The sequence below is a fragment of the Hermetia illucens genome, chromosome 5, assembly GCF_905115235.1.
Source record: "Hermetia illucens chromosome 5, iHerIll2.2.curated.20191125, whole genome shotgun sequence".
Taxonomy (NCBI): Eukaryota; Metazoa; Arthropoda; class Insecta; order Diptera; family Stratiomyidae; genus Hermetia; species Hermetia illucens.
In genome coordinates, this window is record NC_051853.1 from 11,171,043 (window position 1) to 11,242,877 (window position 71,835).

The 71,835-nt window shown below is 46.6% G+C and overlaps 2 protein-coding genes across 4 annotated transcripts; both read left to right on the plus strand.

Moving 5' to 3' along the window:
- The first annotated feature begins 6,199 nt into the window (after positions 1–6,199).
- LOC119657734 lies at positions 6,200–19,226 on the plus strand. Of its 2 annotated transcripts, none has more exons than XM_038064777.1 (4): positions 6,200–6,583; positions 6,952–7,264; positions 17,709–18,662; positions 18,731–19,226. In XM_038064777.1, exons 1-4 carry the CDS (start codon positions 6,437–6,439, stop codon positions 19,051–19,053), a joined length of 1,737 nt encoding a protein of 578 aa, XP_037920705.1. In that variant the 5' UTR covers positions 6,200–6,436; the 3' UTR covers positions 19,054–19,226. The 2 variants fall into 2 exon arrangements, with proteins under 2 accessions (XP_037920705.1, XP_037920706.1); XM_038064778.1 differs by having other exon boundaries at positions 6,419–6,555.
- A 9,156-nt stretch (positions 19,227–28,382) lies between these two features.
- LOC119657577 (sentrin-specific protease-like) lies at positions 28,383–52,273 on the plus strand. 2 transcript variants are annotated; one of them, XM_038064543.1, is made up of 8 exons: positions 28,383–28,905; positions 28,985–29,073; positions 29,133–29,201; positions 41,678–42,576; positions 42,638–42,696; positions 42,757–42,900; positions 50,986–51,178; positions 51,252–52,273. In XM_038064543.1, exons 1-8 carry the CDS (start codon positions 28,811–28,813, stop codon positions 51,867–51,869), a joined length of 2,166 nt encoding a protein of 721 aa, XP_037920471.1. In that variant the 5' UTR covers positions 28,383–28,810; the 3' UTR covers positions 51,870–52,273. The 2 variants fall into 2 exon arrangements, with proteins under 2 accessions (XP_037920471.1, XP_037920473.1); XM_038064545.1 differs by lacking the exons at positions 28,383–28,905; positions 28,985–29,073; positions 29,133–29,201 and adding an exon at positions 29,461–29,605.
- The last annotated feature ends 19,562 nt before the right edge of the window (positions 52,274–71,835 follow it).

A 71,835-nucleotide genomic window follows, 5' to 3' on the forward strand; every position in this document is an offset into this window, starting at 1 on the left:
CATACCCTACAATTTGCATTGCCGATGCTGCGGAGAAGGAGGGGAAACCCTCAGGCACTTCCTCTATGATTGCTCATCACTAGCTAGAGTTAGGCTAAGGAAACTGGGTGAACCATTTTTTGGGGACCTCAAATAGATTTCTAGCTGCTGGATGGGAGAGCTGCTTTCGTTCGTGTATGCTTCGGGCTGGCTTTGAAGATCTGAGCCAACTGAACTCTGCCTCCCTGCTCTCATAACAACAGTCACAGGCTTAGGAGTTTATGGCATCAATACGGCGCACCACAGCACTAATTGGGCTCCTCGGAACGCCCACTGATACCTACCGCTTCTACCACTGTTTCCACTTCCAGTTCGCTCCTCATATCAACTCCCACCTGTAGATGAGTCCCATTTTGTTCTCCTGGGATTTGTTTACAATTCTTTCTACTTCGGAGTTACCCTCAATGCCGAATCTGATGATTTTGTAATCCGACATAGGAGGCTCATCAGACATGCTCAAATTCTATAAAACCCATTAATCGGATTGTTACCTAGATTTACTCGTATGTTGGCCATTATATATTTCTAGCCTACTGTTAAGGATAAATTCAGGTAATTACTTACCTCTTTGATTGGCGTCGCTGTTTCCCTAGACCTCATGATGAACGTTGACATCACGACCTAGAAGAAGTGGTAGTGCCTTTTTCTCGCAGAATTTCGCCAGTCTAACGACTAACTCCGGTTGTCGTCTCCTCAGAAGCAGCCCGATGCCACGACTGCCTCTTCAGTTCTCCCCTCGACTTCCAGGGAGATTTGGACAGCCGCGAGGTTACAATCAACAAACTTGAAAGGTAAATATATTTCAACTTAAGTAAGCTTCGTTTACGAATGAGGAGAGCTCTGCATGCTTTCCCCTTGCAAACCATGAATCTGCTCTGGGTACACCCAGGGTTTTTCAAACCGCGCTATTCCAATATTATCCTTGGAAATTGCTCTCGCAATTATTGCTGTTGTGGGTTTTGAATGGTGGAGTTTAACCTAGACCATCCTGGTTCTCGCCATTGGTTCCATTAGTGCTTGGGGTTCTTCTCCAATGTCAGAGCATCTTCCTCTTTCTTTGACGTAGCACTTCCTTGGGTTTCGCTGTCTGACTTGAGCCCTAGAAAGTCTAGGTCTAGATCGTCCAACTTCTCCTTCTTTGAGGACAGCAGGTCCACTTTTCTGCTCGGTCTCACCGTTGCAACCTCTATGGTCTCCGAGATTCCCTCGTGGGGACTCATTAGACTTTCCACCCGGTGTCCTACAAAGTATCCTTACTTGGCTTCTCCGTATGCACATGCACAAGTATGCTGCCAAATCTATAATTGTCTCGAGGGATCGGCCATCTTCCACAATCGTGAGAAGTTTGCTACCCCAAGATACCCACGGACCAACTGGGAGATGTCAAAACATGGAATAGATCTTCCCTGATCTGATGCACTACCTAGTATTCGCCTTATAACTTTGGCCTTATCCTTTTCAGTCGTCTCATTAACCGTACCGGCTTCCCTATTCTTTACTCAGAATATGCGCGCTTTTTGGTACTTACTTCTTGCGGACTTCTGTTTCCTTCCACATTTCCTAGCCATGGCAGCTGACTTCCTTTTGAGTGTTAGATTCACTTGGAGTCATCGACAGTGGTCTCCGGGCTGGCAACTGGGAGTCGATTTTCCATCTCAAGATCAAAAGTTCCCACAGGTTTTAGCAGAGGAATGCAGTAGCCGGTAACAGATATGGTGAGATCGATGACCTTTTCTGCTTACTAAAGGCATCAGCTCGTTTTCCGATGTTGCATTTGGTACCACTTGTCCTCCATCTAAACTCTTTATCTTGTGAAAAAATATAGTACATGTTTAGTCCTGCTATTACTTTAGAAAAAATCCGGAAGTCCTTAGTGAAATCCGCTACAGGATGAAACCCGAGGAGAACGGAGCAGAGGTGTCTTCGATACGGAAAACGAGGAGTGGTGGAGTTCTCGTCGAACTGGGCCCAAAGACGACCAGCAAGAGCACGTTCTGCGAAGCGGTCAAGGGGCTATTGGGGGAGAAGGCTCTTGTTTCCAACCTAGAACCCATGTGCTCTCTAGAAATACAGGATCTTGACTGCCTCACAGAAAAGGTCGAAGTAGAGGAGGCGCTAAAGCGTGAATGTCCAGAGGTAACCAATGCCCGGATAGGTATTACCTCTGTAAATGCTCGAAGCCAAAAACTTGCCGTGGTGGATGTCCCCGAGCAATATGCGAGGAAACTCCTTAACAGCGGGAGAATCAAAATCGGATGGGTAGTATGCAGGGTACGAATGCGGATAGTCCCCACCAAGTGCTACAGGTGTCTGGACTATGGACACACGTCAGCAACTTGCAAGGGTCCGGACAGGAGGACAGCATGCCGGAGATGCGGCCAAGCGGGTCATCAAGCGAAGACTTGCAAGGAAAGCGAGAGTTGTGTTCTCTGCAGGGATCGTGGCGCGTCTGGCGAAAGCGTCGCACACACTGCGGGTTCGGGACGGTGTCCGATCTTCAGGGCAGAATTGGAGAGGGCTGGGGTGTGAACGTCATGATCCGCATTCTGCAAATTAACATGCATCGGAGTGCAACCGCTCACCAGTTGCTAGCACAGTTCGCTGCGGAAGCAAATGCTGATCTAGTGCTGATTAGCGAGCAATACTGAAACAAGGACCCGTCCTCATGGTATCTCGACTTATCGGGCACCGCTGCCATCTGGGTTCGGGACGACGTTCGACTTCGTATTCTTGCTGAAGGCCGGGGGGACGGATTTGTCTGGATCCGGTGTTTAGGGATAACGTTTTTTAACGTTTACCTGACGCCGAATGAGTCGATTCCGGACTTTCAGCGCCGGCTTGATGCTCTGGTGGACGCCGTTTCGAGCACGGAGGGACGAATCCTGGTTGGCGGTGATTTTAATGCCAGGGCTCTTGAATGGGGCATGCCTCAATCAGACTCCAGAGGGAAACGGATTCTGGAAATGGCGGCGAGAACCGGGCTCGTAATTTTAAACACCGAATCCACGCCAACGTTTCGGCGCCCAGGTTGTGAAGGAAACATTCCCGACATCACTTTTGCGTCGGAATCTCTGGCATCATCGGTGGACGGGTGGCGAATCCTAGAAGACTTCCCGGCAAGTGATCATCAGTACATTGCGTTCGAAGTGTTTGACGCTAACTGCCGGCGAGCACCAACACGACGTTCCCCTGCGTGTGGAATGTCACGACGGTGGACATCGGAAGGTTCGTCGAAGCTCTTGGAGCAGGTTGGGCCGCGCTGGGGGGCACTCCGGGGGGTGGTGGTATCGCAGCTGACACCATCGTAAATTCAGTGATGAATCTGATAACGATGGCGTATGAGGCTTCCATGCCCCGGAGAGGCCCCAGACGCGACAAGCCTTCTATGTACTGGTGGACGGCGGAAATTGCCGACCTACGGAAGGAGTGTCATAAGCTCCGCCGTTTGGCACAACGTTTGTACGCCAACGAGGAGGCATGTGCCATAAAGGCACAATATAGATCAGCAAAAAGGAGACTCCGCAGCGCTATAAATAAAAGCAAAGCTCGCGGCTATCAAAATCTTATTAATGAGGTGAATCATGACCCGTGGGGACTTGGCTATAAGCTCGGGGCTCTGCGGAAGCCCTGCATACTGAGCACCGACCAGATGGACCGTATTGTGCGGGCATTGTTCCCCAGACACCCTGTACGGGTTGATGTAAACAGCGCGGAAAGCGTCGTGGATTGCCCCCTTTTCACAATGGGAGAACTCGAAGAAGCGGTTCTCACTATGAAAAACAGGAAGACGACAGGTCCTGATGGCATCCCCGCGGAAGTTTACAAACTGGTGTTCCGCCAACGGCCAGAATTGCTGCTCGAAGCGTTCAACGCGTCCTTGAAGGAGGGCATTTTTCCTTGTCGCTGGAAAGTGGCCAAACTCGCGTTGATCAGTAAGGATAAAGGAGACCCGGAGCTCCCGTCTGCATACCGACCGCTGTGTATGCTTGACACGGCCGGAAAAGTGCTCGAGAAGCTCATCAGGGGTAGACTCGCTGAAGCGATCCGTGCTGCCGGGGACTTATCCGCAAGGCAGTTCGAGTTTAGAACAGGGAAATCTACAGTGGATGCTGTTATGGAGGTCGTAGATGCGTTTAATCGAGCCGGGGCACACAGCCGCCGATCTCGACGGATAGTGCTTCTCATAACGCTTGATGTCAGAAATTCCTCCAATTCCGTAAGATGGACAGATATGCTTGGCACACTAGAGAACTCCTTTCACGTGCCAAACTATCTCTTGCGGATATTGAGGGATTATCTGAAAGACCGCTCCCTGTTCTATGAGACGCTAGAGGGCCAGAGGAGGATGGAAATCACGTCGGGAGTAGCACAAGGATCCATCCTAGGGCCGGGCCTCTGGAACGCTTCCTACGATAGTCGGCTGAGACTCGATATGCCTGAAGAGTCGCGCCTGGTCGGTTATGCAAACGACGTTGCGGCACTTATTGCCGGACGCAATGTTGAACAAGCACAAAGCAGACTTGGCATATTGATGCCACGGGTAAGCGGATGGATGACTGCTCACGGTTTCAACCTTGCGCTGGAAAAAACCGAAGTAGTCATCCAGACCAGAAGGAGAATCCCGACCTTGCGTCCCATATCGATCGGCGAGTTGACTATAGAGTCAAAACCAGCGATTAAATACCTTGGTTTAATGCTCGACTCGAAGATGAGCTTCTTCGAGCAAATGAAAGCAGCCGCGGACAGGGCTGCAGCAGGAGTCGCGGCCTTGAGTCGGCTAATGGCGAATGTCGGCGGCCCTATATCAACTAGGAGACGTCTCTTCATGGGAGCAACGCAGTCCGTCCTTCTCTACGGTGCGGAGGTATGGGCTGATGCCCTTGACAAGGAGGTGCATCGTAAACGCCTCGCTCAAGTGCAGAGGCGGAGAGCTTTGCGAGTGGCATCTGCTTATCGGACCGCCTCCGAACCGGCTGTGATGGTGATTGCGGAAGTGACCCCCGTTACCCTCCTTGCCAAGGAGCGCAAAGTTATCTATCGCCGTAAGGACGAAAACTTATGAGAAGTGGTTGCCCGTGAAGAACGACAACGCACCCTTAGCGAGTGGCAACTTTCTTGGCAAAATGAGCCAAGGGGCAAGTGGACTGCGCGGCTCATCGACAAATTAGACCCATGGTTGAACAGAACGCACGGTGAGGTTAATTACTTCCTTACCCAACTTTTAAGTTGGCATGGAGGTTTTCAGTCTTACCTGCACAGGATTGGGAAGGCGCGATCTCCTGATTGTGTGTTCTGCAATGGAGTGGCGGACGACGCTGAACACACTTTTTTCTCTTACGAGAGGTGGGACGGCCTCCGCCAGCAGCTTTATGCAGACGCAGGGAGCTCTCTCCAGATAACATTGTCAGAGAGATGCTGAAGAGCGCTGGCAGCTAGAATCGTATTGCCCATTATGTTCGGGCTCTTCTTATTACGAAGAAGATTGAACTCGACCGGCGGAGGGATCGGACGGTAAGGGGTTCCCTGAACTAACAACTCCCTTCCTCCCCTTCCCTCCCGTTGGTGAAAGGAATTCCCTGACTTGAAGGCTCCCAAAGCCGGGAGAGCGGGAGGGCTAGCCCGAAGTAATGTGTCAAACGGTTCCAGGCTAGTTCTCTGATGACAGGGAGGTGTTTAGTTGGTAGTCCGCCAGCGTGCTGTTGCGGGAGTCCAACACTCTGTGTGTACACGCATTCACCTACCCTACTCCCAAAAAAAAAAAAAAAATTACCTTAGAAAAAATCCACCCTCGCTAGCCCGGCCATCACAGTAAAGGTCTCAAATGAAGCCAGAAAAGCCTAGGACCATTGAGGGCTGCCTCATTCTTCGAGGGCGGGGAGAGAAGGGCTAAGAAATAATGATTACATTACCTGGGTCTCGATCCGAGGAACTTATTTGGAGAAATAGAGAAAACAATTCCAAAGTTCGGCTTACGCTTAGTATGCTAACTTGCTATCCTAACACGCATTACGTAAGCAACTCTTCTTCCATCCACATTCATCCAGGGTATATCATAAGTGACTCAATTTCAATTATAAAACTTTCACATCAACAAACGACGACGTTACGACAATCTAAACGTTCACCAGAGTATCTACGCTGCTTGCGACTGATAACCGATGATAAGATAAAACTTTATTTTTTAAGATTGTCCGTCACTTCTTGTAAGACTGAACTGTTGCAGTTTTTGTTCGCTACAAGATTTTTTTCCACTATCAGTGAAATTAGTAACCAAATTTTTCTCACATCTCAAAATCGGATAAAATCCGGGAAAATCGTAATTCATCTCGATGAACGTACAAGGTCGGCTGAAATTCGTGCAATTGCAATCTTTTATACGTAAAAGTAAGGAAATGTGATGGATCGAGTGCCGGTTACGATACGTGAAGTGCCCGCAGCAGCCGCCATTGCGGCAAGATTGCCGCGTGGACCAGCAAGGATCGAGCAACGGATCGTTAAGGAGCATCTCGATCAGAAGTACCTTCTTTGTGGATTTGCAATTCATGTGATTTTCAAAGAGAAAGCAAATAAGTTCAGTTGGGTTGAAAAACGTCACGGATTCGCTGTATTGGTTTTAGTAAACAGAATGTGCTCTAGCTGAGATCATGGAGTCTCCTTCAGATAATCTGCGGATTAGTTCGTCTAGCTCTCTCAGAGATCATGGCTGGCAGACCCTCCGTAGGGTACCAGAGATTAACCACTGTTCGGAGAGTAACCGACTACTCTGCAAACTAAAAAATAAAGCGTTAAAGGACATGATGGGTTTGCTTCTCATTTGCACCCAATGACTCCGATGACTGATTTTCAACCCACCTATCCGGAAGATACCCAGTGAACCCTATTCCTAACTTCATCTTTTTCACGTGTTTTCAGGCATGCATTGTGGCACCTGTGTACCTGTACGGAATACTTGTCGACAGACAATCAGGTCATACCATCAGGATATGGCCAGCGATCCTTTACCAGGCATCCTACCAAGTCTGTCAATCATTCCTTCATCACACAAACGACCAGGGAGGTGGAAAAGTACAAGTGAGCGAAATGAATAATCGGAGAATAATTCTAGTCGCGGCGCTTATCACCTGCTTGGCAATCACCTTATCAGGTTTTCTATTCTCACCGTCTTGGGTCAAGACGACAACTACGACAGAGCTTTTAGCTGTTATCATTTATGGATTATTTGGAGGTGATTTGAAATCGTTTACAAATTTTATTCTGATTTCAGAATTTAGGGTAGATCGATCGGATATAAACGTGTGATAAGTCGAGGGGAAACGGGCCATTGTACACTTGTAGGGGCAAAAGTGTCTCAAGCAACTATCGGTCGAATATAAACGGTCTAAACAAATCTTTATCTTTTTTCCTTCATTGCGGTATACTGGCAACTATGTGAGTGTGTAACACCTAATAAGATCATGTCTAGATAGCAGCCCTCCCTGCAATGTGCGTGTTTGATTCACAATGTGTAATGGTAGGGCTGCGCTACTTAAAAGTCGGATGACATTCCATGAGTGCGGATAGTATGCGTATGAAAGATGCTACAGAAGCAGCAGGAAAGGGTTGTGCCGTGGCTTGTTGAGATTTACCGAAGCTGCATCACTTTAGGATACGTACCGCAGTCCTGGAGACGCGCACGGGTGGTTTTCATACCGAAAGCGGGCATGCGCGGTCATGAGTCCGCGAAGGGCTTTCGGCCAATCAGCCTGACCTCTTTCGTGCTGAAGACCCTAGAACGCGTCCTGGACATTCACTTAAGGACGATTATGGAGAGAACGCCTTTCTCCAAGTCCCAGCATGCCTACCTCAAAGGAAAATCCACAGAAAGCGCCCTCCACGAGGTAATTGGCACGGTTGAGCGGTCGCTGCAGTACAAGCAGTATACCCTTGCTGCCTTCTTGGATATAGAAGGAGCTTTCAACAACGTCAGTACCAACGCCATCAAGGAAGCCTTGACCGGTATTGGATTGGAGGGGTATCTCACGCATTGGATTATATCCATGCTGAGTACCAGAGTAATCCAGTCCGATCTGGGAAGCAACCACTAGACCAGAGCTGTGAACAGAGGCACGCCCCAGGGTGGTGCCATCTCACCGGTGCTCTGGTTAATAGTAATGGACAAAATTTTACGTACATTGGACAGCAGCGGGGTGAAGGTGGTGGCGTATGCCGACGACTTGGTGATACTAGTATCAGGGGTGTTTCTGTCCATTATGAGCGACATCATGGAAGGAGCGTTGCGAAAGGTGTGCCTGTGGGCCGCAAGATGCGGACTCAGCATAAACCCAACCAAAACACAATTGATGCTATTCACCACCAAGACAAGGATACCTGAATTCCATCTACCACGGCTGAATGAACAAAGATTAGTTCTTTCCTCTAATGTAAAGTATCTGGGCGTAATCCTGGATCCTAAGCTAAATTATAGGTTGAACATAGAACTGAGGGTTAAGAAGGCCTGTATAGGCTTCTATGCCTGTAAGAGAACCTTTGCAACGAAATGGGGTCTCCGGCCGAGGATGGTTCTCTGGATGTACACCGCTGTAGTGCGTCCGATCCTGACGTACGGCTCTATTGTATGGTGGCAGGCTTTGAAGAAGAAATACAATTGGATGAAGCTTAATAGGATTCAAAGAACCACGTGTGCAGGTGCCGGCAGTCCTGCCCGGCAGATGCTCTCAATGTACTCCTGCATCTCCTCCCCCTAGACCTCCACATCAAATATGTTGCAGCGTGCAGTGCCGTCAGACTACGTGAGTCCGGATGCTGGGCAGCGAAGTCCTACGGCCACAGCAACATCCTAGATGAAATACCTCGAGAAATCTGGGCATCCCCCACGGACTATGTCACACGCAAGCTGAACTTCACGAGAAACTTTGCTGTGGACCCTTCCAACCAGGGCAAAGTGGAAGACCGGCGTGTTGCAAGACTATGACACGGTATTTTTTACGGACGGATCAAAGATGGCCTATGGAGTCGGCGCGGGGATTTTCTCGAATACACACGGTGTATCCAAGTCGTATGGTCTCCCAGGTTTCACCAGTGTATTCCAGGCGGAAGTACTGGCGATATTGGAAGTCTATCGATGGCTGGAGCGTGATTCGAGCCCCAAGCGTAACATAGCCATTTTAACAGACAGCCAAGCGGTTATCAAGGCCTTGTACTCAACGACGACATCTTCCCGGTTGGTGGGGCAGTGCAGAGACACGCTCAACCATCTGGGCGGCACGCTCAAGATCACTCTCCTCTGGGTTCCCGGGCATAGGAACATAGAGGGGAATGAGCGGGCTGACGGATTGGCCAGGTAAGGCTCTGCTCTTGGCAGTCCCTCGGGGAATACAGTCGGTGTTCCGCTGGCGACTGTCGAGGGCCGAGTCTATTCGCACTACCTAGCAGCCGCGGACCTGAGATGGCGAAGGCTTACAAGCTGTGCCAAATCAAGGAGAATTTGGCCCGCTTACAACATAGCCCGATCACGAGAGCTCCTGTGCCAGACGCGTGCAAATGCATTCAAGATTACGGCGGTCTGCACGGGGCACTGGCCCATAGGGGACCATGCCGCTAGGCTCGGCTTACCCTACAACTCGCATTGCCGAAGCTGCGGAGAAGGAAGGGAAACCCTCATGCACTTTCTCTGCGATTGCCCGGCCCTGGCTCGGGTTAGGCTGCGGAAGATCCGAGCCAGCTGGACGCTGCTTCCCTGTTCATATAACAACAGTCACGGTCTTAGAAGTTTGTGGCAATAAAACGGCGCACCAAAGCGCTAATTGGGCTCCTCGGAGCGGCCACTGGTACCTACCTACCTACCCTATGGCGGACTAACATCATGGATACACATATAGAATCGAGGACGCGCATCATCATCATTATCATCAACAGCGCAACAACCGGTAACCGGTCTAAGCCTGCCTTAATAAGGAACTCCAGGCACCCTGTTTAGCGCCAAGGTCCACCAATTCGATATCCCTAGAAGCTGTCTGACGTCCTGACCCACACTATCGCTCCATCCCAAGCGCTCATAGATTTCGTCGCTATGTAGGCTACGGAATTGTCTATCCTCATGTAGGGATGGTTGGTTTCTTTTCGGTGCTGACGTTGCCACCATATACAATATTATGTCTTGCCGTCATTGATGTGCAGGCCAAGATCTCGTGCCGCCTGCTTGATTGGGATGAAGACAGTTTGTACGTCTCGGGTGGTCCTTCCCATGATGTCGATATCGTCAGCGTAGGCCAGCAGTAAGGTGGACTTCAAGAGGATGGTGCCTCTCGCATTTACATCTGCATCGCGAATCACTTTCTCCAGGGCCAGGTTAAAGAGGGCGCATGATAAGGTGTCCCCTTGCCTTAGACCGTTGTGGATGTCGAATGGTCTCGAGAGTTATCCTGCTGCTTTTATCTGGTCAGGGTCAGCCTAATCAGTTTTATCAATTTCGTTGGGGTACCGAATTCCCGCTTTGTCTCGACAGGATGAGCATCGAGGTGTTTAAGGCTTCATCCTGCTGACTTGTTGGTAAAACTTCCGCGCCTGGTGCAGTTGCTCCCTGTACTTTTCTAGTTCACAGATTTGTTGGTTGTCCCAGGCTTCCTTTTTCCGTCTGTGAAGTCGCTTCTCCGCTCGATGGAATTCATGATAAGTCTCTGCGCGTGTCCGCGTCCTTTGAGAATGCAACATTACTCGGTATGCGACATTCTTTCGTTCCGCTGCTAGCTTAAATTTATCGTCGACCCAGCCGTTTTGACTTTTCTTCCAACTAGGGCCAAGTATGTTTGTCGCCGAATCAATGATAACGTTCTTCAAGTGGTTGTGAAGATCATTTGTTGATGCTTCCTCTCCAGGACATCTGTTAGCTGCGGTTATTGAGGCATTCATTTCCCCTTTATAGGTGCTACGGAGAGCTGTGTTGTGAATGGCTTCAGTGTTCACTCTCACCCTGATTGGCAGAGGGGATTGTAAGTAGTGTTGTTATTCGAGCCTTGCCATGATCCGAGTCTATATTGGCCCTCCTATATGTTCTTACATTCATCAAAACTGAGAGAAAACAGCGTTCGATCAGCACGTGGTCAATTTGGTTGTAAGTGGTCCCGTCTGGAAAGGTTCACGTATGTTTTGGACCGCTTTCCGCGCAAACCAGGTACTGGAGGACCAGTTGGTACAATTTGTCTCATTTTTAGGCGCAGGAGGCTCGCCTTCATCCAGCGATCTCCATGTGAAAGTGAAGATAGAGTTTGGTAATAGAGCTGTTGGTGTTGGTTCCGCAGGCATTTCCCAGGTTTTATGCTCCATCGTGGGTACCAATCCACGCCCTAGGACCTATACTACCCTTTGACCGCCAGGACGCGCATGATGAATTTTTACCTACGAAAACCTCCCATATTTTTCCATATTCTACCGCTGGACCACCGTTGTGGTATTGTTTCGCAGGGCTGTTCAGGGAATCATCCCCAAATTACACATAAAATGTTTGTAGGCGGAGCATGTGCGGAGAGCATTTAGCCGATATGCAGCTTGAAACTGTCTGCGATTTTCTACAATTTTTATCGCAGATGCCCACAATGATGCTGCGTATAAAGGCACATAGCAATAAAAGTAATCGTCGGCTGTGTTTCAGGTCGCCTATATTTGGAAGCATCTTTGCCAAGTGGGGCTCAAAACTAATCTTTGAGTCGAAAGTTACTCCCAGGTATTTTAGCGATGACTGAGAGCGAACGATATGTGAGCCAATGCGGATCTGAAGGGTTTTTCCTTCTCATCGCTTCTTAAAAAGTACCAGCTCTGTTTTCTGTTCGGCAAGCCTCAGTCCGAGGTCTTCAAGCCAAGACTTGATCGTACAGATAGCCTCACTCGCATGATTTTCTACTACGTCAGGGTGATGTTATGGCTACCCCAACATTATCTGCGAATCCCGCGACTACAGCCTGATTAAATATTGGGAGCCGTAGAACGCTACATACATTATATTCCGGCGGATTAAATGCGTTTCTGATGTCGAGCGTCACCAGTGCGTAGTATTTTCCTTCGTCTAAGGCTTTCCTGGCTAGTTCAAAAACCTTTTGCTCTCTATGGTTCTGAGTGTTGACCGACTATAAAAGACAATGAACGGCGTGTTGCGGTAATGGAGACGAAGATGTTGCGTTGCACTAATGGCGTGACACGTTTTGATCACATCCGAAAAGAGGATATCGTGTATCACCGTAGATGGCCAATGTCCATACAAAACCGCCATAAGACCAAGCTCATGCCTCAAAAGTTCCGACGTATCTTTTTTTTTTTTTTGGTTGGTACTCGCAGCTGAAAATATTAGGAAGACACGTCCGTCCCAGTTCCACCGTATAAACGCCGAAACTACAGCGGCCTCTCCAGCCCTAGCCCCGCAGGACCACCATTTAGATATTACTTCACGGGGTCAGTTTACCCTTAGGCACTCGTCCTACTCCTCCTTTCGGCTTTCTTCCTTCTTTGCTCCTTCAGCAATTCCTCCCGTATTTGCACGATTGCGGAGCAAACTATAAGCCAGTTCTCCTTGGACCTCAGCATCTCCTCAACTGAGTTCACCGGGCTCACGCTCCTGCACAACACTAGGTTCAGGATCCTCCTCTCCATTGCGAATCTTGGGCAGTGAAACATCACATGCTCTGGATCCTCTGGTATGCCACCGCATCTTGGACAATTCGGAGAATCATCCAATTCAAAGCGGTGCAGTTACTGCCTGTAGCAACCACCGTGTCCCCTGAAGAACTGCGGTAATATGGTAGTTGGTCTCCCCATGTTTCCGCTCAAGCCACACCCTAATATTGGGAATGAACTTGTGCGCGGACCCTTCATAGACTCGTCCCATCTTCGTTGCCAGAGATCATGCAACTCTGACCTTGCTGCATTTCTACGCTCTGTGTGCCTCACCATACATCTTGCATGGTACAGCACTCTTATATCTTTCGCCAGAATATCGGTAGGATTTATGGCTGCCACCGATGTGGTTCTAAAAGCACTGCAAAACCCTCAAAGCCATCAGCCGGTAACCCATCTCTGAGAGTTTGCATGCGCTCCTGCCAAAACAGGTAACGAGTAGGATAAAACGCCCCACTCCGACGAAAAGCAATCTCTGACAATGTTTCGGCCCACCAATATTCGGCAACATTTTGCAAGTGCACAGCTGCCTTTTGGCATGCATATTCTAGGTGTTCCCTAAAGCTCAATTCGGTGTAAATTATCGCCCCCAGGTATATCCACCGACTTCCACGTTCACGGTGTTATTTTTCCTGTGCTTGGTTATTAAGACCGCTTCCGTTTTCGCGTCCGCCAAAGTCAGCCTGGCTCTTTCTAGTCAGGACTTTCTTACTGTTTCCATCGCGTAGACCTCCACATCTTCTGGGTGTTTTGCTGCAACAGCCACAGCTAGCTCATCAACAAAGCCGATAATCGTAGTCCCCTCTGGGACGGGAAGAGCAAGCACCCTATTATACATGATATTCCACAACAGGGGACCAAGTACCGATCCTTGTAGTACCCCGACTGTGACAATGTACTCTTTGGGGCCCTCATCAGTCCCATATAAAGGAGTCCCTCCTTAGAGGTTGTTTTCCATCAAATTCACTAAATAACCGGAGAACCTATGCCAGCCAACGCTACTTTAAATCTGTTCCAGTTGGCCTAGTTTAATGCGTTTTGACATCCAGCGCCAGCACGGCACAGCAGCCGCCAGAAATCAGCGCGCCTTTTGCGAAATTGACTACCAGGCTAACTGCGTCCACCATAGAGTGGGCACGCAGGAAACCAAACTGGCGCACCAACAAACCATTGCTGGCTTCGACGATGGGTGAAAATCATTTGTAAATGACCCTCTCCATCATCTTTCGCATTGCATCCAGCTGGCAGATAGGACGATACAATGCTGAGTTTCCAGGTGGCTTGCCAGGTTTCAGAAGCAACACTAACTTTTGCTTTTTTCACTGGACAGGGAATAATCCTTGTTTTAGGCACGCCTCGAAGGTGTGGCGAAAAGGTCGGGCCAAGTCCTCACTGCTAGTTTGAAAGCTCGTTTGGGGGTGCCATCCAAACCTGAAGCCTTGTTGTCACCCATCCTACCACATATTTCCCGCAGATCCTCCACAGTTACTGCAGGTATCATGCCCTCATTTTGTTGGACACTCGTTTACCTTCCCCTATTTTCGTGGTGAGAGAACAGAATGGTAACAATCTGTTTCAGAAGGCGTGGACAGGTCATCTGGGGCGATCTCCGCAGCCTTTTCATTACCACCCTGAAGACCTCACCCCAAGGGTTTATCTCGGCGTAGTCACACAGCTTTTTGAAGCAGTTATTTTTCCTCCTGCGAATGGCTTCTTTTAGGTGGCCACTCTGTTGCTTCTGTGTCTCTCCTCGACGGTCGCCGCCGAGCTTTCCCCTGAGCCTCTAACAAAGCCTCCTTGCCCAGAAACATGCGACTCGCAAACTTGCGACTTCATTGTTGCACTAGTAGTTGGGTTGCCTACTGGAGAGCAATCGCCTTCTGGGCATAGTAGCGTGGCATGCTTCCCATCGAGTGATTTAGGTGGCTTTTTCTCTACCAGTACAATTCAGAGATATGTCATACCAACCGGCATTCTGCGAGAACGTGTTTTCGAGCTCGATCCGTCCTTAATTTCCATGCAGATTACCTGGTGGTCGCTATGAATATAGTCCTCACTGACACGCCAAGCGACTCTAGTGACTAACGTGGCACTCACGAATGTCAGGTTGACTATAGACCACAGCCTCTTCCCAGGAAAGTGTAGGTAGCCCCAACATTCACCAGTACCACGTCAAGTTCCGCAAATACTTGGAGGAGAAAACGTCCCCTCATATTTATTGTCCGGCTCCCCATTCAAGAGCCTAAGCATTAAAATCGCTTGCTATTATGGTCAGCCAATGTCTTCTTGCATCCAAAACCAAGCAAATGTAGTGCTGGGTGGAGCATAGCTGCTCTAGATGTGGATGCCTTTCACCTTCGCTTTGATGAAGACCTCCTGGCGGTGCTCCATAGTGCTGCTAACTAATTATGGCCACATCGATGTTTTCTTGCGGATGGTTTGTCAGAGTATTCTGCGCCTCCTCGCGATGGTTGAGGTTGATTTGTTTTTACCTCATCTGCGGCTTGTGTTAAGGGCACTCCTGTATTCCGGGCATCCGCTACTGCCTGCAATGTGCCGATGGTCCACCCTTTCGTTCCCTTTGCACAGTAGGCAATTTGGGTCTGCTCCACAGTCCTTCTAATGTGGCCCTCCGCTCCGCATCTCCGGCATAGCTTCGACCTGTCACCGGCACTGAAACATGCTTTCGCGATGTGGCCGAAGCCAAGCTATCTAAAGCAACGCATCAGCGATACCTGCTCTCTAAAGCGACACATAACTCAACGTCCACTGGTCGACTGATGATGGCGGTTTGTGTCCCACCGTAGGCTTTTCGTAGCGTCTTTGCCGCTGACTCTTGAAGTTCAAGGAGGTGATACTCTTTTTCCAAAGCTTCACGAACCTCCTTCTTAGTGGCGACCTCATCTATATCCTTGCCGACTATAGATATCTTCAGTCTGTTAGCCCTGATTTCGGCTTCCTGCCCCAAGAACTTTTCATTTTGACTCAAGAATTTATCCACCATTATACCCTTGGACTTCTTGAGCTCCGGCATAAGATGTACTTTCTGCGACCGTCTAATGCGACTAACATTATCTCCCAAATTGATAAGTTCGGGGTCTCTTGAAAATTTCAGCGCATGACCTTTGCCAAGCTTGGAGGTGATGATAACCTCCGGTCGTATCCTCCTCCCATCTCTCTTTTTCCGAGCGAAGAGTCACTTTTCTCCAGGCTCCCACATCCTCTTTAGGGGGTTCACACCCTCTCCTCGGAATCATGGCTAGATGAGATTCACCAGCAGCTTGAGCAGTCCTCCTTACTTGCTCCACTTTTTTGGAAGTTGAGCCCTTTCGAATGCTGTTAACCCCGCTGCGCCACAAAAGGATGCTCCTGATGGGAGATTTGGCAAATCCACACTCTTCAGTGTTGATAATTTTCACTTTGGCTTCAACTGTCATTCTCCCGATTCGTGACTTTATTCAACCAAGATGTCTACTAACAACAAACCAGCTATGGGTAGAGCCGCGTCATCGAAGATCGTTCGGAAGTTACTAATCGCCCTCAGGGCCATATTCCTTATCACCGTAACTGGCCTTTTCTAATTCTTTTGGGCGTCAGTGCTGCAGCCCATACAAAACCGGCATAGAGCAAGGCCAAGCTAATGACTCGAAAAGTCCGAAGTACCTAGGTTCACTGATAATGAAAAGCATTCTCCTATGGTGCCTGTTACTCTGCGTGTTACACATGCACCTTCAATTTTAATCTATTATAGAGCAATACTCCCAGGTATTTGACTGTCTCCCTGATTTTTGTGGTCTGGTTTCTAGTCCAGCAGTTTCACCTCAATTTTGGATATTCTGGGTCACTTCATTTACTGCTGCCTGCAATATCGTCGACGAAACAAATCACTCCCTCCGGTAAGGGCAGGCGTTGGACTCCATCATCCCAGGCCCCTAGCCGTAGATCGCTGGCAGTGCGGTTCGGTGTCACTAGAGTCACCTGTGTCGCGGTTGAGGCAGCACGTTTCAGCTCTTCTTGGCAACCCCCCCCCCCCCTACGTTTTGTTATAGAGACCCCAAATAACTCACTACATATTCTATATGGCTTGTCCAGGATAAACTCGGACAGCTCACATTTTCCCCCAAGCTGTATGAAGGATAGTTCCTCCGGATTAGGACTTTGTTCTTTATGAGTTCTGGTTGGATCGCTCCTTTTAAAAAAGCCTCCACCTTTGGCATTTATTGACATTTCCTCTCTACCCCTTGCTACTTTTGCAATTGGCTGAGATCGTAAAGTTGACGAGGTTCTCCAGAATGAGTTCTTCTCATGCTCCTAAAGTTCCTTCTGCTACCGCCCTATTTTGCAAATGCTTTGGTAGATGATATCGTTCTACGTTGAGAGGGGAGGTAGAAGACCATATATGCTAAGAGGGGTATATGGCAAAATTGTTTGCACCGAATATAGCCATGGCGGTATCAGATGAAAGATCTCAGCTAACATTTTCCGATTCAAGTTTTAGTTTTAGTCCCAAAATGAGAGAGTGGGAGAGTTAGAAAATGGTCACTTAAACTAGGGGAGCATTCTGAGAAACTATCGTTTCCATCACGTGGTGGAAATCTTATTATTTATTGGCAGAACTATATACTTGTATAGTTGCAATCGACTCCTTGGTAGGGTATAGTGTGTCAACCGTACCCATCGCTTCCCAGTTTACGCTTCAGTTCCCCAGGACTTCCCTCAAGACAAACGCACTCCCCCTCTACTGTTTTGTGCCAAGTGCTTTTGGGGCAACCCACTCATCGGCCATCTTGGGAGAGCGAGTACCACTGCATAATATAGCCAGCAATGGAATTGTCGCCCCTCCTTAATGTGTGACCTATCCACTGACAATTCCGCCTTCCTTGCGCACGAGTGACAAGTCTGTCTGTTTTGTGTAAATTATATCCACATATGCATATCTAGTTTCATATTTCAAAATTTCAGTGAAGTAAATAAATTTATTAACCCCTCAACTTCCTAACTTCCAGGCATCGGATCCAGCATCATTTTTGATCGAACTCACTTAATACTCGAAGCAGTCCGACCCAAGGAGGATAAATATGTTCGAAAGACTGTTCACCTCTGCGGAGAGGCCTTCTGCCATCTTTTTCTCTCATTCGTTATTAGTAGTCTACGAACACTCTACGCCCCCTCACTGGCAACCTTCATCAGCGGAATCGCTCTACTGAACTTGATCCCGCTTGCCCTCCTCATATCCGGACGAATCAAAAAACCTGCACTACCCGCAGGGCGTACCCTTAAAATTAAAGAAGAGTCAAGGTACGAGAGCCTTCCAGGATTTTTCAAAATACCATCTAAATCCGCGGAGGGCTTGGACGGGATCGAACTTCAACAAAAAAGTTGGCGAAGTCCGCATGAGGTCCATTGCAACTATATGGCCATAACTCCAGAAGAGGCACACGTGGCGTATATAAACTCAAATGGGGTTGAAATCATGGAGATCATTCATGAAGAGGACGAAACTACGTCAAATATGAGATCAAGTTCTGCAACCATCAACACGGCTCGGAGTGCCAGCGTCTGTATTGAGACACCTCCTGTTCTACATCCTCCGCCACAGACGACGAATCTTGAAAAAGTCCAGCAGTTCTACCGCCACTTTGCAGATCAGTTGTTGGACCTGGTTATCATCAAACTGGTGAATCCATTGCAGCGCGCCGTAGTTGTTCCAGCCTTCTATCCGGCCATGTTCCTTCAATCCGCTGATGTCTTCTCATATGTGATGTGTATGACGATGCTACCAAGCGTGGCCATCGACCAGCACCATATCAAGCTTGCCGAAATCCCTTTCCTATACTCCCTACTGGCTTTCCCGTGGATTTGCTTCGCGTTAATGATCCCCCGATTCGGGACCACCTTGAATCGACAGAAGAACAAGTGGCACATGATAGCTTGCTTGGCGAAAGGGATTGCATTTCTTTGTGAGTATGACATTTGGGCCCGACTTCCAAGGTTCACTATTCGCTTCAATTATTCATTTTCATTGCAGCCATGAGCGTATCGTCCTCGAAATTACTCTTAAGTGTTGCGACCGTATTTCTGGGATTCGGACAAGCGGTGACCATGTTCCTGCAGGACTCCATCATACAAGCTGGTATCAACCCTACAAAGTGGCTTAATGTTAAGTACACGATGTATACAGCCACAGGACTCCTTATTATCCTGTGGGGGTTCTTGGGGCAACTGATTGTGATAAAGTACGGATTCCAAGCGAACATAGGATTCGTTGCGTTGATTTACTGGTCCAGTGTGACTGCCTGGTATGTCTTGATTGGATTCAAATTAACGGAGAGCTGTATAACCTTTGAGTAAGCTGGTTGTCGCAGCAAGAGCTTTGGAGTGCTTCGTATCGGATCTAAAGGCAGATTGTATGTGGTGCTAAGTTCGAATAAATTAGTGTCTAAGCTTTTATAGTTTGTAAGTGAATCCGTTGTCCGATTCGTTTATTAGAGAAGAAATAAAGAGTGTCTGACTTTGTAAGGCTACCTAGATAGTTCTTCCTTCATATCCCTGGAGTTAGAGGTAATGATGCAGTCCAGTTAGGGTCTATCTTGAAAGTTTCAGACACCCCGACTTTGTACCAAGGACATCCACTTCATTACTCCCAAAAAGTTCTGGGCGTTTTAGACTTCATGATCAATGGAGCGCAGGAAGAGTTGACCTCATCATCTTTTGCCAGGCACATTGAAATTATAGATTTAGGGGGTTTAGGGTAGGACCTTCCTCATCCATTGCATCGGGGACAACCTTAAAATGAGTATGTGAAAACTGAGGAACGCAACGCTCAGGCCAGTTATTGAAGACAATATCAGGAGTGGAGGCTGTCAGTTCCCGGTAACGTACTTCGGTTCTCCGCACTTTGCTAGAAGCTTCCACTTCTTCTTCACTGTTCAGCAAAATATAGCTTTCGGATCACGCACTCAGTGACCATCCTGCAATAGAAGTTTCCATTGCCTGCTGATAATGTGTTAGGGACAAGTCAATCTGGCGGGGGGATGAGGCGAATTAACGGCCCGGAGATCATCCTCCCTGCACTGGAGAAGGTGCAAACAGGACCCCAAGCCAAGGTGGACCAGCAGTATTCGAACTCTGAATATCGTGGGGACCTTCAATTTTAAATGAGACCCTTACCGTGGTGTGCGAGCTAGCCAGGGAGGACATTCTACCCGGGCAACTTCTGAGATCAAGACATTGGCGCAACAAAAGAAAAATACAGAAAACGGCTCCCTCAAAACAATGTCGGTCACCGGAAACCGGCTAAGAAGCGGAGATTCACTGGAGTCGTGCCCAAGAACCAGTATAACCAGTATTAGAAGGCATTTTCTTAACAAGATGGCGAAGAATAAGGGAGACGAACAGAAGGCGGGGCCCACCGCATTCAAATTCAATCGATCTCAGGACGAGGTCGAACAACCACACAAGCCGAACAGAATGTGGAAGGACTTGGACGGGAAACAACCTCTGCAAGGAGGTAAACGACGAGCTATGAACTACGAAACCCTTCGGCCACTTGACCAGGAGCCACTTACCAGACTGGACGACAAGGGAGAACACACAGGATTCATTCCCTGCTTTGATCCCTATCAGGTGGCTCCAGGGTTCCACATTATAGCAGAGGAGGACGAATTATCCGAGGACTTTATCGGTTCATGCGTCGCTAAGATCAGCGGCATCTAGAAGTACGGAAAGTTCAAAGTCACCCCCTACGACGAAGCCTCCAAAAGACTGATCCCTCGCATCTGGTTGCCGAAAATCCGCATAGATAAGGAAAGGCTCGTCCAATCCCTGCGGCTTCAAAACCACAGGATTCCCATAGACAACAATTTACTTATCAAGGAGGAGGAACCCCAGGTTTACAGAAGGCGTTTTCAGCTACTTATAATTGAAGAGGGTCTCGAAGTACTGGTAAAGACAGACTACAAAGTGCGGCTCGAACTCAAGAATGCAAAAATGAAAGTGTCCCGCTCCTTGAAAACGGACGACGACCCGGATCCAGTCAACGCCGCTAACAAGCTGTTGGAGGAGATGAAAATCCACAGTGCGACGGATATTAACGAACCTCCTACCCATGTGCAGATAAATCTACACCACTCGATGTGCGCCTCTGATCTGCTGGTCTTTCTCTTTAGGGAAGATATCGATGTCGCACTAATACAAGAGCGCTGAATCGGAGGCAACCTAATCATCAAAATCGAATCTACTCAAATCTAAAATGTACAGCAATGTCGTCCGTACTGTCGCTCTCTATGGTTCTGAGTGTTGGTCGACTAGAAAAGGTAATGAACGGCGTCTTGCAGTAATGGAGACAGAGATGTTGCGTTGGATTAATGACATGACACATTTTGATCACATCCGGATATATGAGGATATCCGTGATTGATATGGGGTTGCACTAACCATGGAAAAGCTGCAAGAGAGGTGTCTTCGATGGTATGGCCACTCTCGCGCTAATGAGAATTTACTTCCCAAGATTAGTCTAAACATCGAGGTCGATGGTAAGCGACCAAAAAGGCGGCCGAAACGAGAGAAGAATCCTCCGAAGAATTTTTGGCCTCCTACTTGAGGACGACGAAATCTATGAGCGATACACCACGACCGTCTGGATGTGGATAAAATCTGGCTCAACAGGTCGCTGGGGTTAGGTTATCTAATCCCTATGGATGAGGACGATCCAGCTCGGAAAGTCTGTAAGGCCAATATCAATGGTAGAAAAGAAGAAGGATCTAGACTGCGGAGTCGAAAAACACCTCCCCCAATCCAGGGTGTCATGCGAACCGTGCCCATTGGATAGTTTGCAGTCTGGGGTAACTGACTGTATTCGAACGGAGCCTCACTGATACCTGGTCGCCTCACTGAGTAAGTTAGACCTTACCGTGCTACGGGAGGCTATTCCATCCCCATAAAGCGGACCCCGTCTAACTGGTTAATTAGGCGGAGGCACATCTCCAAAATACTGCCAGCCAGGTGATTACACCCTAGAAGGGAGACTTTGGGACGTCAAGCGGTGGAACCAAAGTTAACATTGGTATACTGAATGGACAACAACCAACAAACGCCACTGCTCAAAAATCAGGGACCAGCAAAAGCACGTTTAAGATAAATATATCAGACGTCAGGGAGGAGACAGGTCTCAGCGGCGCAGGTGCTAAATGATACCTGCGCTACCTGAAGGAAGGCCTGAAACCAGAAGAAGCTCTTAAGAAAGCTTAGGATAGACCTAAGCCATCTTTACCGGAGACGAGAAAGCGGGGAGCAGCAGAGATTAGCCCGCATGAAGGAAATGCTCCCAAAAAATCCAAACCTGAAGCCCGGCCAGGTCAGTGGAGCAGTGGAGGCAGGACTCAAGAAGCCCGCCATTGGCTATGCTAGTGCATTCAAGGGCATTTGACTGGCCATACTGCCAAAAATGTTTCCGGAGCAAATATTCACTCGTGAAGAGCAGGAAACCATCGAAGACCTTGTCATTAAGCAGATATGCAAGGGGTGGACTTCGAAACTTGTGCTCACCGGAATACACTTTTGGCCAGGTCTTATACTGGTGGACTCCGCGACGGAAGACATTGCAAATTGGATTAGGACCATAGTTCCTAAATTTCCAGGCTGGGAAGTGCCAGAACTGTCAACATGTGCTGGGGATGATATATCAGGAGCACACATGGTGTCAGTTTTTCTCCCAAAAGGTGCGACAATAGAAACGGAAGATCTTATGGGCCTCCTAATCGCTCAGAATGAGGATCTCCATACGCGACTATGGAGAGTCTTCAGAAGCAAGGTGGAGGGAAAACTCCTCACGATCGGAGTAGACGACCGATCCCTAGAGGTAGTCAAACGTCGAAGTTGCCATATCAACTACCGATTTGGCAACATACCCGTGCATGTGCACAGGGGAAAGCCGAGAAAAGACAACTCGGAGGAGACACCGGGTGAAAAGCATACCGAGGTCCCAGAAGAAGTCCCGAAAGCCATAGAAGCGGAGAGGACTGGATCAACCAGGGAAGTAGACCTGCTGCCGAGTGGAGAGCAGAAGCTGGACGACCTAGACTTATGGCTCCTATTGCTCAGGGTGGACAGCGACGCGCTGGAAAGCGACATGTCGGCGAAAGAGGGGATACTCCGACAGTGGAGAAGAGCTCCAAACAATAACGGAGCCAAAGCGACAACATTCTGCCTGACACGCCAACAACGAATAAAAGGGGGAGAATGTGTCTTCACGAAGAGGATGGAGGAAACATGTACATTTTCCCGGCTTACTCAAATCTAAAATTTACCGCAATGTCTTTCGTCCTGTCGCTCTCTATGGTTCTGACTATTGGCCGACTAGAAAAGGTAATGAACGGCGTCTTGAAGTAATGGAGACAAAGAAAGAGACAGCTCGAAAATCAACGAAAGAGGTGAGTCATTCTTTGACACTGACCTTCCATTTTTCTAGCTCGGAGAACTGTGACGGTTGGGAAAAGGTCCCGACAACGGATTTCTTAGGGTGGAGAACTGGAGATTGTCTGACCAGAGATCCTTGTTAGAACATAGTTGGACACTTTTCAGTCTAGATCTTCCCGCAGAAGTCTCCAGCCGTTTCAGAGACCCCAGGAGGATTGACTGAAGGAAGTTTGGTCAAGTTATCAAGAAGAGACTCTCCAGTGACTAAATTGGTAAGTTTGGCACGACAGACGAACTGAGGTCAGAGTTCGGGACTTTGAAAAAGGTATTCGAAACCGCCCTTAAAGCCTCATACTCTGCTAAATACAGCAACACCGTGGTGGAATGAAGATCTGCCTAGTCTCGGGAAATGGACTAGGGAGATCTTTAACATCTGCTACAGCCAAAAATATTGGCAGAAATAGAAGCACTGCTTGAAGAAGTACAAGTCGGCCATCAAAACTGCCAAGAGGCTATTTTGGTTGGACTATTGTCAGAACATTAAAAGGACCAAGGAACTTACGAGGCTGAGTAAGATTTTGTCCAACGAACACAGGAGACTTTCTTTTCTTAAAAAGTCGGAAGGACGGAATCTTCTGACGAAACCCTGGAGCTGGTGGTTCAGATGCGCTTCCCTGCCAGTGAGGAGGACTGTGAATCAGAGCCTTGCTTGGGGGGAATGCAATCCAAGTCGTGCGAGACTATCAAATCAATAATTACCGAGGTGAAAATAGGCTGGACTATAAACAGCTTCTCCAAATATAAGTCTCCAAGCCTAGAAGCGGCAAGAAAGGGTGGTGCCGTGGATTGTAGCCGTCAAGGAAACCTTGACCAATATTGGATTGAAGAGTTATCTTGGCTTTCGCTTTGGATAATATCCATACAAGGAACCACGATAATCCAGAGTGGGATCCCTTTAATCAGAGCTGTGAGCAGAGGTATGCCCCAGGGTGGTGCCATCTCTCCGGTACTCTGGTTAATAGTGATGGATGGAAATTTTGAGACCATTAGACAGGAGCGTGTGAAGGTGGTGGCGTATACCGACGGCTTGGTGATCTTGTTGTCAGGGTCATCATAGGAAAGGTATGCCTGTGGGTCGTAAGATGCGGACTTCGTGGAGAAATGGCGTCTCCAGTCGAAGATGCTTCGTTCGATATACACAGTCGTGGTATGTCTCATCCTAACGTACAGTTTTATTATATGAGCACACAACAACACAACACTGAGCAAGAAGTACAATAGAACGAAGCTTAATAGGATTCAAAGAACCGTGCGGGCAGGTGCTACCGGGGCTCTTCAGTCTTCCCGGGCAGACGCTCTCATTGTACTCCTACACCTCATCCCCCTAAACCTCCACATTAAATACGTAGTAGCGTGTAGTACTGTCAGACTACCTAAATCCGGATGTTAGACGGCGAAGCCCTACGGCCATAGTAACATCCTTGACGAAGTACCTCGGAAACTCTGGCAATTCCAGAGTGGAAGACAAGTGTTGGCAAAACGTAAATGAAGGTTTTTACTTTCTGGCACTGTGCACCAGTGGAACTTCCCACTAAGGTTTCTGAAGCAAATAACCTCAGACTTAAGAGTATTAACGGTGAGAGCCCATCGGTTGAAATACGCAATGACCCTATCGGTTAGGAGTTTGGAAGAAAGAGAGGCTAGTGAGGCCTTGGGCCCGCACGCATATAAGATGGTGTCGTCAGCGAAGAGGATCCCTCCTGATGCGGAAGGATCATTATCATTGGGGAGAAAGGGTGGGTGAGCAGCCGCCCTGCCATTGGCGTAGGGAATAATTTTACGAGAGGGAGGGGAATATCGCGGAGGAAGATGTTAAACAGTTTGGGGCCTAGAATGGATCTCTGAGGGACTCCTGAGTTTACCGGGAAGTCGAAGTCCATCGAAGCGCACGTGGCAAGTTCTGTTGGAGGTGAAGTCTCCAAGGATTCTGAATAAGGGGAGGGCGCAATTGGCCTGAATTAGTTTTCAGAGCAAGCCCTCTTTCCAAACTAAATCAAATGCCTTTACAAGGTCTAAGGCGCAGGTTACGGTGCAATACCTATTTTCCAAGTGATTGATGTGGTCTTGCAGGTACAGAATTGAGTGCTCGGTGAATCTCAGATTTTCGAAGCCGAATTCATTAAATGGAATGATAGGGGACTAGTGCCTGTTAAGGTGATTTTTCGAAGATTTTGCTAATATTGGGAAGAAGAGAGATAGGCCTCATGCCTTTAAGATCTCCCGAGCACCCCTTCTTAGGGATAGGTATTAGAAGGGCTCATTTCCATGATACCGGGAAGTGTCCGTAGTTCGTCCGGGAAGGGAGAATTTGCTGTAGATGTAGAGAGAGGTAGAGGACATGGTGGTTGGAGTGGGCTGCCAAAGAGGAGCAGCTAGTGACACATGCTGAGAGATTGGACGAAATTATGAAGCCATCTAGGAAAGAGGATCCACGAGGAAAGGATGGCACTCCCGCGTTAATGATGTCCACGCTAAGGAATGGACCTGATTGGAGCCAATCGAAGAGCACTTTGCCGTTTTCGTTGTTGACTGAGTCGCCCCAGGATACGTGCCTCGCGTTGAGGTCGCCGCCGAGGATGAAGGCGTCGAAACTGCTCGCGATTTCCCAGAGTTCGTCCAGAATGGGAGTGAGGTGACGACCTGTGCCGCCCGGGAAGTAGAGAGAGCCGATTAGGACTCGGAGGGCGCCACCACCCCTGACAGGAAGTCTGACTACTGCTAACAGGCAGTTTGACGCCAGTGCAGCCGATGGGATACTATTTGCCCTTAGTCCCGCTTTGACTAGTATGGCTGTGCCTCTGCCCGCGTCGTTGCGGAAGGTACTGTAGCCGGGAGCATGTAATTTTACGTTGGGGGCTTCCCCCAGTCTGGTTTCGTTTAGGAGAGCGAGATTAGGATTGGAATCCTCTAAGAGCTTGTGGAGAGCGAAACGTTTGTCATTAGAAATGAGCGAATTAGTGTTGAGTGTTAGCACCTTCATTTTGGTTGTCTAGCAATTTGAAGAGGAATTATAGGTACGCTTCAGGTTTGTCTTCAGGGGGGAGACGGAGATAGTTGTGATAGAATTCGGAAATTGTGCTCCACAGCGAGGAGAAAGACATATTGAATAGAGACCTCGCTTCCATGAAGAAGCCCCTTGGAATGGAAGAATGTGTAGGCGATAAAGGGCTAAGGGTTTCGGGTCTTGCTTGACCCCTGGTCACTGCGGCAAACGACGGGGTCAGTGAGAGAGGGGCGGTCCAGTTGGCATGAGGCAAAGTGTTAGGCTGCGAGACACGAGCAGGGGAGGGTCTGTCAAGGTGGGGGAAGAACGAAGCAGATCGAGAGTGCGGGATGCTTTTTGCTCTTTCTTTGCGCTGGATAGATTCCAGTCTGCGGGGGCACTTAGAGAAGTTGGCAGGGTGACCCAATTGGCCACAATTTGCACATTTTAGTGGTGCCGCCGACTCCTTTTCGGCGTTGTCTTCTACATTGGAACGGGGGCAATCCCTGGAGGCGTGTGGGCCCGCGCACTTCACGCATCTGGGGTCGTATCCGCAGTTTGCCAAATTGTTGGCATTTGAAGCATTGGGTGACTTCCCCTTTTCGGGGCTTCTCCCAGCTAATCCGTTGATGCAGGAGGGTATTTTTTTTTGTGACTATATTGGCCTCTGCGTCAGAGTTAAAAATCACACGGAAGAGGCTCAGATTAGTATTATTGGCTCGTGACCACGGGGTGGAAAGCCTGGTTGCTCGGACAGGTGTGATCTGCGTTAGCTCCTTGATTTTCGAAGCCACATCTTCGGGGGTGAATTCATGGGAGGAGATTCCTCTGAGGATGAGGGTTGGCTTCCTCTCCTCTTTCAGCGTGAAGGAATGTCCTTCCAATTTGGTGATCTTAATTAAATGCATTAGTTTCCTATGTATAATAGGACAAGTGAGCCGGACTTTGAGCCTGTCTGCCGGTAGGTTGGTAATTTCAAATGTGGCATTTTTGTTTATGTTTTTGATTACGAGGCCCAGTGCCCTGGCAGTCAAACCGTACAGGAAAATCGGGGGGAGAAAGCTAATTTTATTCTTAACTAACGGTGGAATGGCCGAGTCAGCGGATTTTCGAGGTTCCGGGACGTGCGTGCGTCGCTTCGGGGCGATGCTCGTTGTCAGAGAGGAGATGGAATCGATTTTTGTTCGCTGGGGCCTCGTTGTCCGAGATGCCCGAGTTTGTTTGTTTACGTTTGTAAACAGACTTACCTGAAGCAAGTTTGAATTCATCTTGGAATCCTTGGATGTAGTTAACGCAGTAGTCTTCTTCACCAGTCCGAGCGTCGGGCAAGGAGACCTTAACCAGTATTGGATTGAAGAGTTATCTTACGCATTGGATAATATCCATACAAGGAATCCAGAGTCCGATCAACTTAATCAGAGCTGTGAACAGAGGTATGCTCAAGGGCATCTTTTATAGATGGCCAACACTGAGAACCATAGAGAACAACAGAACGGACGACATTGCGGTAAATTCTAGATTTGAGACGTTCGTTGATACGTCGATCATAAAGAACACCAGTTGTGGAACACCATTTCATCCAGGTTGCGTTAATACGTGAAGCAATTTCATAACGCAGTTCTCCGTTGGCTGATAGCGTTGACCCGAGGTATTTAAATCGCTCAGTTCTGGACAAGTCCCTGCCGCTGACAGTGATTATGCCTGTTTGTTTCATGGGGATCGATGGTCAAAAATTCAGTTTTATTCAGATTCAATCTGAGACCGTGTTGCATGAGGCGATCATTCCATTTTGGACAAGTTGTTCGAGATCAATTTTGCTATTAGATGCTAGGAAAACATCGTCTGCATAAAGCAGTGTGTAGGGCGCTGGACGTTGGGTATATCGTGTGACGGTGTCCGTAGGAAGAACAATGAGGAGTGGTGGAAGGGCGCTTCCTTGATGAACACCAATAAAAACACGAAGCGGTTTTTTTCTGAGCACTTAACGATTTCCTTCGAAGGTGTCCGGATTTCACTTTTGCTCACTGCATGTAAATGACATTTGCGTCTACAACATGCAATTTTCTTAATTAATTTCAGTCATGCAAGAAAGGCATTATTTTTCGGTTCGGTTTTACAAATAAAAAAGCGAAACTATAATTTGAAAGCAGACAGCTTTGCAAAATCGTATAGCAATATGACAAATTATTCTAGTGGTTGTCACATATCAGTTATTAATTTAGACGTTATTTGGCATAAAAGCGTAGATTCCTAAATTCCTTTTCTTTCGATATAATACATGTTAAACTTTTTCATAATTAGAATTACTTTTTCGTGAGCTTCATTTTACCCATCCGTATAGTCATCAATTCGTCTTCTATCCCGCGCAGGGCAGCCAACACAAAAAAACCCAAAATCCCAAGTGAGCGAGTGTCTCCGGGCATTTTCATAGAATCGTATCATACTTTGGCATGTTGAGAATTCCAAACGCATTTAGTGAGTGATCGAGTGTATTGTGTACAATCGCGTTAGGGACCCCATAATTTCAAGGACTAGTGGGAACCATGCCTTTCGAGTGAGTTGAATATCAGCGTCCATTAACCCAGAACGCGTTCACGTCAGCCCTACACCGCCAGTGCCGCCAAAACGCCGCTCGTCCCAGCGGACGCAATGTCAGGCGGCGGACCCTTCGATATCTTCGGCCGCATCAAAGACATCCTGCGCGGCTTCACCACCCTATCGAAGGATAATTCACTGAAGAGGAGGTAAGTGGCTGCCGTTTCCGTGAGTGTGCTGCCGATTGATCTGGAATTTTGTTTCCTTTCCGATTTCCGACGCGTCCAGGGCAACAGATGAATCCAGCCATCCGCCTATGACCAAATACCGCCGGGTCAGCAATGTATTTCCACAGGTGATCGCCAAACCTCTTGAAGGTGAGCGAGTCCTCCGTGCCCACTTGCGGCCGAGCCTAATTTCATGTTTGTCGTTTCAGAGGATTCGATTTTCACACATCCAGCCAGCGTCGACTTGAGTGCGAATATGACCGACAGGAAGTCATCGCGTAAGTGTGCTTACGAAGCGTTTTTCAATTAGAAAATAGTTTTCCCCAGGAAGCGAGTGGAATGCCAGGTTCTCTTCCCAATCAGGGCGGATAGCGTGGCACCAAATGGCCGCTTGTCCTCATTTGCGGACCAGAGTCCTGGGTGAGGTTTACTCGCTCGCGACTCACGTGGAAGCCCTAAAAATCCAATTTGCCGGCGTACTCGCCCCAGGAGTGAGTTTGACTGTCGCCGGCTAGCGCATTCGCAAGTTTACAGTTTTGACAGTTGTCGGACGGTCGGGAATGGAAGACGTCAAAACGTCACTTGGGTTTGTGGAAAATTTTTGCTTTTTGTTTCTTTTCCCTTCGATTTATCCTTGTTCTGTGCAAGCGTGCGCCTTGTTCGGGTAAAATGGGTGACAAAGGTGAGTCTGAGTTTATCGTAATACGCATTTTATGGTGCCATTCCTTGTTTTGGCCGGGGTTTCGGCAAATGTCCCGTAATAGACGCAAAGTGATGCCATCGCACAGTGATCTCAGAGTAAAATTTCCGTTTACGTGAAAATTAGTCGGCGCGGGAGGTGTGAGCGCCGGTGATTTGTTTATGTGAGTCCAAATTAGGATATGAGGTAATTTGTACCATTACGTGAGCTTCTCGAAAAGGTGCATGTCCTCCGAAATGACATAAAAAGGATTGAATTCGAAACAGTGTTGATGAAGATACATGACATCCCGTTATATTTTCAAGAAAAGATCGTTAAACGTGGCCTCCAATATCTTTTTTTTAGCGCTAGTCCGAGAGTCTCTTTTGAAAGGACTAAGCTAACCTTCAAGTGGTGTTCCCAGGTTTTCAGTTGATACTTTTTTCTTTCCGTAAAGGACATTGTTGGGTCATGGTTTGGTTTGTCCAGATGAGGACGTCAAGCCCCGTGAAAGAAACCGATGTCTTCGGGTTAGTGTTTGGTGGAGTCGTACTCGACTGTGTATAATTCTTCCCTCTCTTTAGCCTTTGTCCCGTTCACAAGCGGGGTCGGCACGTTGTGATCGGTTTCGCCATTTGGCCCTTTCAAATGCCTGATCTGGGTGCAATCTCGAGGCTTTTAAATCCCCATCCAGCGTATCAAGCCACCGTTGCTTAAGTCTGCCTTTTGGTCGTTTACCATCGACTTCGATGTTCAGGCCAATCTTGCCAAGTGAATTCTCGTTCTCACGAATTGCGTGACCATACCATTGAAGACGCCTCTCTCGAAACTTTTCCACGATCGGTGCGACCACCCCATAACGATCACGGATATCCTCATTTCGAATGTGATCAAAACGTGTCACGCTACTAGTCCAACGCAACATTTTCGTTTCCATTACCGCAGGACGCCGTTCATTGTCTTTTATAGTTCGCCTGCACTCAGAACCATAGAGGGCGACAGGACGGACGACATTATGGTAAATTTTAGATTTGAAACGTCCGTTGATACGTCGATCACAAAGAACACCAGTTGTGGAATGCCACTTCATCCAGGTTGCGTTAATGCGTGAAGCAATTTCATAACGCAGCTCTCCATTGGCTGATAGCTTTGACCCGAGGTATTTAAAGCGCTCACTTCTGGGCAGATCACTGCCGCTGACAGTGATTGTGCCTGTTTCATGGGTATCGGTCGTCAAAAACTCAGTTTTGTTTAAATTCAATCTGAGACCGTGTTGCATGAGGCGATCACTCCATTTTTGAACAAGTTGCTCGAGGTCATTTTTGCTATCAGATGCTAGGAAAACATCATCTGCATAAAGCAGTGTGTAGGGCGCTGAACGTTGGATATCCCGTGTGACGATGTCCATAACAAGAACAAAAAGGAGTGGTGAGAGGGCACTTCCTTGATGAACACCAACAGAGACAAGAAGCGGTTTTGATACACCCGCCATACTTCGAACTTTACTTTTCAGATCGTAATAGAGCAATTGAACCCAGCGCACGAGCTCTTCTGGCACGAAGTGTTGTCGTAAAGCATACCAGATCAGTTCGTGTGGTACACGGTCCAATGCTTTCTCTAGATCCAGAAAGGCAATGTAAAGAGGGCGATGCTTCTCACGGTGTTTCTCCATGAGTAACCGCGCAGCGTGTATTGCGTCAGTAGTTCCGCAGTTCTTGACAAATCCGGCTTGATTCACGGTTATTTCAACGATTTCGCGAATACGGTTGTCAAGTATGCGTTCAAAAATCTTCATGGTATGGGAAAGTAACCGGATCGGACGGTAATTTGAACATTCTGCTGGGCTACCTTTCTTTTTCCATATTGGAACAGTGGTACTTTCTTGCCAGTCAGATGGTGTTCTTCCTTCCTGAATAACCCGGTTAAAGAATTCACTGAGCCACAGTGTTGGGTCCCAGCTCTTCGCTTTCCAGAGCTCAGATGCGATGTCGTCAGGTTCTGTTGCTTTCCCCGGTTTCATTCGTTTTATTGCCTCCTCGACTTCAGTTGCGCTGACTGGTGGAACTGCTCCAAATGTCGGCAATGATTGTGGAAGTGGAGGATGAGCAAATTCTTCAGTTGAAATCTGCTCGAAGTATTCTCGCCATCTATCCGTCGCGGCTCGACGGTTGGTAAGCAAAGTACCGTTCTTGTCATTAACACAACAGCAGTGTTCGATATCCTGTGTGCGTTCATTACGGCTTTTAGCAAGTCGCTACAGATCTCTCTGGCCATCCCGAGTGTCCAGTTTATCGTAAAGATTTTTGAAATGGTTCGCTCGGGTGACAGCGACCGCCTTCTTTGCTTCCCGGTTGGTATTCTTATAAATTTGCTAATTAGCAGGCGTTTTATCGTCGAGAAATTTATGGTAGAGGCGTTTCTTTTGACGGACCTTCATTTCAACATCATCATTCGAAAGCCAAGTATCTCGGTTGATGTACCGCTTACCCGGCTTGGTGACCCCGAGGGTTGCAGAGGCCGCTTTGTGGATCGTGTCTTTCATTTGGTTCCATGATTCTTCCACATTCGTAATGGTTGGCAATCGTATGAGTGAGACCGTTTCTTCTTTCTTTTCACCAAATCGCCACCATTTAATGCGCGGCGGGCCAGTGCGTTCCTCACGCTGTTTTATCGGTGGCTTAAATCGCAGGACGGCAATCAACGGCCGATGTTGAGTTGCGATGGTCTCATAGGGAACGACTTTGCAATCAGCGACAGTGGTAAAACTATAAAAATATAGTCGATTTGCGTTTTACTGTTCCCACTATAAAAAGTGGAAAGATGAGACAATCGTTTGATGAACCATGTATTCATAAGTACAAGGTCGTGGGTGTCCGCAAAATCGATTATACGCTCGCCACCTTCATTACGCGTTCCGAATCCCTTTCCCCCATGGCACCTATTACCGTCTGCCTTTTCACCCACATGACCATTAAGATCGCCGGCAATGATTATGTAATCGTCAGCAGGCACGTGACAAGTCTTTTCATCGAAAAGTTGCCAGGGGCCATCTTTCTCGGCATCAGATCTACCTGTCTGTGGTGCGTACGCGGTGAAGAAGTGAATAGTGCGACCAGCTGATATAATGGTGAGCTTCATCAGCCGATCATCAATTCGTTCGACTTCTTTAATGGCATCACGGAAACCCTCTGAGATGGCAATGCCAATACCACCGCGTTCAATGTCGAAGCTTTTGGCACCAGACCATCCGATTCCGAGTTGCTCGGTCTTTTCAGTTAGGGTGTCAACATTTAACGTGCAGACACCTATTTGTTTTGTTTGGACTAACTTGCTTACGTCTTGACGCCGTCCATACGTCAAGAACCCTTGCCCATTTCTCGACAGGACCGGGGCCCGGCCTGCCGCGTCGACTGAGGTGTCGAAAACAGACCTCATATGTACATATCTCCTCTCTTTCCCCCCTGCGGAAATGAGGCTTAAAATTAAGCCCTTCCATTATAGTAACACATCGTTCAACAAGTCCCGGGACTAGCGTAGAAATGGCGCTAATAATGCCATTTATATACCAAGGTTCAGAAGTACCAACCTTCAGATGTGTCAAAATTTGATGTAATTCGAAACATAACCAAGAAAGCTATAGTGGTTAAACTGACGCTACCTTTGCAATCGTGAAAAAATGGACCAAAACGAGTTTCGTGTGTTGATAAAACATTGTTTTCTATTGGGGAAAAAACACTGTTCAAGCTCAGCAATGGCTTGAAAAACGTTATCCGGACTCTACTCCGTCGAAAACAACCATTTGTCGGTGGTTTTCGACGTGAAACGCGGTCGTGCTGATACAAATGATGCGGAACGTTCGGGTGGTGTGTGGAACAAAAGCAACAATGTATCAATGATTTGGAGAGCTGTTTGGCACTGTTTACTCGCAATAAACAGGATTTTTTGCGTCGATATGTGACAGTGGACGAAACATGGATTCACCATTTCACTCCGGAGTCAAGTCGGCAGTCAGTTGAATGGCGTACGACCGGTAAAAGCCGCTCGAAGCGTCCAAAAACACAACAGTCGGCCGGCAAAGTGATGGCGTCCGTATTCTGCGATGCGAATGGTATAATTTTCATTGACTACCTCGAAAAAGGAAAAACCATCAATAGCGACCACTACATGGTGTTATTGGATCGTTTGAAGGCCGAAATAGCGAAAAAACGCCCACACATGAAGAAGAAGAAAGTCATCTTTCATCAAGACAACGCACCGTGCCACAAGTCAATCAAAACGATGACCAAATTCAACGAATTAGGCTTCCAACTGCTTCCTCATCCTCCGTACTCGCCGGATCTGCCCCCCAGCGACTGCTGGCTCTTTGGGGATCTCAAAAAGATGCTCCAGGGAAAAAGATTTGGCTCAAATGAGGAGGTGATCGCTGCTATTGAGGCTCATTTTGAGTCAAAAGACAAATCGTTCTACAAACATGGCATTGCAAGTTAGAGAAGCGTTGGAATGATTGTATAACCCTTGAAGGAGATTATGTTGATGAATAATAAAGAATTTTGCCGATAAAATGTTGTTTTCATAGTTAGTCCCGGGACTTATTGAACGATGTGTTATGACAATAGCCACAGTGTAACTTTTTAAGTGGTGCATTACTGCGCAATTCTTTAACGGGGTTAAAGAGGGAGTCTTTCTTTCGTGTCCCTCACGGAGTAGAGTTGAGAATTCAAATTTTGCCGTGACGTATGAAAAGAATCCACTTTGAGGGACCATCACTTTTAAGGGGAGTGATTGCCACGAGTTTTCATCGATATCGAAAGGAGGCGGACCTCCTCTCTTCCGCCTCCATAAGCTCTTCAACCACTCTGAAAATGGGGTTGAGATTTTAAGTTTTTGATTATTTTATTTATCGGTGACGCTGGAACGTTCTTAAACGTACTCCACAGTTTACGCACCCAGGACTTCCCTCGGCGTTTTGGAACACTTACTTGCCCCGTGTGTGCCGTCACATTGGACGCAATCACATTGGAGGTGGCCGTTCGTTGCCGCATGGGCAGCTCGATGGCAGTTTTTTCATCTGTTTATTATTATTATTTATTATATTCTGTTCAAAGCGGATTAAAATACGGTTTATCGCTTTCACTGGGGTGAGATCGTCCATCTCGAAGGAGGCATCAAAGGTAACTAGCCACAGGCTTAGTCTACGGTCCTCTTGTTTCGCCTTTGATTTGACGAAGGGTTTGACGGACAGCACACTAGAGATAGCTTGGGAATTCAGATCTTCGTTTATCTGCTGTGTGGAGTAGGTGTGATCCAGACCACGAATAATAAGTGGCGTTTTTTTCCGAAGGGACGGTGTATATGAAGAACTTCGCATTGTTCTCCACGAGAAGGTTCTTTGTTGCGGGGTAGTCCTCTTTAGATTTGAAGAGTATTTGGTGGTTGAAGTTTCCCGATTTCTTCACCAGGCAGTCTTGGGTTACGGCATTGGAGCTGGTAGTCTTTTTCATCCTAAAATTTTCTGTGGGTTTTTGGAGTTAAATTACACATCTTTCTGATAAAGATATGGGAATGTATTCTTCAGTATATTATTTGTACGCGGTACGGGCCTTCGTAAGGAGGCTGCAGCGGCTTCCGAACGGCATCCGTCCTGACCAGGATGTGCATACACGTGTCCAGTTCCTTGGGCGCATGGACAGGTACGGACGAGTGTTGGGTGGGACGAGTGCCCTTGATGCGTCGGAGATTGTCTCTCAGCAGACGCACCAACCCCGATTCTGTGAGACCCGATCTCTTGTCGAAGACCGGACCACTTGGAAGTTTCGGGTTCTCCCCGTATACCAGCTCCGCGGGGCTGGCAGCAAATTCCTCTCGGCGGGTTGTACGTAGGCCGAGTAGGACGAGAGGCAAGACTTGGGTCCAGGACGGATCGTCGCGTGCCATAATGGCGGCTTTCAGCGTCCGGTGCTAACGTTCTAGCATCCCATTGGATTGCGGGTGGTATACAGTAGTCCGCTGGCGTTTAAACCCTAGGAGTTTGCCTAACTCCGAGAAAAGGGTGGACTCCAATTGCATTCCCTGGTCAGTGATGACCACTGCAGGGACGCCAAAGCGAGGTATCTACTCTCGACAGAGGGCTTCGGCACATGATTACGCCGTAATGTCTTTCAGAGGTATTGCCTCAGACCACCGCGTAAACCTGTCGATGATTGTGGGACAACACCTATAACCGTGCGAATCTCGCAAAGGCCCTACTATGTCGAGGTGTATCGTGTGGAAACGCTTGGTAGTGCGGGGGAATGAGCCCACTTCTTTCCTTACATGCCTGAAGACTTTACACTTCTGTCATGCGATGTACTCTCTGGCCCAGGAATTGACATCCTTACTCATGGAAGGCCAGAAGTATTTATCGGTGACTAACCGATTTGTTGTCCTGATGCCTGGATGCGCTAAGTCGTGAACTGCGTGGAACACTTCCTTATGAAAGGTGGCCGGAATGTATGGGTGTGCCGCGGCGAATGCGAACAAATAGATGTCGCGGCTACAGCGTTTGGTTGAGTGCTGTTCGTGCTGCTGCTGTTTTTCGGCCGGGCCGTTGTGCCGGTTACTAAAAGACGACCCCTGCCGCTGTCGGAATTGGATGGTGTCTGGGGCTGCGGTGCTGACGTCTGGCGCTGCGGATCACGTCAGGGTCACCACTTTAGCTAACTTTGTATTGACTTTAGCTAACTTTGTATTGAGCGCAGATTGCTGGCTTTGAAATTGCCCAAAATAATGAATACGAAAACAACCGTAAATACTTGATCAGAATTATTTATACATGTCGATACTCTCTATGCACAAACTATTATAAAACTCCATTAATTGTAACGAAAGAGGTTAAATAAATTTTGAATGCTGCGAATCCTGCCACGCCACAACATCATCGTATCACTACTACAATAGCGAAGTGATAGGTAATGTTTTGTAGTGTCCATGGTGATGTGATATCACATCATAAGACATCACTAAGCATCGATGGAAATACATTTTTTAAACTATAAGTCTGACAGAGCAGCTTTTCTTAAAATCCCATTGAATTTTGAGGGTTTCCTGCCTTACTCTATCCCAAATATCAGTGTCAGGATTCTGGATTTGGCATCCCTTCGAAGTATCACGATCCATGTCAAACAATTTCCGAGGTGCAGATTTGTACGATTGTTTGATCTTTGAAGCCCAAAATATTTCGTTGCCACACGTGGTTGGACGTACTACCGCGACATGAGCACGGAGATGCAATGATATTTGATAATATGATTTCCGATGGACTATCCTGTGGCTGAAGACGACCAGGAGGGGAGCTATTCCAAAACCTAAAAATAGTTGGCGCAATTGATTGTGAAGGTCCATCGGGAAATACTGAAGTTCCACCTATTCCGTCGGCACGCCTACTTCTAAGCTAGCCTAAAGCTCCGGAAACTTCTCACGGGAGGTAGCTGGTCATTTGGAACACTTCAGTGTCAGTTAACAAAACTTCACGTGTTCTTGGCCGATGCATAGTTCCGCATTAGAACTTGAAAAACTAACAAACATCGTGCGAACCTAGCGAAAGGTCAACACGGGAGCTAAACTTGGAGATGAAAAGCAAAAAAAATAACGGACCGTACCGGAATACCACGATTGAGATGGATCATCGATTACGGATTGATCGCATTCTCAATCGATGCTTCTCCTGCGTCAGATGTTCGATATAGCTTTGGCATCCTCAGGCCTCTGAAGTAGTGTAAGTTTTCCGGATTAAAGAGGAGTTGGGGAAGAGGAAGTCTTCAAGGGATCAAACCCAGGGTAAGCATAGTCTTCAACAGAATCAACTTCTGTTTGAACTTATGTAATTTATTGTCATTTTCTGTAATCCTTCAGGAAGGATTTCTTTAAATATATGACTTGCGGTTTCGTCCAGGGCAGAGACAGCTCATCAGGCTGTCTCACCTCTGCCCTGGTTCGCAGGTGTTATACCCTCCTTTTTATAATTAGCCAAACACAATCTGGGTGCCAAACGTAAATCCGCCCGCATTTCAGACCAAAGTTTGACCGGAGCTCAAACATTTTTCTTTAAGAATTGAGAAGTCCTAAATCCGCATCCACTTCATGGCGGACCGGACCAAATGGAGAGCAATTTACCCAGTCTTTATGGTCCAGGACTCCTTTTTTTGGGCTACACACCCAAATTTAAAAATTAAAAGGGAATGAGGACGGCTTACGGTTTTGAGAAATTCATTGAACTGGTGAATTTTTCACTCCTTTAGTAAATTAGCCAAAGAGTTTTGATCAAGTGGAAACATCTTTCACTCTGTTCGGAGGAAATTTAATTTATTTATCAGATTCTGAGAACCACAACCACCACGTGGACCACAATCATGGAAGTATGTTGCTTTCCAACTGATCCGGCGGACTTAGGAATCTTTCAATTTCCAAACAAAAGTCTTCTTTCAATACTTCACTTATATCACGATTCAGTTTCTAATAGCTGATGTTTTGGGAGTTTTGGCACACGTATCCGCGCATTTCTTCAAAAATACCGCAACATTACTACTGTGTCCGGATGGCTCAAGTGGTTAGAGCGCTGGGCTGTCGTAGCGGAAGGTCGCGGTTCAAATCTCGCTGGGGGCAGAGGAATTTGTTATCGTGATTGGATGTCGGACACCAGTCGACTCAGCTGTGAATGAGTACCTGAGTCAAATCAGGGTAATAATCTCGGGCGAGCGCAATGCTGACCACATTGCCTCCCACAGTGTACTGTGGTGTACCGTTACGGTCTTAAATGAAGTGCTCTAACACACTTCAAGGCCCTGATCCAATATGGATTGTTGCGCCAACGATTATTATTATTATTACTACCAAGCATAATCTCTCTGAGCCCGTTAAGCATGATATTCAGCACTACATCAACACTACGGGCTCACCATTTTTCTCTAAGGTGCGTCCATTACCACCGCAAAACCTCATAGTTGCGTGGAAAGAGTTCAAAGAACTTCTTAGGATATTTGCAGACCTTCAGACAATGGTTGGTCTTTGCCACTTCACATGGTCTTTAGATCCAATAGCGAATGGAGATCTTGTGGCGGCTGCAGACGTCTAAATGCTAAAACGATTCCAGAGCGATACCTAATCCGACTCATTCACGATTTTGCACAATCTATCGCAAACTGTCATATTTCCTCGTCCTTGGACTTAGTCATCAAATCCCTGTAGCTCTCGAAGACATTTCAGACTCTTCGAGTTCGCTAGGATTACTTTTGGACTGTGCAACGCGGCACCAACCTTTCAGAGATTCATACACCCTGTGCTGCGAAACTTCCACTTCTGTTTCGTTTATTTGGATGAACTTGTCGCGTCTTGCTCTGAGTTCGAGCATTTAGAGCATCTCGAGGGCATTTTTGAACGTTTTCTTGGGATTGGGATATTTAACGGTGAGAAATGTAAATTCTTGCAAACGCAGATGAGATTCCTCGTCCACCTGATTACCACTAAAGGCATTCCAACCCGACCCAGTCAAGGTGCAATCGATTTCGAGCTTCCCGCTTCCAAAAACTTAATCATCTGAGAAGGTTCTTGGGTATGTTAAACTTCTATCATCGTTTCTCGCCAAAGGCCACTCATCACCAATCGCTCTTTAACACCTTGTCTGGGCCGAAGACCAATGATTCCCGCCTGATTGTGTGGTTTCCAGAGGCTGTCCAGGCGTTTGAGATCATCAAGCAATAGCTAGTAGATCCTACATTTCTGGCATTCCCTCAGCAAGATGCACTCCCATAGCCTCATTTGTCATTGCCTCAGACATTGCCGTAGGCGCTTTTCTTCGCAGAAAAGTGAACCCAATCTGACAGCCGTTGAGCTTCTTCTTCCAATAACTGGCGTCCGCTCAATGGAGCTACAGAATTTACGATCGTGAGTTAATCGCCGCGTGCCTCCCAATCAAATACTTTCGATATTCCCTAGAAGGTAGGCCATGCACAGTATTCACGAATCACAAGCCACTCACTTTTGCCCGACAAAGCGTCCCCTCGCCAACTTCGGCATCTGAGCTTTATCAGCCAGTTCCCTTCCGATATTCAATACATGTCTGGAAAAGATAACGTAGTTGACGTTTTGACGTGTTGCAGAGGTCAAGATCCCGCCACCGTCGATTTTCCGGCAATCGCTGAAGCGCAGAAAGACGACGCAGTTTTTTAGAGATTGTGGACTAACTCCAAATACAGATTTAGGGAGTTTCCTATCTTCGATCCAACAACCAGTCTATACTGCGAGACCTCAGACAAGGGGCCAAGGCCATACTTTCCGGCCGATTTTCAAAAGGAAGTATTTCACACCGTTCACGATCTAGCGCACCCAGCCATTCCGACAACGAATCGGTTAGTCACGCAAAGTATTTCTGGCCGCCCATGAACAAGAACATTAATTCTTGGGGCAGACAGTGCATCGCATGCCAGAAGTGCAAAACTACACGGATGTGAGGAAAAAGGTAGGAGGTTCACCAATCGGTTTCACACAATCTACCTCGACATCATTGATAGGTTCACGCGGTGGTCTGGGGCGATACCTCTGAAAGACATTATTGCACAACCTTGTGCTGAGCCCCTTCGTCGAGAATGGATTTCACGTTTTGGTGTGCCGGCAATTATAACCATCGACCAGGCAATGAAGTTTGATTGAATCCTCCTCCCGTTTCTCAGAGTTGGGCAAACTTTACTACTTTTTACCACTCGCTGTCCAGTCCAATTGGGTTGCTCGAAAGGAACGCTGAAGGTCGTTATAATAGTCCAGGACGACCCTTCTTAGTCGGAACTCCTGCCACTCGTTCTACTTAGCCAATCGAGAAGAATTTGCTGCGAGTTCCGCAGAGCTGGTACGCGAAGATAATATGAGACTCCCCAGCGACCTAGTTCCCGACATCAGGTCGGGACTCAACACTACCGGTTTGTTGCCTATGCTTAAGGACACAATACCGAAACTGAAGTCGCCATCATGCGAAAAACCGTGGCTGACGTGCTCAGGGATCTCGAATCATGTACGCATGTCCTAATTAGGATGGAAGCCTCTCTCTCCCATTACGAGGGGCTCTTCGAAGTCCTCGAGCGAAGCCCACACCATTATAACCCCAACGTCGGGGGCATAGTCACGAGGGTTTCCTTAGCTCAACCAAAAGTGCTTCTTGCAGGATTTGTTATGACTTGCGGCAGTTGAGTTGAAGGAGCCGTGCGTCTGGTTCCCCGATGATATCTCCTTTTTTCAGCTGGGGGTGGATGGTTGTGGCTTTTAATACAAAAAAGTTAGAATTTGCCCTTTTCTCTCCCTCAATCTTTTCAAAACTTCCATGTATAACTTCTGGTTGACAGTTTGATCCGAGGGAACGAACTCAGCGTGCACAACACCCCTACAATCGAAGAAACACATGAGCATTGTCATTATATTTGATTTCACTTATATGTTTACCATAGCGCAACAACGCGTGTGAATGTGTGCCACCGTTCGTGGTTATCTGAAATGCTATTAAGCTCCCCACACCTTTTCGGGAGACGTTCGCACTCCTTCACTGTTCTGCGCCAAGTGGCGGTGACCGACTCGTCGGCAATCCTGGGAGAATGGATTCCACGGCATGTCGTAGTCAGAAATGCAATTGTTGCCCTTCCTTAATGTGTGACATACCCACTGCCATTTCCGTCTTCCAATCACAACGCGTAGGAGTGCCAAGCCTGTGCGCCGACCAAGTTCTTCGTTTGAGATAGTGGAGTCGGGCCAGCGTACTCCGATGATACAACGCATACAGGTATTGGCGAAAGCTTGGAGCTTTTGGGTAACAGTGGAGTTCACTCCCATATAGCAACACAGAAAGAACACTAGCACAGAACAGTCCCAACTTAATCTTGGTGTTGAGATAACTGTATTTTCAGATTTTAGACAGGGCAGCGAAAGTGAATGTAGCACTGTTAATGCGTCGGGCAACATCCAGTTCCGTTCATCAATCCGCTTCCACAATTCCTCTTTACTTTACAAAAATTTACCCCTTCGTCATTACCAGATTTGCAAATTGTTGTCTTTTTTCAGAACACTCTCGACTCAACAACTCGAATTCAAAGTCTAACATTTCAAATCCCAATTTGAATAGCTACGCTGAAATAGAATACTCAGACGATGACGATGATGTAATTTTCAAAAATCCACGGCACCGAACTGTGGTCAACAGCACGCCTAGCACGACAGGGCTGGAGAATTTCAAAAAACATCAATTAAATGCAATTTTTCCGGATCATATACCCGTCATCGTTCGCAATACCAGACCAAGAACACTGAACACCAGCAAAAACAATAGCAGGACATCAAAACCCGTTTTAAATGGAAATATATCTGACATACCGCCTTTAGTCCGAGCATTTAATAACAGTCGTGATGTTTCTCTCACGAAATCTGATTCGTCTGGTGATACGTGGCATAAACGTCTCTCTGCCAGGCCTTCTCGCGAATCAACAAAGTGTATTCCACCGTTAATTGATACCCGAACCGGCCGTTTGGCCGCTCCTAGTATTACGATCGATAGAGCTGCAGATTTTGGATCTTCACGAACATACGTGAATGGAATTGACTATCCAAATGAAACAAAGATAACGAACGGTATCGTCGCTGATTCCTATTCCAGGGTATCATCGATATCCCAACAACAATCGCATCCGTCGCAAACTCAGCGAAAGGTAAGAAATTCTTCCGCTGAGAAAGCTTTCGGTATCCGGGATCGTAATACCTACATGGAGTTGCTGAAGAGAATCGCTCCTGCATTGTATAAGTCCAATGATAGCGAACGTGATCGCCAGCAATTGGGCCAACTTGCCGATGCCCGCAATGCGAAATCAGCCAATCAACGGACAGTTGTCACTGTAGAGTTGCTCGACGATGAGAACGATGAAACTCAACAGAAGGATATTATTGATTTGTCAAATGACGATATACAGGTAACGCAGAAATTCAGGTTTGAAAATTCATTTGATATTAACTTTTTATGTTTCCGCTTAGATGATTTCTGCTTGTCAAAAAATCCAAAGTAGCACAAAAAATGAAAGGAAAGTTGGTTTGTAAGTACTTCGTCACACGATCCTTTAGCATTTAAGTAATTTAACGTAAAACACTCGCAGGCCTGCTGTTGAACCGGTGAACTCTTTGAAGGATAGATTGGAAAGTACTCCCGCGTTGCAGCCGGATTGGTTGGAGAAATTCTCGAGTGTATACAAAGAGAGGTCGAGGTTAAACAAGCAACATATTATTGAGGCTGAGGAAAAGTAAGTAGGATCGGCAACAGTATCAAATTTATCTCCATCTCATAATTTCGGGCGTATGCGATTGAATATTTTATCCTTTTCTATGGCGTCTATATTGATGCAAATGTGCTCATAAATCAGGAGACTACGACATTTGCCATAATCAGACGTGATTCGTTCTATTCACTCTGTCCGTTCTGAGTAAAATGGTAATCTGGTAATCTGTTCTGTGAAAGCTACCACGCGACAAGCCTCGAAATAATAATGCGGATCTGATGAAACCATTGTTGTGGACTAGAGTCTGCAGTTGTGAGTAGAGTAAAACACTTTCGCTATCGTCTCGGAGGTTGTATCTTTAATTTTTTGACTTCTGGCCATCTTGTGTATCGATCAACCACTGTAAGGGCATACTAATATTCAGATTTGGTGATAGAGCCTACCATGTCAATGAGCAGGTAGGTAGCTGAAGCGTATACCAGAAACTGCAACGTGCTCGTCAGATTGTTGCGTCACAGCGGAGACGAGAACCACCGACTGCATTGCCGGCAGTAAGAATGCCTCCGCTGACACATCTGGTGGCTTGGTATGAGGCCGACACGTTACACGTCCTTCTTCTTGTGCCGACCGCCGACCAGAGGAATCGGAGCGCTCCCGAAAAATCTTTTTCTGGTTGCCTTTTTCGATCTTTTGTGTGTTTTGCTTGCTCTACATAATCCTAGAATTAATGCATAGGTTAAAGATAGCGTTTCATCGACTTTGCCACCAATAGGTAGGTCACGTATCGTTATCGTATGCTCAAAAGATTGACAGGGGCTTGCCTGCAATCAACGGCATGAATGATTTGCTTAGGCATATTGGATGTTACCAAAAAATCATGATGTCGTGCAGCCGTCGACTGCCTGGGAAGCCTCCGCACTCCCTGCTCCAAACACGTCATCCGATCTACTGCCTGAAGGCTTTACGACTGCTTAACTGCTTCCGATCGTTGCGAAGTCCTAGTGGAAATTTGGTCGATATCACCCAAAAACGATTCCTTTTCGACTTCCTTCGAAATCGCGAAGACACCACAAATGTAAAATTATCGTGGTAACTACTTCCGTTTTATTCCTTTTATTCTAATGAGTGACTCACAGAACAACGGAGGTGCCTCTTCAACCGCACCCCCGAATAAACTCCTCCATTTTTCTTTTCTTTAGCCAGAGCCAACCTGGATTTATTCGTGAAAATTTCGATTCGTGTAGATTTCCTGAAATCACACTATCGCTGGTACTAGATTTCCTTTAGAAAATTTAAGGAAAAGGTCGGCACTATACACTCAACTCTCATTAATCCAACAAAGCATCGGCTCAGCCGTCCATCGAGTCCACATCTACCCAATTGCAGTCCCACTGTATCCCAGCATTTTTCATGCACAACATTTCGCCTTAGCCAGAAACAAGCGTTGGAAATGTATTTAATAATTTGCAACATGAGGTCTATGTGGAAAAAACAACAAAACAAAGTTAATGATCATTTTTGAAGGGAGAATATTTAAGTGGATTTTAGGATGGAGAAGTTAAAAAAAGCAAAAAAACTGATCATTTTTGAATTAGTATTAGATAAGTGAATGTTAAGTTGGGAAGTAGGTAATTGAAAGGGGTGTAAGGAAGTGTTGAGAGAAGTTAAGTAGGAGAAAAAGGAAATATGGTGCATACAGATCGACACAGGACAAAGCGGATGGTGCGCAGCTGTAAGCACTATTGATATCACGCCGAAATTTGGAGGGAACGTCAGTGACAGATGGGGCAACGACGCACAAAAAAAAAACAGAACTTGAATTGAGTCAGTAGGAGTGTTAAACGATGTTCACTCCAGGCACTCACCTACACGCCGTCGCTGTTCCGAGGAGCTTCAATTGTTCTACCTCATTTGACTCTGGGGGATCTACGCGTTGCCCATCCTGCGATAGATTGTATAGCATAACTCGCAATGGAATTCTCGGGGTTTCGGCCGTTTCTCGATGTGTGATCTATTGATCTATCCACTGCCACTTTAGCCTTCTGATCAATACATCTACTGGCATCTGCATTGTTAAAGAAGGCTTGGGGTCTTTGAGCAACAGTGGCGGTAACTCTCCGTATAGCAGCACAGAGAGTACAACGACGCTACCTTAAGGTTGGTGTTGACGCATCTCCATTACCAGATTTGAGTCAAAACAGCGGAGGTGACTCTAGCGCTGTTAATGTGTCGAACAACGTCAATTCCAATTGCTACTTTCGGCAGAAATAACGCTCCTCAGATATATAAACTGTTCGATGCTTTCGAGGTTCTGCCCATTAATGCAAATATGAAGAGTGCGATGGCCAGTCAAATTGAGAACATTAGGTTTGTTGTGTTTATCATCAGTTTGGTTCTGTTTGCTTTTTCCAAATCTAGAGCCATCTGGTCAACGTCCATCAGTCGGTCAGACAGCGAGCAGATGTCTTGAGCGTAGTCGTCTTTGAGAAAAGATGATATCTTTTTTTCAACCCTCCACGTCCTCTAGCTAAGGCAGCGTGAAGAGCGTCACCCATAACGAGGAGAAAAAGTTTCAGTGACAAAATAGAACTCTGGCGGGCTCCACTTTGTATTTAAAATTCCTCAGAGATTCTTCGTCGCGATATTCTGTACCGTCATACCACTATGATAAGTTTCTCCCAAATGCTCCTGCGGAGAGCATTGCAGATATACATTCTACACACGCTGCAGAAAGTTCTTTTGAAATCAATAAAGGGCATGTGTAGCCGTGATCTTAACTCCGCCGTTCCACAATGGTCTTGAATGAGGAGCTCATTAAGCGACTGTCAGATGAGTGAGACGCCCAAGCTTCATCACTTACTGGCAGATCTAACACTTGGTGATCGTGTACCAAGGCAACTGGTACGCGAAATGAAGCATTTGAGTGTTGATAAAGTCGGCACTGAGCTAATAGTCTTAGCGATTGCAAAAAATTTACGGCGAACACATAGGCCATCTTGGCATTGCGGATTGAGGGTCTTTGAACACGTTGACTGCAACCGCAGATAACTTACCACACGTCAAATCAGGTGACCCAGTTGCAGCAGGCGGTGGCAGCGTAAATAGCCATTGTTTCTAAATTGGCAGAGATAGATGCTTTGTGCTCAAGAAGTAAGGCTAGATCACGGTCTAGATCTGTCTCTTCTGAAAAGGACGATCGGCTAGTAGGTGGTCCAGGACTCTCGACAAGTATGGAGTATCCTGGTACCATCGTAAGTTCGCCGAAAATGATACAAAACGTACGACTTCTGCACTTTGACACAAAAAAACTGGACTTGCTGAGGGTGTAAAAAATTGTTTTTCAAAGTCATGAGCGACTTTTTCCAGGACGTTCAGAATTGTGTGCGTTTATCACGCAAGTTACTCGTTCTACCACAATCCGAGGGGTTTTAATATGTTCGATACAGGAGGATTCAGAATGGAAGTCAGCCTGCTTTCTGTCGACTAAACATTCGAGGTATTCCTGGATATGCTCCAAGATTATTTTAATATATTTTTGGAGACAGCATGGAACACGCAAATATCCCTGCAGTTATCGCATTCAAACAGCTGCTGTTCTGAATCATAATGATGATCTCCTTTCATCATTCATCCATTTGAGATCTCAGTTTACCAGGACTTACCTGAGTGAATGTAATAACTCTCACAGTCTTGGGTTGCGAACAACAGTTCCCTGAGGAGATCGTCAAGACCAGCGGATTTTCTCCGCTTCGGCGCGTTGATGGTGAAGATAAGTTCGTGGTGGGAGCAGACCAAAGGTAAAACTTCATCGGATGTAATATGAGTGAGAGTTTTGGTAAAGCGCTTTCCATCTATTCAGCTGGTCGTCATCGTGGATAAGAAGTCTTCCATTGAAGACCTCCATAGGACCACTAAAAGGCGTTTGACCACTTTCATGATGCTGTACACGGCAACGAAATCGTTTCTGCTTCCCTCATCGCTATATGGTTGCTATTCATACCATGGTAGAGTATACCGCGTCATTCGCACCTAGGTGCTATCGTATCTGGTCCATAGAAATGCATTTCAACTCTTTCCCCTAACACGCCCTCCTCTACTATTTTGCACTGAGTCCTCTTAGGATAACCGTCTTGGGGCAAAATACGTGCTGGTGGTTATAGTGGGTAACCATCGTTAACACTTATTTCTATGGTCTTTTTAAGACGCGGATTGATTTGGCCACAACAGAGCCCCGCCACCAACACCACGGTACTGGTTTATATTAAGTGCAGACTATTCATACCAGTGGATGTAAAGCCTATCGAGCACCCCTGCCGCAACTAAGGGAACGGCTCCTGATTTGAACGCTTGACCCCATTTGAGTGGATTGATGGCCGAAATGATCCTCAACTTGGGAGTCGGTACCCTCACGACTAGCGAAGGTACGCAGATAGGTAAGTACCAGTGGCTGCCCCGAGGAGCTCAGTTAGCGATGTGAAGTGCCCTTTTGATGCCACAAACTCCCTGAGACAATGACTGCTGTTATAAGAGCAAGGAGGTAGAGTCCAGTCGGCTCATATCTTCAGAACCAATCGTTAGCATTCACGAAGGAGAGCAGCTCTCCCTTCCTGCAACTGCAGATCTCTCTGAGGTCCTCAAAGAATGGTTCAGCTAGTGTCCCTGGGCTGGCTGTAGCTACAGCTGGACAATCGCAAAAGATGTGCTTGAGGGTTTTTCCCTCTTTTCCGCAGCTTCGGTAATGTGAATTGTAGGGCCCCCTATCGTCCAGTGCCACATGCAGGCCGTCATAATCTTATATGCATTCGCACGCGCCTGGCACAAGCGCTCTAGCGACCTGGTTTTGCTTAGGCACGGGAAAATTCCTCTTTGACTCGGCGCAGGTGGTGAGCCTTCGCCATCTGAGGTCCGTGGCTGCTAAGAAGTGCGAGTAGACTCCAATCTTGACAGTCGCCAGCGGAACGCTAGGTCCGGACACAGAAAAGCGTGCAGACTCTTCCTTGCGAAGATACATGCTCTAGGTCTGTCTCGATCAGCGTCTCTTGTGCTGTGGAATAAATTAATAATATTAGGTTGGGGGAAAAGTAATGTCGTATTTTGTGAATAAATAGCGACACTTCAACATATTTTGTGTTTTACTTATCGCATCGGGTCATACTATACGGCGATTTGAAGAAGACAATCTGGGCTACAGGTGTCTTTTTGACAGTTTTATGATCGTACGTTTCAGTCTCAAGATGGAGTCCATCAAGCAAGAAATTCGTCATATTTTTACTATCTGAGAGGTAAAAATGCAACGAAGGCGGCCAAGCAAATTTGTGAAGTTAATGGGTCCGATACTGTAACGATTCGGACAGCAGAGCATTGGTTCGATCGATTTCGTTCTGGTGTAGTGGATGTCGAAGATACACCCCGTACTGGTAGGCCAACTGTGGTAGAAACCGATAAAATCGTCGAATTGATCCAAGTAGACCGGCATGTGAGCATTCGCTCGATTGGCCAGGAACTGAGTAAGGACCATAAAACCGTTTGGAACCATTTGCAGAAGATTGGATTCCAAAAAAAGCTGGATGTTTGGGTGCCACACGAGTTGACTGAAAAAAATCTCTTGGACCGAATCAACGCCTGCGATGCACTGCTGAAACGGAACGAATTCGAGCCATTTTTGAAGCGCATGGTGACTGGTGATGAAAAGTGGATCACGTACGAAAATCTCAAGCGAAATAGATCGTGATCGAAGCGCGGCAAGCCGGCCCAAACCATCGCCAAGCCCGGATTGACGGCCAGGAAGGTTCTGCTGTGTGTTTGGTGGGATTGGAAGGGAGTCATCCCCTATGAGCTGCTCAACTATTGCCAGACCCTTAATTCGGTCCTCTACTGTGAGCAACTTGACCGTTTGAAGCAGGCGGTTGACCAGAAGCGGCCAGGATTGGTCTTCTGTTCCACCATGACAACACTCGGCCTCACACATCTTTGATGACCAGCCAGAAGCTATGGGAGCTCGGATGGGATGTCCTATCGCACCCACCGTATAGTCCGGACCTGGCATCAAGTGATTACCATCCCTTCCGGTCTATGCAAAACGCTCTTGGTGGTACTAAGTTGGCCTCAGAGGCTTGCGAAAACTGGCTGTCTGAGTTTTTTACAAATAAGGAGGGGGAGTTGTATAAGAGGGGGATAATGGAGTTGTCTTCTAAATGGCAACAAGTTTGCGAACAAAACGGCGCATATTTGACTTAAATCGGATAATTTTAAATAAAGCGTTAAAATTCGATCACAAATACGACATTAGTTTTTCCCCAACCCAATATGTTCCTATGACCGGGGACCCAGAGTAGGGTGACGTCCAGACCGCTCAATTTGTTTCTGCGCTGCCTCACCAGCCGAGCTGCCCCAAAGTATGCACTCTACTGGTTGGATGTCAAATGTTCAGTACTTCTGACGGAGCTGATCGGTCGTGAGCTTTGAAAGCCGAGGAAATATACACGTTCTCCGCTCCTGTCTGCTCCAGTTTGAACACGACTAGGCCGTTGGAACTCAGGCCTGGACACAGAAAACCGTGCAGACTCCTTCTCGCCAGGGTACATACTCTAGAGCTGTCCCGATCAGTGTCTCTTGTGTTGTGGAATGAATTATAATATTTGCTTCGATAGTTCGGTCGCTTCCAACCCAGGACTCCTATACTAGTGCGACGCAGATGTCTTTCTCTATGAGGAAAGCAAGCAGATTAGCCATGTGCTTCCAGATTTATCTACGTTACCCTCAGTATGATTTACTTGCTTAGAGGGTTCGTCAGTCATCTCCTCCAACTGATTGACGGTGTCGACTGGATCCAAATCGATCGGTTTCGAGGAGTGGAACACTTCTACCTTTGCGTTCCTGACTCCGAACTACACTTTGTAGTCTGTCTTTTTCAGTGCCTCCAGGGTCCATTTATACGGAGCAGAAAAAGGTTAGCTGTCTGTCTGGGGTTTCTCCTCGTTGATAACTACCCAGCCGTCCATGGGAATCCTGAAGGCGCAGGGATTGAATGAGCTTGTGCTTGTCCATGCGGATCTTCGTCAACCAGATGCGAGCGGCTGGTCCCCGGTGTCGTAGAGCATGACCTTGAGCTTTATGCCCTCCATCCCTAATCTTGGCGGCGTACGAACCGAGAATGTCCGTGAAGAATTAGTCCTTGAATGCTATAACGTGGAATCCACGGACTATCAGAGAGGAATCGAAACGGGGGATGAATCCCGTCTGAGGCGATACTTCATCGGATGTGATACAGTTAAGAATCGCAGTGAAGTGTTCCTTCCGCCTCTTCAGCTCCTCGTTATCGTGGAGTCGACCGTTAACGTCCCTCACTATCCAGTAATCGAGTTCCTTTTGTCACGATGTACGCTACGCTGCGGTTCTCATATTGCACTGTATCGAAGCTCTAACTCGTCACCCCCCACTCCGCTCGCAGGCATCCGTAGAGCTCTCATCTCCATTGGCCTCTACGTTTCCATAGTCATCCAGGTCTTGTGATGTCCTTTTGGGGCGTAATCGACAACTCGTAGTCAATATTCTGTTTGATATCGGTTTTTTAAATATGAGGGCGCGGCGTGCAGATGCAGTAAGCGTTAATCCGAAATGTTTTGTTCCGTCAGTGCCGCAAGGGGAGAGGAGTATTCACCAGAGTCTCTCCGTCTTGGCCAACTTACTGTCGAATGTACATGAAGTTAGCATTCCGGTCTCATTCTCGATACCCTTGTCGGAGAGTTTTCACCGTTGATGGAAGCAAAAAGTAATTTTCTTGGATAACTACCAAATCTAGGTGGCCCTGTGTACGTGGTAGGTAAAGCGTGGTTTCCTTTCTGAACAGTTTGACGATGAAATTACTTTATTTGGAAGAGGTAATCCGTAAGTATGACTCCATCACATTCCAAGATCTGAAGTAGGACAACTAGTGGAATCAACTTACTGTGGATCTACTCTTGACGTTAGAAATATGGTAAGCTGGAAATCTTCCTTAGAACTAATCGCATACGCACTCCCGACTAACGTATCCTTCTGATAACCTCACACGAATATATTATGAACTGTCTTTGTGCTATTTATGTAAAGTCCTTATTTCTCGAGCAGTGCTCGCAAATTTTCCAAGGATACTGAACAGCAGGAGAAGTTATTGGTTGACAAATTACGTAATTGTATGGTCCATCAAGAGACAATAATTTTGGATGAGTCCGAAGAGGAGGAGGAAGAAGAATTCCCAGAGTTCACAGAAGAGCAGCATTCCATTGTGAAAAGGGCGCTGTATCGTGGATCGCAGGATGAGGTGAGTTTTCGAACGTCCAGATAAGATTAGCTCTAGTACGGACAATTTAACACTGTCTTCATATTTCCATCAGGTTTTAATATCGAAGTTCAACATGAACATAACCAGACGCGACATCTACACATTGGTCGGTGATACATGGCTTAACGACGAAGTGATTAACTTTTACATGAACCTTCTGATGGAGCGTAGCGAGCAACGTAGTTCGGAAGGTCTTCCTAAAGTCTACGCTATGAATACTTTCTTCGTACCGCGTCTCCTTCAATCCGGTCACGGAGCGGTACGCAGGTGGACGAGGAAGGTTGACATTTTCTCGTACGACGTTATACCAGTTCCTGTCCACGTGGGCCAGGTACATTGGTGTATGGCCATTATCCATCTAAAGCAAAAAACGATCAAATATTACGACTCCATGGGAACGCCCAATCCACGCTTGCTAAACGCACTCGAGGACTACTTAAGAGAAGAATCGCTTGACAAGCGAAAAGAACCTTTCGACACATCCAAATTCCACAAAGAAAGCGTCGCAGATGCTCCACGCCAGATGAATGGAAGCGACTGCGGTGTTTTCAGTTGCATGTTCGCAGAATATATCACCCGAAATCGTCAGATTACATTTTCACAGGAGAATATGCCCTACTTCAGGCGTAAAATGATCTTAGAAATAGTCCAAGGAAAGTTGCTTCTGTAAAAGGTCCTGTTTGAATCGTTTAGAGTTTACACAAAATTATAACTATTGAGAACTGAAAAAATGAAAGGAACGTGAAATATTTATTGTATTTAAATAAAAAGTGAGGACAAGTATCTTTTTTAGTGGCTGCCCAATGTGAACTCGGTTTTCCCAATGACTTTTGGCGACTTGGTCATTGATTGATGCGAGCGTGTGCGCTTTTAGGTTTGAGGTTGTTCGAAGTAAAATCGTCTCAATTTAATGAGATGGCGAAGTGTTGCGTCTGTGTAACTATTATTTTCAACACAAAACAATATAGATGAGAAATGTTCTTTGTTTCTATATTTAAAAAAAATCTTCATGTAGTCATAAGTTCTTTTTTATTTGTGATTAGTTTCGATTAAATAAAATAATTCCTAGGAAAATCAAGGTTGTTTGCAAATTATTTGAAACTTTATTTCAGCGCGTATTCACCGAAGAGACTCTAGGAACAATAGCTGGCAATAGCCTACTTATAAACGGATGGCGATAGTGTAGTTCAGCCGAGCTCCTATGACCTGAAGAAAGGTAGCTTCGGCCACGTCAAAAATGGGCTCGTTATGACTGCCTTAAATTCCATATCATAAAAATGAAGCAATCATTCTCCTTCATTTACAACTCTCTGATTTATAGACTTTCGCAAAATTCACGGCTGACCAAAGTCAGTATTTTGGAGAGCTCCCAGCCCCAAAATGTTTCTCCGGCACCAGTTATTCCCCGTCCTAGAATGTTAGGTAACTAAAATCAAACAAAAGGGGTCGCGATAATTCTATCTCCTTCGTTTGAAATTCGAAAGAAAGTCAGGATGAAACATTGACGACGAAACTACATATTATTTAGTCGACTAACTCCGTATTCCATCAAACTTTCGTCTCATCCGTCACTTCATCCCAACGAAGAAGGAGTGCGGAAGAAACTTCTCAGAAGCTCAGACGGCAATACCTCCCACCATATGTTTAGCCGCGAAGGGGGCATGTACATAGACTTCTGGAAGGCAATCCCATATGAGATGCTGTCTCAAAGCCAAACACAAGAAATGACAAGGAAAGCGTCGAGAATTCTACTAGGTGAGATAGGAAAAATGAACTTTAGGAAAACTTACTTCTGGGGAAAAAGTGCGGAGCCTAACCAAGTTCAAAAATTATTATATCTCTATCCGGCAGACCAACGCGAAGTGGGCCGGAATAGGCTGTTTTCCACTGATTTATTTATCCAACCCAAAGAATGTTGGCCCCATAATCGACCGGAGATGACCAATAGGGGAAGCTATCCCAAAACCTAAAAAAGTTGCCTAAATTGACTGTGAAGCTCTAGCCAGGTCCAGCAATATGAATGAATGAATGCCTGGGCTACCGCAGCGTCTCAGGGGTCGTTAGGTATAAAACGTAAATCCATTAGATGAGAAGAAGACATCTAAGGTCCCGAACGGTATATTACTATGTTGGCACAAATCAGCATTGACAATGCCAGCAGCCAGCTTAAATAGCAAATTGCAGAGGGTTTACTGGAGCTGTGCCATGCCTAATCAAATACCCATAGTTAAAAATTGTGGACGCAGTCAATCAGAAACACTTGGTTGTTACGATGCGGCGAAATTCACGTGTTCAAATAGTATGTTTTCGGTGGCGGAAGCAAACGAAATATTGGAGGGAACTTTGGGGGCTGGGAGTCGACTCATCATCATTCTACCCGGACTACCTGTGAGACTAAGACATGGACTTAACAAAAGGAAAATACGGAAAACGGCCTTCTCAAAAGCAATGTCGGTCACCAGAAACCATCGGAGGACGAGATGCAGGCCAGGAACGGTACTGAAACCAACCGTAGAGACCTTCCAGAGCGAGGCGGTAGACGTTCTCGTGGTTTCCAGCCTAGAATTCCCTGCAATCAAGCCAGGTGTAACGAGTGCCAGACCAGTACTCCTAACCCGAAACCCTCGTCGTCGGGGAACCCTCAAAAATAAAGACCGAGAAGAATGTAGGTCACCGGAAATCGGTCAAGAAGCGAAGGTCCACTGGTGTTCTGCTCAAGAGCCAGTTCTCAGCTAGATTGCTAAGAAGAAGGATGCCGGTATTGTCGACGAGCGGGATGAAAAAGACCTCGGTAACTACTAGGCGATTGTTGAGGAATACAACAGCAGACGACCAGAAGACGAAGTCTACCGTTCTCAAAGGAAATCGATCTCAAGACGAGGTCGAACAAAATCACAGGCGGAGCAGAGTGGGCAAGAGCTCGGGCACTAAGCAACATCTGGAGAAAAGTAACCAGCAGCCAGTCGACGAGCCACGAACTGCGAAACCCTTTAGCTGTGGCGCGGTAGGAATCGCAGCATTCGAAATTTATTTCGAATGTTGCGAATGCGAACAAATAGATGGCGCGGAACTTTCCACTTTGTAGAGCTCGCCACAGGAGTGGAGGACTAGCGAGGAAAGTGTGCCATGAGTTAGGGGCAGAAAGAAACACATGAAGGGAGATCATTCTCTTCTGCCTCTAACGTTTAAATAGTCGGTTATCACGCGGTGCAGTTTTTAATTAATTTAAACTCATTCATTAGAAAGAATAAAGTTTAATTATTACATCTATCGAGTATTGATTGTAAAAACCTAGTCGATGCTCCGGCGTACCTAAAAATTGTGGTTTACAATTAAATGGACTATTTTAGTTAAATAGCGACGTGGCCAGGAGCCACTTACGTGTGGCGCTAGTTTGCCGCTGGTAAACTAGCGCCGGAGGTGTGGACCAGTATTGAGGCCAGGTTGACGGAGATAGTTATTGACAATTTCCAGGACGCCGAAGGCAAACACACGGGATCTATCTCCTGCTTTGATTCCTCTCAGGTGGTCCGTGGGTTCCACGTTATAGGTTGCTTGGACCCATTCTCCAGGGACTTTCTCGGTTCGTGCGTTGCTAAGATCAGCGACGCCTAGGAGGGTGTAAAGCTCTATCATCCTCCCGACGAGATTCCCAGGAGACCGGTCGCTCGCATTTGGTTTCTGAAGATCCTCATGGGTAAGGTCAAACTCGTCCAATTCCTGCGCCTTCAAAACCTCAGGATTCCCATAGATACTGGGTTGTTATCAAGGAGGCGGAACCCCAGACAAACAGACAACCTTTTCCGATCGTATAAACGGAGAGTACCTGGAGGCACTGAAAAAGGTATACTATAAAGTGCCGTTCGGAGTCAGGAGCGCAAAGCTGAAAGTGTTCCGCTTTTCAAAATCGAACGATCACCTGTATCTATTCGACGCCGCCAACGAGCTGTTGGCGGAGATGAGGAATGACGGTCCGATGGGAACTGGCGAACCCCCAAGCAAGCAGATCATGCTGTGGGTAACGCATATAAATTTGTAGCACTCGAAGTGCGCTTCGGCTTCCTCATAGAAGAATACTTCGACATCGCATTAACCAGGATCCTTGGGTCGAAGGCAACCGAACCATCAAAGGGCTCCGAAGCAAATGGCAAGAAGACGCTGATCAGAACAGACCGGAAGGATGTATCCTCTCGAAGAAGAGTCTGCACGCTTTTCTGTGTCCGGACCTGAGTTCTAGCGACCTAGTCGTGGTCAAACTGGAGCAGGCGGGGGCAGAGAACGTATATATTTCGTCGGCATTCATGGCTAACGAGCGATCAGCTGCGCCAGAAGAACTACAACATTTGACCAGCACTATAGCAACAAAGCAGGCTAACCTGTAGACTGCGACGCCAATACAAGGCATACGCTTTGGGGCAGCTCAGATATCAACGAAAGATGCCAATCACTCTTTGATTTTATTATTACTACAAACCTATCAGTGTGTAACAGGGGCAGTACACCAACCTTCCACTTCCCCAGCTCGGAGAACTGTGATGGTTGGGAGGAGGTCCTTGATATCACCCTACTAACCGACAATGGGATTCTTAGGGTGAAGAACTGGAAAGGGTCTGACCAGAGATATTTCTCAGATCACAGTTGGCTACTTTTAAGTCTAGATCTCGCCGCAGAGATCTCAAAACCCTTCAGAGACCCCAGAAAGATCGACTGGAGAAAGCTTGATCAAGTAATTAAGAACAAACTCTCCGTTACGCAAATTGGCATGCTTGGCACGACAGACGAACTGGAGACAAAGGTCGGGGCTCAGAAAAAGACATTCGATATCGCCTTTTAAAGTCTCGTGCGCTGCTAAGTACAGCAACAAGACACTGTCACCGTGGTGGAATGAAGATCTGTTCGGCCTCAGGAAGCTGACCAGTCACAAATATTGACAGCCATATAAGGAGTGACTAAAGAAGTACAAGTCAAGTACAAGATTCTGCCCAAGAAACATAAGAGCCCATCCTTTCTTAAAAAGTCGGAAGGCTTCTAGGCAGAATCTTCTAGTGAAATCTTGGAGCTGCTAGTTCAGATGCATTTTTCCGCTAACAAGGAGGAAATAACAACCGATAGCAGCTTTAAGGATGAAATCCACGCGCGGTTGTTGCCTGCCAACAGAGCCTATTTCAACTTACAAAAACTCAAAAAATTGCGGTGGGCCGGTCACTTAATCCGTATGGATGAGGATGATCCAACCCGAAAAGTCTATAAATTCAATATCTATGATAGAAAAAGAAGACGAGGCAGACCCGCCTGAGATGGAGCGATGGCGTAAGTCAGAACGCCAGACAGCCTTTAGGGCTATCACATTGGTGGACCTCGGCGCGAAACCGGGGTGTCTGGAGTTCCTTATAAAGGCAGGCATAGACCGAATACCGATTGTTGCGCCGTTGATGATGATGATGAAGGTAAGAACAAGTTGGGTCGTGTGGGGAGCAAGTACTTTTTAAAAGCTGCTTGAGATGCCTCGATTTCGGTCACTTTACGGCAGCATGCACTAGTGAGCATGATAGGTTGAGAAGGTGCAGGGAGTGCGGAGAAGAGAGCCATCTTATCAAAGACTGCACTGGAGATCCACGATGCATGCTGTGCAAAGGGAAAAATGGAGTAGACGAATGACACGTTGCAGGTCATGGCAGGTGCCGGGCATAGGAGGGAGCTGAATCGTAAGGCTATATGAAGTCAGTTATGTCAACGGGTAACTGAGGCTTGCGACTCAACAATGCCGCGACGGAAGTTTCACTACAGTAAGAAACCAAAATACTGGTGGAACCAGGAAACTGCGCTATTGAGAGCATCGTGTCTGCGAGCGAGGATGCTTTCCCAAAGACCAGAGCCAGAACATCGGCAGTTGGAGAAGCAATACCACGATCTTCGAAGTAGCCTTCAGAAGGCTACATACAAGTACGAACCCGTGGGCGCTACTTACAAGGTTGTAATGAACAAGATTCACGGAAAAAAATCACCCCAAGTGACATGCCCACGACTCTTGTTCAAAATAATGGCAATCCTTTTCCCACAACAGGAAGAAAGTGGGATTCAACTTATGGTGCCACAGGGCGTCTTCACAATTCCAATGGTTACTGAGGTGGAACTGCGCGATGTCTGTGGACGAATTGGGGATAATAAGGCTCCGGCCCTGAAGCTGGCAGTAAAAATTAGGCCCGCATGGTTCATAAGCACATTTGAATCGCGCATGGTGGAAGGAGTGTTTCCCGCGCAGTGGAGGAGGCAGAAGTTACTTCTGCTATCGAAGCTCTTACGGGACAGATGTTGAAGAGGGTGATATACAATAAGCTGCTTCCGTTCGTCGAGCTAGCGGGTGATCTATCAGTGCGGCAGTATGGATTTCGCAGAGCGTGGTCCACAGTCGATGCCATTGCAATGGTCGTAGATCCGGCTCGGAAGGCATCGGTAGTTGGTAACTGCTGTGCGGTGGGTACGCTGGATGTCAGAAACGCCTTTAATTCGGCGAACTGCGGTTGGATTAAGGGCACGCTGGCTAAGTAGCAGTAGTTGCGAAACACCACCAGAACATGGAACAGTATGCCAGCGAAACCATTTACACCATCAAAGCATGGCTCCAAATGAAGAAATTGGACCTAGCGGAAGATAAGATGGAGGCGGTCTTATCATCAATCGCAGAAAAAACAACACTATCAAAATTCGGATACCCGGGGTAATGATCAATACCAAGTTGAGCTTCAAGGGGCACCTGGACTATGTGTGTGAAAAGGCAGCAAAGGCTAGCTCACTTCTAGCAAGGATGATGCCTAATATTGAAGGGCCAAAATTTAGTTCCCAGCTGCTTATCGCCGGGGTGGTGAAAATCATCCTACTATACGCGGCTCTTGTGTGGGCGTGCGCACTGGATAACACAGTGAACCAGCGAAAAGTAAATTCGGCATACCGTCAAATCGTGTTGAGGGTATACATGGCATATTGGAAGATATCTGGTTAGGCAGTGTGTGTCATCGCGTGGATGATTAACTTGGATCTTCCAGCGAATGAGACACACTGTCTCTATCGTAGAAGGAGGGCGATCCGGCTGAAGTCACTGCAAGCTTCCGAAAGGTCACTAAGGAGGGGCTGTAGAGGAGATGGCAGCAACGGTGGGATAGTTCTGAGAAAGATCGCTGGACTCATATACTGATCCCGTGTACTGAGAGATGGGTCGAGCGCAAACATGGAGAATTGAACTAGGAGGATATGGGAGGAAAAGTTAGGGTAGTTTTAGTGGGTGAGAATCCCACACACTGCTGCAACCTGGCGCAGCAGCGTCTTTTTAAGATTTCCACCTCCACCTATAAAAAGGATGTCTCTCAGATAGTTTGATAGTACACAGGTTTCACATTTTCGGCGATAGTTTGTCACTAGTAGAATTACTATTTAACAATGCTTACTGTAAGGGGCTCCCAATTACCTCTCTGAAGGACTTCGCCTAGCAAACACTGTTGGACAGCTATTGTTACCTTGTTCTCTGTTGAAGTTGTAAACTTCACTCCTTTTCCTGGAATGATTAACATAGTCCTGAGATGTGCTAGGCTTTTGTGCGTTCGAAGCTGTTTGTAGTCACTAGCAATCCCTTAGTACTTGACCTTATCCTTCTCGATTCCTTTATTAACTGTATCTATCTTTCTCTGGATGTAGATTCTAGTATTGGCTCTTAAGAGGCAATTGGCATCCTTTCCTTTGTTAATTTTTCAGTTTGGGTGTACTATGGCTACTACTCAGTACGTCCACTTATAGGGATGGGGTTTTTGGGCAGTGGTCAACAGTAGCTGTTTTCTGATTGGAGGTAAGCAGTTTGTTTTCCTCCCTCATTTGACATCTTTACGTTTTTGTGTACCTGTGCGTGTTCCTTTCTTTTAAAGAAGTCGAAGGTTTGATTCACGAGTATTTCGGAGCATACCCTGGCTTGCCCGGTAACTAAGGTAAAAACGCATACTCAAGATTAAGCTCTTCACTGGCGAAGCAGCTTTTGGCTGTACTGTTTTATCTTGGCTGGTACTTCCAACCCTTCTCACGGTGTAAGGAGGAGAATCCTTGATCTGTTGTGTCAGTTTGTCCATCCGTTGGTTGCGCTTGCTCAGCTAAATAAACGTGCTCGCAGCTCGGCCCAGTCCAGCTTGGCCTCCCAGAAGCCAGTTTCCAGCTGTCACGAAGGGGAGGCCTTGTAACAACTTACCAGCTGCTGCAACCTGAATCAGACGCAAAGCCGATTGCGTTGGACCACGGTTTTAGTTTTTAAATTTATTACTCGTAGATAACTTCAGAAGAAGAGTAGGGATGAGGACATATTAGAAAAATAGGGGTGAGTAAACAGGAATAAGGGACAACCTCGTATACGGTGAAGGACTCAGTTAAGACGGACAGCGATAACCTCCTCGAATTGGAGGGCGGGGCTGGTTGTCCAAAAAACTGGAAGGCTAGGAGGCTAAGACTCCAAATAATCAAATGTTTGTAGATAATCGAAATCCTGATATCTCTTTTTGGTTATTTTACGAGGCTTTCAAGGAGCTGAAAAACATACATTGCAAATATTCAGTCACCATTAATTTTGGATCACTCCGTCCGTTTTCCGTGCTATCAACCGTACAGAGAGCTTCAAGTCATACGAACGGACTCAGAGGATTATATATACCTTAATTAATTTACAAACCAACATCCGTTTCAAATTTACGCTTCACCAAACGCCATAAGCTCATGTATCGTATATAATCCTGATACAAATTAATTTATTCTGAAACTCTTAGTTGCAAATAAGAATTGCTTTTACCCTGACACGATGAATCCCATGTGTCACATGAACTTTTGATCATTTGGTTTTTCGCCATGACATGGAAAATCCTTTTCATTTGTCGTCGTAGTACAAGGACTTTTCTAGTCTTCCGTCTACAACTATCCGTTGACTGCAGACTGTGTAGTCTCTCTATCTACGTATTCTGTTCAGATACTAAGTGGCAATGGAAGCGTACACTGCAACCAGCACATCCTTGCTCCTGGCATTTTCCTGTATCTTCGAAATCCGGTTTTGATACAGATGTTCAAATGGAGAATTCATTGCTCCTTGTTTGTTGTTTTCCATTTTCACTGTGCATTAGCTTTGAATGAACTTTGCGAGTTTAGCAATGGTGGAAGAGCTGTAAGTGAATATATGTCATGGATTGGTAGATCCTTTCTTAAAGGAATGAAAACCATTACAAATTTTCGAGCGTTAAGTTAGAACGACGATTAAGGACTCTTGCTCGAAAGACGGCTCCATACAAACACTGTTGCTTCTCATCGAGTTTCTTGCAATGTATCCTTTCTGCAGCATCCTATGATAGTGCAAATAGTTAGAATTGGTAACATTCACTCCGCATTTTCAAACATTGGTTTTAAATTTGCAGCAGTTTCCGCACTCTGGGTAGTACCAATACCATCCCTATAAAGAAAGGTACTATCTTTATATGAAATCCTTAAAGTAAATGGAATATGTCCGGCGTGTCCTTCTACACGAAAAAAATATGGTTGGGGCGGGAGTTCGTCCATTTTTCTGGCTCCTGTTCAACTTCAAACCCCAAAAGCCGACATCCGTATTTTGTTCCTCAGCGAACGGAGAATTTTCGAATATCTTTATCCTGGACGATGGTTTTCCCAACAATAACTAAAGCGCTTGGTACTCATTTATAAAGCTTAGAAACTTTTTATCCTGACAATTTATCGAGAGAATTATTATCACTGCATGATGTTGTGTGTTTTGTTTGTGCATTGGTTAACAGCAGGACGAAGCAAGGACTGAGTGAAACGAAGTTGTAGAATTGGAAATGGGTTTACCCTGTAAATTTACAGAATCTTTATGGCAAAGGGCTTAAAAACGCAAACAGTAATTGCAGTCAGCAATGGCGTCGTGGAAGGGGTTAGGAGGTTATCACTCCGTGGTAGAGACAGAGTCCTTTAGAGTCCTTTTGAAATACCGAACAAATAGTAGTCGGGAGTTCGAAGTTAGAAGTACAAAAGGCTTTGTATTTTTCTTTGGTACATTTTGTATAAGCAAGTAAGGATATGCTAAGCGCAAAATCAGGAGTGCCATTGCAAGATACTCCACAAATTGGGCTATAAATACCTTCTTCGCATAGAAATATTTCGGCCAAGATGGCATGATGAAAGTCATTCTATCTAGTCCGTGAAGGACTTTGGCCAATTTGCATCATATTTTTGTGTTGAAGAAGACCTCAGAGCGCATCCTGGACATTCACTTTAAGATATTAGAGGGGAGGTTGCCTCTCTTCAAACCTCAGGATGCCTACCTCAAAGACAAATCCAAAAAGATTGTTCCTCAGCGATTGATTCAAGCAAAATATCTTAGCTGCTTTCCTGGATAACATTCAACAATGCAAGAACTCCCAAAAAATTCCACCTCTCGACACTCGGACAAAAAAGGACACTTTCCTCCAATGTAAAATATTTGGTTGTAACCCTGGATGCCAAGTTAAATTTGAGAGTAAATAGAGAACTGAGGGTGAACAAGGCTTGTATGAACTTCTATCTATGCATGAAGGTCTTCGTGAGGGTCCGTCCCTTACCAGCATATGCTTCTAATGTGTTCTAGCCGGCGCTGAGGAGGAAATATGGTTGGGACATAATCTGGGCCCCAAGCGTAACAGAAGTCTGAAAAACACGCTCAATGTCAACCTCATCTGGCTTCCCAATCATAGGAGCATAAAAGGGAATGGGCAGGCCCACGGGTTAGTCACGTGGAATGCCGTTCTTCCCAGTTTCTCGGTGGTATGCTTCTGGTTGGGGACTGTGAAGGGTGGGATCTATTAACACTACTTTATAGCTCCTGATTCCTGGTGGTGAAGGCTCATTATCTACGTTAAGTCAAAGGAGATTTTGACGTCCTAAGCTTTTGGATTAGACGCGTGGAAAAGGATACAGGACATAAAGGTTTGCACGGTATAATGGTTCATAGGAGAGAATGTCGCCAGGCTCGGCATATTCTACAATTCGCATTGTTGAAGCTTCAGAGTAGAGGGGGAGACCCTAAGGCACTTCCTTTGCGATTGCCCAGTTCTAGCTATAACCAGACTGTGAAAGTATGTATCATACACTAGAGAGCAATTATAATGATGAAAAGGGGGGAGGGGGGGAAATCTATAATGAATGAAATAAAGTCGCGAAAAGGGGTTTGGGAAAAAATAAAAAGAGTCGATTTTAGGATTATAGAATGTTCTAGGGTAGAATTTGAATGGTGGAACTAACGACAATTAGAGAAAGTGTAGCTTCACTAATTTGTGGATACTTGAACGCCAAACTGGTGATACCAGACCTCGGAAAAATGCGAACAATTTTTAATTAGCTAGGAACTGAATAGTGAAAGTAAAATTCGCGAAGCAGAAGTTTAATGATTAGGACCAAATACGCAAGAAGGAAGCCAGTTTGCATCAACGAGGCACTTAGTCACATAATCCCGATCTGTCCGTGTGCTCTCCCCACCTGGTGCTAAGAAGTGGTGAGGACACAGACGGGGCAAAAACCCTGTCAACTGAATCAACACCAAGTTGCCAAGGAGAACTTCACCGGCACCGGATGGGAAACGCTGAATTCACGTTGGTTTGCTGTTCGTGATGCAGATACTCCAAGGCCTCCTTGGGTGTTGAGACCCGTCTGCATGGAGACTTATCTGATGTGTCTTTGACCACGAAGTCTCACTAGAGGTTATCTATTACAATGGGAACTGGGATATTTCTACGAGTTCATATGTCTCTGGTGAATTTGTGGGGCAATGTGTTTTTGCCCCGGTTATTTCCGGCTGGTTTTATGGGGGTCCTAGTTGTCTACACTGCGGGCAGAGCTTCTTATGGGGTCAAGCGTGTTGCGTTATACAACTCGGATGGTGCTCAAGGTGGCGGCGAGGGAGACCGAGCAACGACCTTGTCGGCCAAACCAAAACCAAGTGGCTGTGGAGTGCCTCCTCGTGGTGGTTTGCTGGTCGTGATGGAGTAGGAGAATGCTCCATGGCCTATTTATGGCAGTCAGACTATAGTCTACACGGGGCTTCGGTCACGAAATCTTATTAGGGGTATACTGGTAACATGGGAACCGGGATAACCCCAGAATTTACATGTTTCAGGGGATATCCTGGATGATGTGAATTCAGCTCGGTTGTTTGTAGTTGACCCCCCCAAGGGAGCTTCAGGGCGGTTGAGGTTACGTTCAAGCGAACAAGAGACCTTCGGGTCTCAAACGTGCTGTTGCGGTTCAACACGGGTGCCATACTTCTAAGTTCGGTAGAAACTTAGGTAAGTCTTGCATTCACCAGTATCAATAAACTGAGCCGCGCAATCAATATAGACTGGTACCATTGTGCTTATCTCAGCGGGACTCTGATTGCGGTCACAAAATTAATATGTAAAGTTGACCATGGGGCTAAGTCCACCGGACATATGCTCACGCAAAACTCATAGAACCGTACAACTCGGTTGTTGTACTTCTAGGTTCAGTAGAGGCTTTAGGTAGGTCTTGCATCCAACGTCAACCGGTCTTAAGAAAACCACGGGGTTAGGACAACATGGCGAGCACTCACGTAAAACCGCCAGGATTTAACTGCTCTCTGCACTTAGCAGGCAAAGTTTCATAAATTACTTGTTTCCATGGACAACTCAACCGATATCCTTCAACACACCAAATTATTGCTTCCTACCGACGAATTGAAAAATATTTTAAAAAACATCTGGCCCAGCTAGCTGCATGTATAGTTTTTGCACGAGGATGAAAGTTTTTTCTTTCTCAACACGCTTGATTCCAAGTCGGATAACGTACTGATTAACTTACTAGCCAAACTTCATACAAGGAACAAGTACAAAACACCGAGGAAAGGAAGCTGCACAACGTGTCCACGGATTTTGAACTATATATATGGTGGCCAATATCTCTTAAGCAGAGCTTAACGCATCTACTCATAAAACAACTAGGCGCCATCGTTTCCGTTTGACGAAATGCAATTAAGCTTTCTCCAGGTCTTCTCGAGAAGTCTACATTCCTCCTCTACTATTCTAAGCCATGTGATTCTCGGCTGAACTACTCGTCGGCCACTTTGGAGGTTTCATTATATGGTATACACAGCAATGCATTCATCGCCCTATCTTTGAGTGTGACCTATTCACTGCCGCCTGACTCATATGTCGATTCAGGTCGTTGTCCAAGATTTTCTTAGGCCGATAATACAGAAAAGTCAGGTGTTAACGAAGGTTTGGACCTTTTGAGTAACAATGGTGGTCATTTTCCATGTGCTACTCCCATTTAGAAGGGGAACCTGGAGAGAACATTAGCATGGAACAACTTTAATTTGATGCTGATATTGAGGTATCTGCATTTCGAAATTTTAGACAAAAGAGTGAAGGATGATCTAGCGTTGTTAATGTGTCATATGAAATCTATTTCGGTGCCACTGTCCGTTAATGCACACGAACAGTTCTAGGGCATATGTGCTCTTTAGAAATCCGAGATTTTGGCTGCCTCACAGAATTTGGTTGAAGTGAAGCAGGCCATAAAGCATGAATGTTCAGAGGTAACCAATGTACAGCCGCTCACCAGTTGCTGGCGCAGTTCGCTGCGGAGGTAAAGGCAAGCAATACCGGAACAGGGACCAGCTTTATAACATTTCGACTTAGCCGGTACTGCTGCCATCTGGGTTCGGGACGACGTTCGACTTCGTGTTCTTGCCTAAGGCCCAGGGAATGGCTTTGTATAGTTTCGATGTTTAGGGATAACGTTTTTTAGCGTTTACCGGACGCAGAATGAGACGGTGCTGAACTATGGAGAACGCCATTTCGGGAACGGAGGGGAGAATCCTGGTAGGCGGTCATTTTAATGTTAGGGCCCTTGAATGAGGCATTATTCCAGAGGGAAACGGAAATGTCAGCGAGAACTGGGTTCGTAGCTTTAAACACTGGATCCAAGCCAACGTTTCGGCGTCCAGACTGCGAAGGAAGCGTCCCTGACGTCACTTTTGCGTCGGAATCTCTGGCACCATTGGTGGACGGGTCGCAAATCCTAGAAGATTCCTCGGAAAATGATCACCAGTTCATCTCGTTCGAAGTGGTTGAGGCTACTTGTCGGCGCGAGGGTGAACATTGGGAATTTCGTCAAAGCTTGTGGAAATGGCAAAGTCATGCTGGAGGGCGCTTTGGGAGGTGGTAGCGTTGCAGCTGACACTGTCGTAAACTCTATGATGAACCTGATAGCGACAGCGTGTGAGGCTTCCATGCCGCAAAGGGGTGCCAGTCGTGACAAGCCTTCTATACTGGGGGACGGCAGAAATCGAGTGGGTATGCGCCGTAAATGCAAACAGATCAGCATAAAGTAGACTTCGCAATACGATAAATAAAAGTTCGCGATTGGTAGGGGCATTAGCTGCAAACTCATCACCCGGCAAGTCAGGGCTCCGGGGAAGCCCTGCATAGTAAGTACCGACTAGATGGAACGCAGTGTGCGGGCACTATTCCCCAGATATCCCGTACGGGTTGGAGTCAATAGCGCTGAAAGAGTCGAGGATCGCCTCCTTTTCACAATAAGAGATCTTGAGGAAGCGGTTTTCGGGGCGTTTAGCGCTTGCTTGAAGAACCATATTTTTTCTCGTTGCTGGAAGGTAGCGAGATTCGCGCTTATAAGCAAGGGAAGGGGAGACGCGAAGCTGCTGTCTGCATACCAACCACTGTGTATGCTTGACACAGTCGGGAAAGTGCTCGAAAAGCTCATCAGGAGCAGATCTGCTGAAGCGATCCACACTGCCGGGGACTTATCGGCAAAACAGTTCGGGTTCAGAATAGGTAGAACCATGGTGGATGCTGTTATGGAGGTCATGGATGCGGTTCATCGAGACGAGGCACACAGGTGCCAATCTCGACGGATCATATCGCTTGATGTCAGCAATGCTTTCAATTTCGTAAAATTGACAGATATGCTAGGCACATTAGAAAATTCATTCCACGTGCCAAACTATCTCTTGCGGATATTGAAGGATTATCTGAAAGACCGCTCCCTGACCTATGAGACGCTAGAAGGCCAGAGGAGCATGAAGATCACGTCGAGAGTAGTACAGCGATCCATCCTGGGGCTGGACTTCTGGAATGTTTCTTACGATAGTCTGCTAAGACTCGACATGTCAGAAGAGACGCGCCTGTCGGTTATGCAGAAGACGTCGTGGAAATTGTTGCTGGACGCATAATTGAACAGGCATCAAGCAGCCCTGTCATATTGATGCGACGGGTGTGCGGATGGATGACTGCACATGGTTTCAGCTTTGCGCTGGAAAAAAACTGAAATAGCCATCTTGATCAGAAAGAGAATTCCGACCCTGCGTCCCATATCGATCGGCGAGTTCATTATAGAGTCAAAACCAGCGGTCAAATGCTTGGGTTTAATGCTCGACTCGGAGATGAGCTTCTCCGAGCAAATCAAAGCAGCCCCGGATAAGGTTGCATCTGGAATCTCGGCCTTGAGTCGGTTAATGGCGAATATTAGGGCCCTTTATATACTAGGAAACGTCTGCTTATGAGAGCAACGCAGTCCATTTTGCTCTATGGCGTGGAGGTATGGGATGATGCCATTGACAAGAAGGCGCATCGCAAAGGCCATACTGCATACTCTATACTGCAACTCAGAAAGGTAATCAAAGAAGACCTCGAAGCCACTCCCGCATCACTTGCGCCTCGCGTGAATTTTTAATCTCAGAAGCAAAGAAAGTAACTTTCCTCGTCAGCCTGTGACAGCTTTTCAGACCCATTAGGTTTGTCCCAGAATCCAGACGCGCAACTTGGTACCCCCCTCCCTCTTTGGAACATATATCTTTTTCAATACCGAAAAGTGGGATACCAAATAAAAGGGCTTAGTTTCTACTTTTCAAACCAAAGCTACAATATTTGAAGATAATATTGCAGCATTTGGAAAATGCGCTACTAAAAAGCAGATAGTCGGAAATGAGGAATAGAGAGATGAAACGGACGATTTTCACCAGAAATACCCTTTTCTACAATTGTTGAGTTTTAACCCAGTAATTTTCCAGCGTTTTTTGTTCACCAGGTTTAAAACTGGAAGAGCTGGGACAGCCAGTTATAATATTCTCTTCCGGTTGCTCCAATTTCGAGTAGAATATTTCCCCTTTAACCATTGTGATATAATATTTCTCATTTCCGGCTGGACACTTTTCACTCGAGTTCCATTCCAGGTTTCAGTTTTCTGCTATCAGACTCTGCTGCAAACTCATGAAATTGGGTCTGACTTCCGGACGCCGACAACAATGTCGACGAGGACGATGATACTTCTTGCTATCTTGGCGGAACCATCGTAAATGGAATATAATTCTTTGAAACATAGACACTAAGATTCATATCTATTATCCTTGCAAATGAAACTATATATACACAGTTATGAGATGGAGGCGAAAAATTCATTCACATTCACGTCTCCATCCGTTGCAGAAGAGTCCTTTTCGTGGAGAAGCATTCCGGATCGGACACAGAGCGAAGCTTTCATTGTTTTTTTGTTGTGTGTTAAGGAGTCTCGAGGGACCGGAAATAGAATAGTTTTCTGTTAGAAGAGTGCTTGACAAACTTCTACCAGAGTTGGTTAAAGAAACGCAAAGCGACAGGAGGGAGGACGAGGAAGCGTTAGGTCTTTGTTCTTGGTGTCTTAGCATCTAATTAAGTTCTACTCGCAGATTCAGTTCTTATGATGGACGACTTGAGCTGGAGCTTTTTAATTCACTCCAGAATTTTGTAATTAGCTCGATGGGACTTGAGAGTACGAAGAAATAATCGGTTAATTGCACAATTCAAAAATTTCAGAAAGATGGAAACTTCTGCCTCTAATCCTGATAAAGTGGAAATTCAGGGAAACTGGTTTTCCTTGTGTTGTTATCGTAGTTGTTGGTTGTGAAATTGGAGTCACTGGTTCAGTGGGGAAACTAGTTGTATGTACATTGCATATTTTCATTCCTTATTGACTATAAGGACTTCCATTGAAAGTAGTCAAAATATAGGTCAACTCTCTCTCTCTAGGTTGTAGAAGAAAGTTGCGTTAGTAGCTAGTAGGGAAATGGTACTAACTGCATTAACGATAGAGCTGGCGGAGATTGAGACATGCCGGCAACGCTTGGGGCTCGGACCATGACTCAGGCCTTGGACAGGTCTTCAGTATCATCAGTACTTCCGCTTGGAATATACTGGCATATCTCAGAAGACCATACCACTCGGCTGCACTTTGCGTATCCGGGAATACTCTCTTTCCGATTCCGCAGATTCATCCGTAAAAAAATATTGTCCTGTAACCCTACTATACACCGCCGTTTACATAGCTCACAGTAGAATTCCACTTGAAGCCTGGCTGGCGTGTTGTGTAGTCCCGTTGAGAATGTCTAGATCTCCCTTGATGCGCCATCTAGGATATTACTATGGTCATGGAGTCTGACTAGATCAAAGGACGATCCTCGACCGAAAACCTCATTTCTTCACGAAGATCTTCCTCCAGGCATAAAATGCCTCAATTTTCTGTTTAGTCCCCACTTAGGTTAGGTACTGGAGGAAAGTGCCGATCGGAAGCGGGAGCCGGTGTCATTGGTCCAAGGAAAATGTACTTGGAGCCAATTGGTAAACATACCAGGTGGAAATATACGCCATAGACAGATGTGCCTCTTTTAATTTCCGAAGGAACTACCGGGGGCAGAACATTGCTATTTTCACCGACAGCTAAGCAGCGATCAAGGCACTTAGGTCCAACCAGGTGAACTCGAAACTGGTATGAGAACACCTTGAGAGACTGAATACGCTCGGCTCGTTCAACAAGGTCTGGATATTCTGGGTTCCAGGCCATGTTGGGTTGGAAGGCAATGAGAAAGCGGACGAACTAGCCAAGAAGAGAGCAGGGACGTCTTTATACGGGCCAGAACCCTTCTGTGGAATCGGAAACGGGTTCATGGCAGTGACATTAAGAAATGAAGAGGAAAGAATGGACCAGGAATGGGGGATCCCAACAAAAATCCTGCTGCGAACCCAAGCACACTAAGGATTGCTTAAACCGTACCAAGAAGAACCTCCGAATCATAGTAGGAATTCTTACTGGTCATTGCCGGCTAACCTACCATCTAGGGAAGCTAGGAAAATTTACGGACATTGCCTGCAGGTTCTGTGCGGAGTATGTTGAAACCTCAATACACTATCTGCAGGTTCTGTGGGGAGTATGTTGAAACCTCCTGCAAAATAAAACCAACATGGACGAATTCAGAAGGAGTAAAGTTACGGTGCAGGGCTCGGAACTCCAGTACGTCGTCGATATCCCTTGACCGCAGTGCCTCGGTGGTGGACAACTTGGTCACCGTGGCATCTAATACTACAAGTGTTTTAGATTTGGAGAAGGAGGTGCTCAAACGAAGCACAACTCTGCCAAGAACACCAATTGCAAAGGCAAAGAATGGCTAATAGGAGATAGCTGGCCAAAAAAGGCGATTTCGACACCCATCGGATTTTATCAAGAGGTACTCCAGCAGCAGCCAATACATCTATTCAGCAGAAGCTCAACAATTTTACGATCTCATGGGCGCTCAGCAATTGAAAAAAAGTGAAGAAGTCAGTAAAAGGAGTAATCTGGCCAACAGTCACCGAGAACAGAGGTCGGATCCAGAAGAACTACCTTTTATACAGCTTGGGGCTGAAATAGTTGAACTATCTGAATTCATCAAGGACAAGCACAACTTGCACCAAGCCATCAAGAACATGGTGAGAGCCATTATGGTGCCTTACAATAAGTCGCAGAAAGAAAAAAGAAAACCTAAGGAATGCCGAACATCCCAGCCCCAACAGTGTCACAGGCGACCCAAGTGACGCCAAAGCACAAGCTCATCGACCTTCGATGAAACAAGAGAGTGCGAGACAAAGAGGGGGAAGCTTTGGGGAATCAATAGGCACCAAAAAGGAAAACCCCAGTCCCAGTCCAACAAACGGAACTAAAAGTTCAGAAGGGCCCAAAGTGCCCAAAATAGGAATATCGAAGGAAAATAAGAGCAGAGCGGTGGTTGGACTCTTGTCGAGAACAAAAAAAGGAGCAAGAAACCAAAGGTGCGAATTCGTCCGGAGGCAATTGTAATCTCTAGTAGAGGACATCTAACGTATGCGGAGATACTGAAGAAGGTGAAATCTGACCCGACCTAAAAGACCTAGGCGGAAATGTCATCAAAATCCGGAGGACCCAGAAAGGGGATCCCAAGTTTGAGTTGAAAAAATCCAATGTGGGAAAAACTGATGGCTTTCGTAACCAAGTTATTAACTCACTTGGGGAGAATGTCGCGGTTCGTTCCCAAAAACAAGAGATCTATATCGAGTGCAAGGATCTCGATGAAGTAATATCCAGAGAGGAGATCTGCACTGCCTTGAAGCAACAATTCAAGTTGGAAGAATTCAGCGAAGGATCTATCTAGCTTATGGGCGTACTCAAACGGCCACAATGCGACTGCCAGTGGAGTCAGAGCAGAAGCCGTGAGCAAGGTTGAGATTGGATGGGTTATCTGCTGACTAAGGGAGATCTCTTTAAAGAGGTGCTTTAAATGCCTAATGTTTGGACACTACGCGAAGGCATGCACTAGCGGCGTCGATCGGTCTGATCAATGTCGGAAGTGTGGGGAAAAAGGATATATTGCCAAGGAGTGCAATAGGGACCCTAAATGCATTTTGTGCGAAGGAAAGGAGGGTGGGGATAACCGGCATATTGCTGGAAGTGGTAAAGGTCCGGAATTTAGATAGGTGTTAACTGCAATGAAAAACAAGGTTAATACAAATAAACCTCATTCATTGCAGGGTCACACAAGATTTGCTTGCGCAGACCACTTACGTATCCGCGATGGAGGTTGCTATCATTATTGAACCGTACGGAAATCTCTACGATGGTGTACGGGTCACAGATTCGACTGGTGGAGCGGCGATATGAGCGTGCGGTCGTCAAGCCGTACAATATAACATGTGTCACGCGGCTAGTGGCTTTGTGTGGGCAAAAATAAGCGGTATATTCAGATACAGCTGCTACGCCCCACCGAGCGTTACACTGCCTGAGTTCGAAGACCTGTTAAACGATCTTGTTCACCACGCAAGGAGACGAGGTCCAAAGATGATAGCCGGTGACTTTAATGCTATTTAAGGCTATTGAGTGGGGCAGCAAAGAGACTAATGCAAGGGGACAGTGCTTTTTAGAAGCATTTTCTCAGTTTGATGTAGTTATGGCCAATGAAGGAGATGTGAACACTTATTGGAAAGCTGGAACTGGTTCAATTGTGGATCTGACTTTTGTTAGCCCTGCGCTAGTATGTGACATGTCCTGGCAAGTTAGCGAGGACTTCACGTACAGTGACCACCAGGCAATCACCTTTGAACTAAGGACAGAGCAACTACGTAGAAGACCCGCACCCCGAAAGCCGAAATCCAAAAGAACACCAGGATGGTCTGCAAAAGCGATGGATGAGCAAACATTCATGGAAGTGTGGTTAGACTTGCCTAGCAAAGCAGGCACCTCCACCGATAGAGCTCTCCATGTTACACAAAACATCTCTAAAGCATGTGACGTGTCGA

Coding starts and splice junctions, on each gene's coding strand:
- LOC119657734 (XM_038064777.1), top strand. CDS start 6,437: ATGGATCGAGTGCCGGTTACGATACGTGAAGTGCCCGCAGCAGCCGCC. Junction 7,265..17,708: donor CATTTATGGATTATTTGGAG/GTGATTTGAAAT, acceptor CCTAACTTCCAG/GCATCGGATCCAGCATCATT. Junction 18,663..18,730: donor GAAAGGGATTGCATTTCTTT/GTGAGTATGACA, acceptor TTTTCATTGCAG/CCATGAGCGTATCGTCCTCG.
- LOC119657577 (XM_038064543.1), top strand. CDS start 28,811: ATGTCAGGCGGCGGACCCTTCGATATCTTCGGCCGCATCAAAGACATC. Junction 28,906..28,984: donor GATAATTCACTGAAGAGGAG/GTAAGTGGCTGC, acceptor CGACGCGTCCAG/GGCAACAGATGAATCCAGCC. Junction 29,074..29,132: donor GATCGCCAAACCTCTTGAAG/GTGAGCGAGTCC, acceptor TTGTCGTTTCAG/AGGATTCGATTTTCACACAT.